The sequence below is a fragment of the Carcharhinus amblyrhynchos genome, chromosome 1 (assembly GCF_965287045.1).
Source record: "Carcharhinus amblyrhynchos chromosome 1, sCarAmb.v2.hapA, whole genome shotgun sequence".
Taxonomy (NCBI): Eukaryota; Metazoa; Chordata; class Chondrichthyes; order Carcharhiniformes; family Carcharhinidae; genus Carcharhinus; species Carcharhinus amblyrhynchos.
Genome location: NC_137324.1, coordinates 17,080,304 through 17,152,392, shown reverse-complemented (window position 1 = coordinate 17,152,392; position 72,089 = coordinate 17,080,304). Strand labels below are relative to the sequence as shown.

Sequence of the window (72,089 nt, the reverse complement as noted above, 5' to 3'; positions counted from 1 at the left end):
TCTTCCCCACGCTCTCTGAGAGGTCTCTCACCTTGAAACCGTTGAGTCTCAGCTGGGTTTGAAACGCTGATTGCTTTTTAATTTAATTATTTTCCCTGTTCAGAGTGAGCTTGTCTGCCACATGGTCAGACATCGACAGTAATAAGGGGGCACGTGTTCAGGTGAAGGAGGGAAAGGTTGGAGGTGTGCGGGGAAAGCCTTTTTTACACAGAGGGCGGTGGTGGGCTGGAACGCACTGCCAAGTGAGGTGGTTGCAGCAGACTTAATTGGATAGACACATGAACAGACGAGGAATAGAGGAATACAAGTGGTTGGTATAGGTAGGACAATATGATCGGCGCTGGCTTGGAGGGCTGAAGGGCCAGTTCCTGTGCTGTACTGTTCTTTGTTCTTTATTATTGACTCAGGACCCCTGCTATTCTCAGCGCATGTAAAAATGGCTATTTGTTGGTGGCACGATGGCATACTGCCTCACAGCATCAGGGACCCAGACCCCTGCACATCTTTGGACTGTGGGAGGAAACTGGAGCACCCGGAGGAAATCCATGCAGATACAGGGAGAATGTGTAAACTCCACACAGTCAGTCAAGCCTGGAATTGAACCCAGGTCCCTGGCGCTGTGAGGCAGTAGTGCTAGCCACTGTGCCACCGTACTACCCCAAATTTCTATGTGCCTTGAACATAACCACTGCACAACTGGTTTAGTCATGCAGAATTATGATGTTGTGGCGACTACACAGACGGGTCTCAAGGAAGGGCAGGACTGGATGTTAGATATCCCTGGGTATAAGGTACCAAGAAAGGAAGACGAGGAGGTAGGACTGCTAGACTTTGTTAGGGAGAGTGTTGCAGTCCCTAAGAAAGAGGATGTCCCAGAGGATTCAAAGTCAGAATCAATTTGGCTAGAGCTAAGGAACAAAATGGATGCAATTACATTTTTCGCTGTAGTTTATAGACTGCCAAGTATGTAGAGGAACAAATCTGCAGGGAAATTAGAGAGACACGCAAACCTTATAGTTTTAATGGGCAACTTATATTACCGGAATGTAATCTGGGAAGCGATAGTGATATAAAGGGTGGAGAAGAGCAAAGGTTTTTAGCCTTTGCACAGTAGAATTTTCTACAGTAGTAGAGATCTAGGGGTGCATGTTCATAGCTCCTTGAAAGTGTAGACATTTATACAATGGCCACACTTCGAATATTGTGTACAGCTCTGGTCACCCTATTATAGAAAGGATAATATTAAACTAGAAAGAGTGCAGAAGAGATTTACTAGGATGCTACTGGGATTTGATGGTTTGAGTTATAAGGAGAGGCTGAATAGACTGGGACTTTTTTCTCTGGAGAGTAGGAGGCTGAGGGGTGACCTTATAGACCTCTATAAAATAATGAGGGGCACAAATCAGCTAGATAATCAGTATCTTTTCCCGCAGGGAAGTCTAAAACTAGAGGGCGTAGATTTAAGGTGAGAGGGGAAAGATATAAAAGTATCCACGGGGGCAATTTTTTCGCACAGAGGTTGGTGAGTGTCTGGAACAAGATGCCAGAGGTAGGAGTAGAGATGGGTACAATTTTGTCTTTTAAAAAGCATTTAGACAGTTACATGTGTAAGATGGGTAGGGAAGGATATGGGCTAAATGCGGGCAATTGGGATTAGCTTAGGGGTTTAAACAAAATGGGCCGGCATGGACAAGTTGGGCTGAAGGGCCTGTTTCCCTGCTGTAAATCTCTATGACTCTATGAGAACAAGTGTGCTTAAAGTTTATTGATTAGTGTCACAAGTAGGCTGACATTAATGCTGCAATGAAGTCACTGTGAAAATCCCCTAGTCGCCACATTCTGGTGCCTGTTCGGGTTCACTGGGGGAGAATTTAACATGGCCAATGCACCCAATCAGCAGATCTTTCATTGTGATTCTCCCTTTTATTCTATCAGCTATATGTTTTCTCACAAGCCTGTTGTGCGGCCCTGTATCGAATGCCTTCTGAAAGTCAATGTACACCACATCAACAGCATTACCCTCATCGACCCTTTCTGTTACCTCCTCAAAAATACCAGCAAGTTAGTGAAACACGATTTAGAAATCCATGCTGGCTCTTCCTGATCAACCCATATTTTTCCACGTGACGACTAATTCTATCCCAAATAACTTGTTTCTATAAGATTCCCTATCATCAAAGTTTAACTGTGGGAGGGTTGGAAAGTTTTGGCCTTAGTAGCTGTTAGTTATTAAGGTCTAACTGTTGGGTCACTCCGCGGCGATTCATTCCCATTGAATGAATGAGAGAGAATTTAGCATGGCCAATGCACTTAACCAGCACATTTTTCAGATTGTGAGAGGAAACCAGAGCATCCGGAGGAAGCCCACCCAAACATGGGGAGAATGTGCAGACTCTGCACAGACAATGACCCAAGCCAGAATTGAACCCGGGTCCCTGGCGCTGTGAGGCAGCAGTGCTAACTACCATGCCTCTGTGCCACTCTATTTGCAAAGGGTGAAAGGTCTGTTCCAAGCTTGGGCCCTGGATGCTTCCTTTACAATTATGGCAAGGGAGTGCATGTGAGGCAAAGTGTGTGTACGTATGTCACCCACCATAGTAAATGCCTTGGTGTCTATTTTATGACTGTGAAATGGCATGAAATCAACCAATTTAGAGGCCATTAGCTTTTGCTGCTTTTAACAGATTTGTCATTATTCTTATTTGTGCTTTGTTATCACTAGATGGGTACTTAAAGATAGAGAAGCCACGAATATGGATAACCTAAAAGTTAATGGTTGAATTCAGTGCGATTTGGGTGTTCCAATCATCATCATCATCAATCTCTCTGAATTGGAATTGTCCTAAAAAAATTCTAAGTATCCAATGTGAGGGAAAATGGGAGTAAATTTTGTTTTTTTAGTGCAATATCTGGAATGAATCTCCGACATTCTGTGTGTCACAGAGTGCCTGAGTGAGATTCACTCTGGAAATCTGTGGTGGGGCCTATTCATGCCCAAGAGGTCGGCAGCATAGTGCTGAGTGGGCCACTGCACACGCCGATCTATCAGTGTGGAGATTGGCGCATGTGCAGCAGCTCCGCATTGCCTGCCTCCTGATCACTGGGCAGACCCGTACCCCCTGATGCCCCGATTGCTGGCTTCTGGGACTGCCCCGGGCCAGCCCCAATGACCCCCCTAACTTCCCTCTCCACCAGTCCCCATCTCCTTGCCCACACTCGGCCCTCTTCCAATCCCGAACTCCCAATCCCCCTGCTGGACAGTGCCAATCCCCACCTCCCCAACCTGGATTGTCAGGCCTGATCACCTCCTCCCTTCCTCTCCCTGTCATCCCAAGTGCAGAGAGGCAGTGGGTGCCTGTTTCCCAGCACCTCCCCCCTCCACCCCCCCAAGAGGCCCCATTCCTGGTAGGCCCTGTCCTCTTGGTGCTGTCCAGTGGGCAGTGCCAAGATGCCCCTTTGGGCAATGCCATTTTGCCCCTTGCGTGCTGGGGGCCAGGCTGACAACTGCTCAAGGAGAGCCCACCTCGCCCCTTACCCCTGACCTCCTGGGTAGCCCTCAATGACTTCTCTTCCCTCAGTAAGAAGTCTCACAACACCAGGTTAAAGTCCAACAAGTTTATTTGGTAGCAAAAGCCGCTAGCTTTCGGAGCGCTGCCCCTTTGCCAGGTGAGTGGGAGTTCTATTCACAAACAGGGCATATAAAGACACAAACTCAATTCACAACATAATGGCTGGAATGCGAGTCTTTACAGGTAATCAAGTCTTGAAGGTATAGACAACGTGAGGGGAGTGTTAAGCACAGGTTAAAGAGGTGTGTATTGTCTCCCAACAGGACAGTTTGTGAGATTTTGCAAGCCCAGGCAAGTCATGGGGGGTTACAGATAGTGTGGCATGAACCCAAGATCCCAGTTGAGGCCGTCCTCATGTGTGCGGAACTTGGCTATCAGTCTCTGCTCAGCAACTGCCAGTTCCCTGTTAGTGGGGAACTGTTGTAAATCTCACTAGAGGGAACCACTCCTGGTGGGGGGAAATCCGTGAGACTTCAGTCCCAGGCCCGCTAATTGGAAGCAAATGCCAATTTCCATATTATTCTGTGCCAGCTGGAAATCTTAGTCTTGGAGACTCGCGGAGGCCGTGACACCCAGCAGAAAGCCCGCAGAACTGTCTCCGCTGATATCTCCTGGCCTGTTGTGCAGTGGGCTGGGAGAATCAGCCCCCGTGTATCCTGGGCTGAGTCAGCAGGCTGATCCTGGAGCCACTGCTCTTTGGACAGAGAGCACAAGACTGGTCCGAGGAAGGGGGATGGGGGTGGGGGTATTGCTCGAGCCAGGATTCTGTTCCCTCTTCTTCTGCTTTTGTTGCCACTGGTGTTGTTCTTGTATCATCATGGTTGCTAAAGGAATTAGTTTTGGTGAAGATGCTGGGGTGAGTTTGTCTGTCTTCCCACTTGACTTTGAGTATACCATGGAATCACCACTGCTAGACATTCTCGCGCACCCAGCAGGTGCCAAGTCTCACTGCCATATAGAAGGGTGGTGACAACAGTGCTCGCCAGTCTCCGTGCCAGTGGATAAAGATTGCCAACCCATCAAATTGTGCAGTTGTCAACTGTGCACTGACTTCCTCATGTTAAAAGATGACACAAGTAGTCATCTGCCAGGGATATTAAAAAGCTTTACAACTGTGGTCAAGTGGCGTCAGAGACCAGGTTTCATACCTGCACGTAGGAAGTGGATGTCTGGTGGTTACTGAATCCTCGGATTGGGTTCGGTGCCTTTCCGCTCATACTAGTTCCTACATTCCCAGGAGGCTGATAGGTTGTGGTTCTGCTCACAGCTCGTTTCTCCAGCAGGACAATCCCGGATAGTACCTGCACTTGACGAGCCTGCTGATCTGGGCAGGTCTAGAGGGCAAATCTTTACCAAAGCACACATTTGCAGGCCCTCAAGGATGTGTTGTTGCAATTATACAGGCCTTGGTGAGGCTATCACCTAGAGTATTTTGCGCAGTTTTGGTCTCCTTTTCTGAAGAAGGATGTTCTTGCTCTCGAGGGAGAGCGGCGAAGGCTTACCAGGCTGATTCCGGGGATGGTAGGGTCGATGTATGAGGAGAGATTGACTAGGTTAGGATTGTTTTTGCTGGAGTACCTGTGCTGTAATTTTCTTTGTTCTTTGAAAGGAGGGGAGATCTCATAGAAACTTATAAAATTCTAACAGGACTAGACAGGATAGATATTCCCAATGGTGGGGGAGTCCAGAATCAGGGGTCATAGTCTGAGGATTGGGGGTAGAACATTTAGGACGGAGGTGAGGAGACGTTTCTTCACTCAAACAGTGGTGAGCCTGTGGAATTCATTACCACAGGAAGTAATTGATGCCAAAACACTGAAGAGGCAGCTGGATATTGCACACGGGACGAATGGGATCAAAGGTTACGAGGAGAAAGCAGGGTTAGTCTATTGAGTTGGACAATCAGCCATGATTGTAATGAATGGTGGAGCAGGCTCGAAGGGCCAAATGGCCTCCTGCTGCTCCTACCTTCTATGTTTCTATATAAAACAGCTGGATGAATGAAGCACATTTGCGCAACAATGGCTGTGAAGATGGATGAAGGCAGCAGTGGGATGTGACACTCTTTAATTGTCATTGCTTGCCGTTCCATTGGGTGAAGATTGCCAACCCATCTACTAACATTTATTTGTAAATCAAACAAGATCTGTGCAGACTAGGAATCAAACCTGAGTCTCCCTGATCTGTACGGCTCAATTCCACACTGAATTTACCATTATAGAAATGAGAGAGAGCATGTTATGTCACTCTAATGGGATGTAAATCAAACAGAACATCCTTCTACTATCAGCCGCAGCTCTGAAGAGGAGGTTGAAGAAACTGTTTATGTTTAATCAAAATGGTGAATTAGCAGAAGCAGTGAGGACAGGTCCCATTTGTAAGTGCAATAGGAAACTGGATGGATAGGGCAGCACGCTGGCACAGTGATTAATACTGCTACCTCACAGCGCCAGGTTCAATTCCAACCTTGGGTCACTGTCTGCGTGGAGTTTGCACCATTCTAAGAACATAAGAACATAAGAAATAGGAGCAGGAGTAGGCCATCTGGCCCTTCGAGCCTGCCCCGCCATTCAATAAGATCATGGCTGATCTGTCATGGCTCAGTTCCACCTTCCCGCCCTCTCCCCATAACCCTTAATCCCCTCTCTTATCAAAAACCCATCAACCCGCGTCTTAAAAATATTTAGCGAGGCAGCCTCCACCACTTCAACGGGCAGAGAATTCCAGAGATTCACCACCCTTTGAGTGAAGAAGTTCCTCCTCAACTCCGTTCTAAACCGCCCCCCCTTTATCTTGAGGCTGTGCCCCCTAGTCCTACTGTCCTTTCTGAGCGGGAAGAGCCTCTCCACCTCTATCCTATCCATCCCATTCATCATCTTATACGTCTCAATGAGATCTCCCCTCATTCTTCTAAACTCTAATGAGTACAAGCCTAGTCTATCCATCCTCTCCTCATAGCTCAACCCCCTCAACTCCGGCATCAGCCTAGTAAACCTTCTCTGCACTCCCTCCAAGGCCAAAATATCCTTGCATAAGTACGGCGCCCAAAACTGCACACAGTACTCTAGCTGCAGCCTCACCAATGCCCTATACAGCCGCAGCAAGACCTCCCTACTTTTATATTCAATCCCCCTCGCTATGAAGGCCAGCATCCCATTTGCCTTCCTGACCACCTGCAAGCTGGGTTTTTGCGACTCATGCACAAGGACCCTGAGGTCCCTCTGCACCGTCGCCTGCTGCAGTTTTCCTCCACGTAAGTAATAATCCTTCCTACCATTATTCCTACCAAAGTGGACCACCTCGCACTTGCCAACATTAAATTCCATTTGCCAGTTCCTGGCCCACTCGCCCAGCCTATCTAGATCCTTCTGCAGACTCTCCACACCCTCCGCGCAATTTGCCGTTCCACCAATCTTGGTGTCATCAGCAAATTTCGACACCATACACTCAGTTCCCTCCTCCAGATCATCTATATAAATGGTAAATAGCTGAGGCCCCAGCACCGACTCCTGAGGCACTCCACTAGTCACCAACCGCCAATACGAATAGCACCCATTGACCCCCACTCTCTGCCTCCTATTTGACAGCCAATCCTCTATCCACGCTAACACCCTACCCCCAACTCCATGTCCCCTGACCTTCTGCAATAACCTCTTGTGAGGTACCTTGTCAAACGCCTTCTGAAAATCAAGAAAGACCACATCCACCTGCTCTCCTCTATCCACCGCCCTAGACACATCCTCATAGAACTCCAGTAAATTTGTCAGACACGACTTCCCCTTAACGAAACCGTGCTGCCTCTGCTCTATCAAGCAATTCCCCTCAAGATGCCTCGCTATTTCCTCCTTGATGACGGATTCTAACATTTTACCTACAACAGACGTTAAACTAACCGGCCTATAATTCCCCGCCTTTTGCCTGGCACCCTTCTTAAACAACGGCGTAACATTAGCCGTTTTCCAATCTTCCGGCACTTCCGCAGAATCCAGCGACGTCTGGAAAATAACCACCAAGGCATCCACTATCACCTCCACCATTTCTTTCAGAACCCTCAGATGCATTCCATCCGGTCCTGGGGGCTTGTCCACAATCAGCCCCTCCAGTCTGTCGAGCACCGCCTCTCTAGTAACAGTAATGTCATTGAGACCCTCCAGTCCTACCACCTTTCCATCTCTAACACCCGGTCCTCCTCTGTGAAGACCGAAACAAAAAAGTTATTCAAGACCTCAGCCATTTCCCCATCCCCTACCACTAAGTCCCCCCTCTCATCCTCTAAGGGTCCAACGTTCACCCTAGCCAGCCTCTTCCTTTTTATATATTTACAAAAACTCTTGCTATCCTTTTTTATATTAAGCGCTAGCCCAGCTTCATAGTTTATCCTACCCTTCTTTATCAATTTCTTTGTCAGTCTTTGTTGACATTTAAACCTCTCCCAATCCTCTTCTCGCCCACTACTCTTTGCTACTCTGAACGCCTCCGCTTTTAATTTAACACTTTCCTTCACCTCCTTCGTTATCCACGGCTTATTACCTCTCCTCCTACGGTCCTTTTTGACCATCGGAATAAATTTCTGCTGACCACCAAGAAAGATCTCCTTAAAAATCCTCCACTGCTCCTCAGCAGACCTACCTTCCAACGCGCTCCCCCAGTCCACATTCGCCAATTCTTCTCTCATCCGACTGTACTCCCCTCTATTCAAACAAAGGACGTGTGTCCAGGAACCCACTTTGTCCTCCTCCATCTGCATGTCTGCATGGGATTTGTCCCATTTCCTCCCACAGTCCAAAGATGTGCGGGCTAGGCAGAATGGCCATGCCAAATTGTCCCAAAGTGTGTAGCTTAAGGGGTTAGTGGGGTAAATACATAAAATTACGGGATAGGGCTGAGAGGTGGGGCTGGATAAGATGTTCTTCCAGAGTTAGTGCAGACTCGATGGGCCAAATGGCCTCTTTCTGCACTGTTGGGATTCTGTGGTTATTTGGCAATGAAAGCAATTGCAGAAGAGCGAGAGAGAGCAAAGCAGAATGGCTGAGGGGCGTGTAATCTGTTTTCCAGTCTCTCTCTGATTATCTGGCTCCCTTTATCAAATATCTCTTGTCACGTAAGCCAGGGAGACAGTCATACATAACAGCGCAAGGAGCTAAGACAGCATTATTTTCACATCACGTTGCCAAGCTGTTCAGCATCTTAAGTGAATTGCAATGTGGTCTCAGCAATTTTATTCTAATGAGAGTGCATAACATTTAACACATCATCACATGCAACAGGGAGAAATGAGAAGCCAACTTCAACTACAGAATCGTAAAGCTTTATAATGATGTTGAGAAGATTTTTCTCCCCATAACCCACCAAGATATTTTTATTACATACAGAGGAGCAAGACTGAAAAGAGCAGCAGAGGAGATGAGTTCAATTAGGATGTAGCTTCAGCAATCTGCAGTTTCAAAAAACATAGCCTTCAGGAAGAGGGAGATGAATGATTTGTAATAATAATAATAAAACAATCCAGTGAGTTCAGTGTGGAAATCTGGAGGATTTTTTTAACTCATTCATGGGATATGGGCATCGCTGGCTGGCCAGCATCTATTGCCCATTCCTAATTGCCCTTGAGAAAGTGGTGGTGAGCTGTCTTCTTGAATCGCTGACAGTCCATGTGCTGTGGGTTGACCCACAATAACGTTAGGGAGGGAATCCCAGGATTTTGACCCAGTGACTATGAAGGAACGGTGATATATTTCCAAGTCAGGATGCTGAGTGGCTTGGAGGGGAACTTGCGGGTGGTGGTGTTCCCATGTATCTGCTGCCCTTGTCCTTCTAGATGGAAGGGGCGATAGGTGTGGAAGGTGTTTGTTGTCAATGTCTGGTGTAAGACCATACGATATAGGAACAGAAGTAGGTCATTCAGCCCCCATCAGGTCTGTTCTGCCATTCAACTTGATCATGACTGATCTAATATGATAATTCGCAACTCCACTTTCCCTCCTTTTCCCCATAACCCTTGATTCCTTTTCCCTTACTGATTAAAAATCTATCTCAGCCTTGAACATACGTAATGACCCAGCCCCTACATCCCTCTGAGGTAAAGATTCACTCCCCTCTGAGAAAAGAAATTCCTCCTCATCTCTGTCTTAAATGGGTGACCCCTTCCTGTAAGATCATGCTCTCTAATCCTAGACTCTCCCACAAGGCGAAAGAACCTCTCAGCATGTATCCTATTAAGCCCCCTGAGAATCCTTTATGTCTCAATAAGGTCACATCTCATTCTTCTAAACTCCAGTGAGTACAGACCCAATTTATTCAATCTGTCCTAATAAGAAAATCCTTCCATATCCAGGATCAACAAAATGAACCCTCTCTGAACTACCTCCAATGCCAATATATCTTTCCTTAGATAAGGGGACCAAAACTGCTCACAGTATTCCAGGTGTGGTCTGACTGGTGCTTTGTATAGTTTTAGCAAGATTCCCCTATTTTTATACTCCATCCTCCTTGAAACAAATTCCATTTGCCTTCTCTATTACCTGCTCCTCTACTGTTGGAGTCTCTACAGATGGAAATTTTGGGGTGAACTTCCACTTTTACACAAATAGTCTCATTTTGAAAAGTTACATCATGTTAAATGAAGTGTAGCTGAATTTTTAATAGCATACTTAGTTCAGAAATACCATTGAATAACCTCTGGCCCAGAAAAATTAATTTTATATTTACAGAATGCCAACTTGAATCATAGAATCCTACAGTGTAGAAGGAGGCTATTCAGCCCATCAAGTCTGCACCAATCAGAAGCCCCACCCAGTCCCCATAACCCATACATTTGGAGTAGCTAGTTTCCCTGACACTAGGGTCAATTTAGCATGGCCAATCCACCATGTGGGAGGAAACCAGAGCATCTGGAGGAAACACATGCAGTCATGGGGAGAACATGCAAACTCCACACAGACAATGGCCCAAGCCAAGAATCGAACCCAGGTCCCTGGCACTGATGCAGCTGTGCTAACCACTGTGCCACCATGCAGCCCCTATTTATGAACTATCTTCATTTTTAATAAAAGTTTAAATATAAAATTATTTTGCTGTCGAAGATTGTTAGTAGTTTTTCAATTTCTATCTCATAGAACATAGAACATTATAGTGCAGTACAGGCCCTTCGATCCTCGATGTTACGCCGACATGTGAAACCAATCTAAAGCCCATCTAACCTACACTATTCTAATATCATTCATATGTTTATCAAAAGACCATTTAAATGCCCTTAATTTGGTGAGCCCACTACTGTTGCAGGCAGGACATTCCACGCCCTTACTACTCTCTGAGTAAAGAACCTATAAGAACATAAGAACATAAGAAATAGGAGCAGGAGTAGGCCATCTAGCCCCTCGAGCCTGCCCCGCCATTCATGGCTGATCTGTCGTGGCTCAGTTCCACATTCCCGCCCACTCCCCATAACTCTTAATCCCCTTGCCTATCAAAAACCTATCAACCCGCGTCTTAAAAATATTGAGCAAGGCAGCCTCCACCACTTCAACGGGCAGAGAATTCCAGAGATTCACCACCCTTTGAGTGAAGAAGTTCCTCCTCAACTCCGTTCTAAACCTCCCCCCCTTTATCCTGAGGCTGTGCCCTCTGGTCCTACTGTCCTTTCTGAGCGGGAAGAGCCTCTCCACCTCTATCCTATCCATCCCATTCAACATCTTATACGTCTCAATGAGATCTCCCCTCATTCTTCTAAACTCTAACAAGTACAAGCCTAGTTTATTCAGCCTCTCCTCATAGTTCAACCCCCTCAACTCCAGAATCAGCCTAGTAAACCTCCTCTGCACTCCCTCCAAAGGCCAAAATATCCTTGCGTAAGTGCAGCGACCAAAACTGCACACAGTGCTCCAGCTGCGGCCTCACCAGTGCCCTATACAGCTGCAGCAAGACCACCCTACTTTTATATTCAATCCCCCTCGCTATGAAGGCCAGCATCCCATTCGCCTTCCTGACCACCTGCTGCACCTGCAGGTTGGGTTTTTGCGACTCATTTGATAAGGTACCTCACAAGAGGTTACTGCAGAAGGTCAGAGGACATGGAGTTGGGGGTAGGGTGTTAGCGTGGATAGAGGATTGGTTGTCAAATAGGAGGCAGAGAGTGGGGGTCAATGGGTGCTATTCAGATTGGCGGTTGGTGACTAGTGGGGTGCCCCAGGGGTCGGTGCTGGGGCCTCAGCTATTTACCATTTATATAGATGATCTGGAGGAGGGAACCGAGTGTAGGGTGTCGAAATTTGCTGATGACACCAAGATTGGGGGAAAGGCAAATTGTGCGGAGGGTGTGGAGAGTCTGCAGAAGGATCTAGATAGGCTGGGTGAATGGGCCAGGAAATGGCAAATGGAATTTAATGTTGGCAAGTGTGAGGTGGTCCACTTTGGTAGGAAGAATGGTAGGAAGGACTATTACTTACGTGGCGAAAAACTGCAGCAGGCGACGGTGCAGAGGGACCTCGGGGTCCTTGTGCATGAGTCGCAAAAACCCAGCCTGCAGGTGCAGCAGGTGGTCAGGAAGGCGAATGGGATGCTGGCCTTCATAGCGAGGGGGATTGAATATAAAAGTAGGGAGGTCTTGCTGCAGCTGTATAGGGCACTGGTGAGGCCGCAGCTGGAGTACTGTGTGCAGTTTTGGGCGCCGCACCTGCGCAAGGATATTTTGGCCTTGGAGGGAGTGCAGAGGAGGTTTACTAGGCTGATACCGGAGTTGAGGGGGTTGAGCTATGAGGAGAGGCTGAATAAACTAGGCTTGTACTCGTTAGAGTTTAGAAGAATGAGGGGAGATCTCATTGAGACGTATAAGATGATGAATGGGATGGATAGGATAGAGGTGGAAAGACTCTTCCCGCTCAAAAAAGACAGTAGGACTAGGGGGCACAGCCTCAAGATAAAGGGGGGGCGGTTCAGAACGGAGTTGAGGAGGAACTTCTTCACTCAAAGGGTGGTGAATCTCTGGAATTCTCTGCCCGTTGAAGTGGTGGAGGCTGCCTCGCTAAATATTTTTAAGAAGCGGGTTGATGGGTTTTTGATAAGAGAGGGGATTAAGGGTTATGGGGAGAGGGCGGGAAAGTGGAACTGAGCCACGACAGATCAGCCATGATCTTATTGAATGGCGGGGCAGGCTCGAAGGGCCAGATGGCCTACTCCTGCTCCTATTTCTTATGTTCTTATGTTCTTATGCACAAGGACCCCGAGGTCCCTCTGCACCGTCGCATGCTGCAGCTTTTCGCCACGTAAGTAATAGTCCAAAGTGGACAACCTCACATTTGCCAACACTAAATTCCATTTGCCAGTTCCTGGCCCATTCGCCCAGCCTATCTAGATCCTTCTGCAGACTCTCCACACCCTCCACACAATTTGCCGTTCCACCAATCTTGGTGTCATCAGCAAATTTCGACACCATACACTCTGTTCCCTCCTCCAGATCATCTATATAAATGGTAAATAGCTGAGGCCCCAGCACCGACCCCTGGGGCACTCCACTAGTCACCAACCGCCAATACGAATAGCACCCATTGACCCCCACTCTCTGCCTCCTATTTGACAGCCAATCCTCTATCCACGCTAACACCCGACCCCCAACTCCATGTCCCCTGACCTTCTGCAATAACCTCTTGAGGCACCTTGTCAAACGCCTTCTGAAAATCAAGAAAGACCACATCCACCGGCTCTCCTCTATCCACCGCCCTAGACACATCCTCATAGGACTCCAATAAATTCGTCAGACACGACTTCCCCTTAACGAATCTCTGACATCTGTCCTATATCTATCACCCCTCAATTTAAAGCTATTTCCCCTCGTGCTCGCCATCTCCATCCGAGGAAAAAGGTTCACACTGTCCACCCTATCTAATCCTCTGATCACCTTGTATGCCTTTATTAAGTCACCTCTTAACCTTCTTCTCTCAATCCCGTATATTTGTCCTAATTTTCCCATCTATTGGATGATTAAAAAGTGGAGGATATCAGTGGCTTTTACTTCCTGTTTTGCTGTCTGTGAGAATTCTTCAATGTGATTAGCTGCTTGGCTTGCTTGAGGCTGGAGACGCTCTTGAGCTGAAGCCAGAATGAAAGTAATGCCAGCAGGGCTGAACTCCACAGGCGTAGAAATTGCTAGATCTTACTGGGCAGTGTTCTTTGAGGCTAGTAGCAAACGCTGTCCCTTCACTGCAGTTTGCAATCTCCAGGCCATACCTTTTTTATTCATTCATGGGACATAGGCGTCGCTGGCTGGCCAGCATTTATTGCCCATCGTTGTTGTCCTTGGTAGGCCATTTCAGAGGGCAGTTGAAAGTCAACCACATAGCTGTGGCGGTGGAGTCATATGTAGGCCAGACCAGGCAAGGACGACAAATTTCCTTCCTTAAAGGACATTAGTGAACCAGATGGGTTTTCCCAACAATCGACAATAGTTTCACGGTCATCAGTGGACTCTTAACTCCAGATAGTTTTTTATTGCATTCAAATTCCATCAACTGCTGTGATGGGATTCGAACCTGGGACCTCAGAACATTAGTTGAGTTTCTGGATTAGTAGTCTGGTGATAATACCACTAGGCTATCGCCTCCCCGTGTGGAGATTTGGTCCGATTGATCCAGGTTGCTGTCTAATGCTTCACGGGAGCCTCCTTTCGCACTAACTCCATCTGACCACGCGTAAGTGCGTATTATTTTGATTTGTTTTTGTTTCCACTGGGAATGCTGGTGACCCTGGTATTGTACTCAGCCTCTTGGGCAGTCTTTGAGAAGGTCACGATGGACACCATGTCTTCGCCGATGTCCACCTGCGACCTCCAGCGTCGGCAGATGAGCAGCTTCTTCAGCGCCCGCTGGAAGTCGCGGTTGAGGAAGGCGTACAGCATGGGATTGATGGTGGAGTTGCAGTACCCAAGCCAGGTTATCACTTTGAAGACGTGCGTGATGACGTCGCTGGACACCTCGGCGCTGTGCACGGCCAGCCAAACGTTTAAGACAAAGTACGGGAGCCAGCACATGACGAAAACAGAAATGATGATGCTCATGGTCCTGGTGGCCTTGTTTTCCAGCTGTAAGTTATTTGGCCGCTTGCTGTTGGGATGATAGTGGAGGTCCAGAGTCTGCGACATGATTCTGCTGGATTTCAGCCGGGATGCCCGATAGATGAAGAAATACATGCTGCACATGATCAGGAAGGGGATATAGAAGGCCAAGGCAGACGCCACGATAGCAAAGGTCCAGTTGGTCACGAAGACACATTCTGTCCTGGCGTCGAAATTGATGCCCGGTATTTCGTTCCATCCTTGCATCACGGGTAGAAATGATATTAGCGACGAGTAGACCCAAATAGTCACTGCCATGATGACACATCTGCAAGAAAATGATACAGATATAAAAGATATTTGTCTTAACAGCAGGAAAATGCTTTTGAACTCAACATGGTGTTGCGGCACGGTGGCACAGTGGTTAGCACTGCTGCCTCACAGCACCAGGGACCCGGGTTTGATTCCAGCCTCGGGTCACTGTCTGTGTGGAATTTGCACATTCTCCCCGTGTCTGCGTGGGTTTCTTTCGGGTGCTCCCTTTCCCTCCCAGAGTCCAAAGATGTGCGGGTTAGGTTGATTGGCCATGCTAAATTGCCACGTAGTGTCAGGGGGATTAGCAGGATAAATCTGAGAAGTTACAGGAATAACGTCTGGCTGGGATTGAGTACAGTGCAAACTTGATGGGCCAAATGGCCTCCTTCTGCACTGTAGGGATTCTATGGGTCTATGGACCCGAGGGGCAACTTTTTCACACAGAGTGTGGTGCGTATATGGAATGAGCTGCCAGAGGAGGCGGTACAGTTACAACATTTAAAATACATTTGGACAATTATATGGAGAAGAAAGATTTAGAGGAATATGGGCCAAAAGCAGGATGGAAGACTAGTTCAGTATAGGCAACCTGTTCGGCATGGATGAGTTGGGCCGAAGGGCCTGTTTCCCTGTTGTGCATCTCTATGACCCTTCTCCTGACAAATGATCTTTCTAGCCCCTCGGCTCAAAGACCACTCCCACTTCTTAATCTGCTTGAACACTTGTACACCCCCAGCATTCGAACAAAGAGCAAAGAGAACAAAGAACAAAAATCAGCCGGGGAAACAGGCCCTTCGGCCCAACGAGCCCGCGCCGCCATCTCAACACCACCAGTCCCCCTACTCCACCCACGACCCCTGTCTAATGTTTTATGGCCATCCAGATTGAGGGAAACTGATTTAGGGACAATTTATTCCTGCCAATCAGCCTAATAGCACATCTTTGGGGTGTGGGAGGAAACCGGAGCACCCGGAGAAAACCCACGCAAGCACGGGGAGAATGCGCAAACTCCCACAGACACCGGCCCAAATCCATGTGTCTGCACAGCAATCAGCGATAGTCACTGAGCTGTCATCTTGCCCAGTATCTTGTCCAGTTTAAGCACACACTAACGACATGAAGCACTGGGCCAATCTCGAACAACCAAGAGCAGCCCCAGTACGACCCATCGCGTGTATGCCCCTCGTTGGACACGAGGCGGACCGACTTAAAACCTGTGAATGAAAAGAGAAAAAACATTATTATCATACTATACCCATTTACATTACCAGGGACGCCCCAATGCTAATGACCCTTATTTAAAAGGTTCTCCTATATCCACCCATCTCCAACTCAGTCATGTGCCTGTCTAAGTTACTCTTAAAGGACTCTAGCGTGTTTGCCTCCACCATCTTACTTGGCACAGCATTCCATACCCCCACTACCCTCTGTGTGAAAAACCTCCCTCTAATATCTGTGTTGTACCTCTCCCCCCTCACCTTAAGTCCATGGCCCCTTGTCCTACGTGTCTCTATCATAGGAAATAGCTTACTTCTGTTTACTCGATCTATACCCTTCATAATCTTATATACCTCTATTAGATCCCCCCTCAGTCAGCGTCTTTCAAGGGAAAAGAGCCCCAATTTCTTCAATCTTTCCTCATACCCCAGTCCTTCCATACCAGGCAACATCCTGGTAAACCTCCTCTGCACTCTCTCCAGAGTCTCCACGTCCTTCCAGTAGTAAGGCGAGCAGAACTGAACGCAGTACTCCAAATGCGGCCTTTTCGACGAGATGACTTTAGTAAAGTCACAGTTGGTGTTTGTACCCACGAGGGCATCAGGGGAAGCTAAGCAGAAGAGTGTACGTTGCTCTGTATCTCAACAACAGCAATAACAACTTGCATTTATATAGCACCGGTAACATAGCAAACATTCCAAGGCACTTCACAGGGGTGCTTCCAAAGACAACCCAGCCACATAAGGAGATTGTGTGAAATGTGTGCAGGGTTCTGTAGATGAACCTAAGTATTCAAGGGAGTTTCATGTGTTTATGTTTTAAAATTCCAGAATTTTTGAGATTGCATGTTTTATTCTCAACTCAATCCAGCCTTATAGACATTCCAGTTCAGGGAAGAGATGAAATGTGAATCATGTGTGTAACTCCCTTGAGTACACACAGATCCCTCTCACAGAGTATATTGCCATCTGTAAGGTTGAGTCTCCTCGCAGGTTATGAATGCCAGTATCTGCCTTGTTTGAAACCTCTCCTCAAAATGAGGCCACAGCTTCAGATGCAGTGGAAAAAAATTAAAGTTTATTTCTTAGTCACAAGTAGGCTTACATTAACACTACAATGAAGTTAGACAGGGAGGACGTTCACGATGTTGGGAGAATCCAGAACCAGGGGTCACAGTCCGAAGATTCAGAGTAGATCATTTAAGATAGAGATGAAGAGGCATCTTTTCACCCAGAGTAGTGAGCGTGTGGAATTCATTACCACAGGAAGTATTTGATGCCAGATCATAAGAGGCGGCTGGATATAGCACTTGGGACAATGGGATCGAAGGTTGCGGGGAGAAAGCAGGATTAGGCTGTTGAGTTGGATGACCAACCATGATTGTGATGAATGGCGGAGGAGGCTTGAAGGGCCAAATGGCCTCCTGCTGCTTCTATCTGCTATGTTTCTACGGAAATCCCCTAGTCGCCACACTCCGTTACCTGTTTGGGCACACTGAGGGAGAATTTAGCATGGCCAATGCACCTAACCAGCACATCTTTCAGACTGTGGGAGGAAACCCTAAGGAAAATCACGCAGACATGGGGAGAACGTGCAGACTCAGCACTGACAGTGATCCAAGCTGGGAATCGAACCCAGGTCCCTGGCATCGTGAGGCAGCAGGGCTAACCATTGTGCCACCGTATCGCCCATGTTGGAGTGAAAAATTTTGAATGTCTTTTTTTAAAAATTTGTGAGGTGATCAGAAAGGGACCTAGGCAAGTTTGTACCTCCTAGGTTTGCAGATTCCCTAGGCTTCACTCCCTCCACAATGTCGGTGCACCCCTGTCAACATCGACAAATTATCAACGACTTGCAAATATGTCACATCTTTGGAACAGTAAAGCACCTTGAAGTGCTTTGTGGGACTGTTAGCAAACACAATGTGACACCAAACCATACGAGGGGACGTTAGGACAGGTGATCAAAGGATTGGTCGAAGAATTAGGTTTTAAAGGAGTATCTCCAAAGATGTGCAGGTCAGGTTGATTGGTCATGCTAAATTGCCCCTTAGCATCAGGGGGACACCAGCAGGGTAAATACGTGGGGTTACAGGGATAGGCTTGGGGTTGGGATTATCGTCAGCACAGACTTGACAGGCTGAATGGCCTCGTTCTGTGCTGTAGGGATTCTATGATCCTGACAGGAGGACACAGTAAGTAGTCTCACAACACCAGGTTAAAGCCCAACAGGTTTATTTGCAACCACGAGCTTTTGGAGCACTACTCACTCACCTGATGAAGCAGCAGTGCGCCGAAAACTCTTGATTCCAAATAAACCTGTTGGACTTTAACCTGGTGTTGTGAGACTTCTTAATATATCCGCTCCAGTCCAACGCTGGCATCTCCACATTTTGAAAAGAGGACAGTGAGATGGGGAAGCTGAGACGCTTAGGGAGGAGATTCTGGTCATTCAGTGTTTTTAAGACAGAGATAGGTAGGCTCTTGATTAATAAGGGGATCAGGAGTTATGGGGAAAAGGTAGAAGAACGGGGATGAGAAAAATATCAGCCATGATTGATTGGGGGAGCAGACTCAAGTGGCTTAATTCTGCTCCTATGTCTTATAGTCTTCTGGAGCTTTGGGCTCCAAAATCTGCTCAATTTTGGCAACTTTCAGTACTTTTGGTGATATTAACCCATTCTTCTCAACCCTGGGACCTAAAAGCACCCCTCCACCCTCTTCAAATTTGCAAAAATAACTATTTCTGCTTAGTTAAGGGGCTTTTAGATAAACACATGAATATGCAAGAAGTAGAGAGAAATGGACCAAGGGCAGGTGGAAGGGATTAGTTTAATTTGGGATCATGTTCAGCACAACATCGTGGGCCGAAGGCCCTGTTCCTGTTAACCTCAACAGTTAAAGGTAGCTACAATTAACGGCATTTGTTCAGCAGAGCAGTGTCCTATATAAAAAAAACCCACCAGGCACACATCACAACCCACAATGTTCTGAAAGTAAGTGGATGAATGCCAGCAATTCTGAAACATGCTGATTACTATTATTACTCAGGAGCTACAGATAAAGGATTTGGATTATTGCAGACACTACAGAAGAAAATGCTCACACACCGGCGAGAAGTAAGAAAGTTTCACTAACCTCTTGCGAGACATCCTCTTTGGGTAGTGGTAAGGGGTGACAACTGAGCAGTAGCGGTCCAGGCTGATAAAGCACAGGGTGACAATTGAGGCTGTACAGAACATGACATCAAAGGAGATCCAGACTTTGCAGAACTGTCTGCCAAACATCCACATTCCCGTCACTTCATAAATAATGCTGTAACAGGAGAGACACTTGGGTTTGATCATGATACAGATTGGTACATGTTTACAAGTGTCTAAAGGAACATATAGTGCCCGACACGACTTCATATTATACTCTGAACTTGAGTTGCACTTAAAAGGGCAAAAGGCTGAACGAGGCTGGAATTCTTTTCTCCAGGAAAGAGGAGGCTGAGTGGGTGGCATGGTGGCACAGTGGTTAGCATTGCTGCCTCACAATACCAGGGACATGGGTTCGATTCCCGGCTTAGCTCACTGTCTGTGTAGAGTTTGCACATTCTCTCCATATTTGCGTGGGTTTCCTCTGAGTGCTCTGGTTTTGTCCCACAGACTGAAAGGTGCATTGACCTGAACAGGTGCTGGAGTGTGGCAACCAGAGGATTTTCACAGTAACTTTATTGCAGTGTTAATGTAAGCCTTACTAGTGACTAATAAATAAACTTAATTGATGTGATCAATGTCTTTAAAATTACCACTTTTAATAGGGTAGACTTGCAAAAATGTTTGTGTCTGAGTCCAAAATGTTTATTTATGAGTGTCACAAATAAGTTTACATTAACACTGTAATGAATTCCCTGTTCAGGTACACTGAGGGAGAATTTAGCACGGGCAATGCACCTAACCAGCACGCCTTGCAGACTGTGGGAGGAAATCGGGAAACCAGGAGGAAGCCAAGGCAGGTAAAACATGCAGACTCCATACAGACACTAACCCAAGCCGGGAATTGAACCTGGATCCCTGGCGCTTTGAGGCAGCAGTGCTAACCACCGTAAGACTACAGCTCAGCCTTTAATACCATTATTCTGACGAGATTCATCTCCAAACTTCGTGGCCTGGGGCTCGGCTCCTCCTTCTGCAACTGGATACTAGACTTCCTAACCCACAGACCACAATCAATAAGGACAGGCAACAACACCTCCTCCACGATCATCCTCAACACCGGTGCCCAACAAGGCTGTGTTCTCAGCCCCCTACTATACTCCTTATACACCCGTGACTGTGTGGCCAAATTCCCCTCTGAAGTAGGTCATGCCTCAAGTAATGACTGCGGGCTGGATAGACTGGGACTTTTTTCTCTGGAGCATAGAAGGCTGAGGGGTGATCTTATAGAGGTCTACAAAATAATGAGGGGCATAGATAAGGTAGATGGTCAATATCTTTTCACAAAGGTAGAGGAGTCTAAAACTAGAGAGCATAGGTTTAAGGTGAGAGGGGAGAGATACGAAAGTGTCCAGGGGGGCAATTTTTTTCACACAGAGGGTGGTGAGTGTCTGAACAAGCTGCCAGAGGTAGTATTAGAGGCGGGTACAATTTTGTCTTTTAAGAAGCATTTATTAGTTATATGGGTAAGATGGGTATAGAGGGATAGGGGCCAAATGCATGCAGTTGGGATTAGCTTGGGGATTTTAAAAAAGGGCAGCATGGACAAGTTGGGCTGAAGGACCTGTTTCCATACTGTAAAGCTCCATGACTCTAATGATGAGACACAGTACAGGGAAGAGATAGAGTATTTCGTGAATGGTGTGGCAACAATAATCTCTCCCTTAATGTCAACAAAACGAAAGAGATCGTTATTGATTTTAGGAAGCAGAGTGGAGGACATGCCCCTGTCTACATCAATGAGGACAAAGTGGAAATGGTGGAGAGCTTCAAGTTTTTAGGTGTCCAGATGACCAATGACCTGTCCTGGTCCCTCCATGCAGCCTCTATAGTTAAGAAAGCCCACCAACGCCTCTAATTTCTTAGAAGACTAAGGAAATTTGGCATGACAGCTACAATTTTCACCAACTTCTTCAGATGTACAATAGAAAGCATTCTTTCTGGTTGTGTCACAGCTTGGTATGTCTCCTGCTCTGTCCAAGACTGCAAGGAACCATAAAGGGATGTGAATGAAGTCCATTGTATCACGCAAATGAGCCTCCCATCCATTGACTCTGTCTACACTTGCCGCTGCCTTGGCAAAGCAGTCAGCATAATCAAGGACCCCACGTACCCCAGACATTCTCTCTTCCACCTTCTTCCATTGGGAAGCAGATACAAAAGTCAGAGATCATGTACAACCGACTCAAGAACAGCTTCTTTGGACCTGCTTTGCATTAAGTTGATCTTTCTGTACACCCTAGCTATGACGGTAACACTACATTCTGCATTCTCTCCTTTCCTTCTCTATGAATGGTATGCTTTGTCAATATAGTGCGGAAGAAACAATACTTTTCACTGTAAACCAGTACATGTGACAATAATAAATCAAAACCAGGGGCAATACATATAAATTCACTAATAAATTCAATAACAAATTCAAAGGATACTTCTTTGTTCCGAGAAAGGTTAGAATGTGGAACTCACTTGCACGGGAGTCATTGAAGTGAATGGTAAAGGGGAATTTATAGAGGAGCTAGATAAGCAAATGAGGAAGATAAGGAATTATTGATCTATTCATACAATAAAGGTAGGTAGGATGTGAAGAGACTTGACTGAACCGGGAGTGGGGGAGCTGAATGATCTTCACAGGTCAGCATCCTGACAACAAACTTCCTTTGCTTACAAACTTATCTCCACTCCTCAGAGTGCTTCAGGTAAAAGTCAGAATTCAGAGTGTCAGAAGACCATGAGATATAGGAGCAGAATTAGGCCATTTGGCCCATCGAGTCTGTCCCACCATTCAATCATGGCTGATACGATTCTTATCCCCATTCTCCTGCCTTTTCCCCATAACCCTTGATCCCCTTATTGGTCAAGAACCTATCGACCTCTGTCTTAAAGACACTCAATGACTTGGCCTCCACAGCCATCCCTGGCAATGAGTTCCACAGATTCATAGCCTTCTTTGGCAATGAGTTCCACAGATTCACCACCCTCTGGCTGAAGAAATTCAGTAGCCCTGACACTCCTCAATATATATACAGGCGAGGCTCCCTGATTGGAGGGTAATCATTACCTCAATCAGGGAGCTCATACTCCAAGAGGTCCAGCTCGTGGCCTTGTTGAGGTCATTACAGTCTGTTTCTGGACTCAATTCAACTAGCTGGGTAATTCCAATCTTGAGTCAAACTGACAGAATTGTCACTGAACTGTACATTTAATTTTCTGCCACTCGTACATTCTATTTTTTGACTGGATTTGCACTCGATTCTGTAATAGATTATGGTGCTTGGCTGATTCTTGAAGTTTGAGCTCTAATGGGGAAAGTTACAGATGGAAGTATTAGCACCATTTCTTATCAGTTAGGACTGCATTACGCTCGTAAGTGTTCTTTCACTTAACAGGAAAAGAAAATCAATCTGTGTTATTGAAGTGGCTGTACTCTTAATGCCTGTTCAACACACATCAATCCAGCTGCTTTTGAAAGTGGTTCATTGAATCCATGAATTGGATTCAGCTGGAACTTGGGTTTGGCTTTTGGAGCAAGCAAGGAATAGATTTGGTTTGCCTGATCCACTCTGAGCATTGGCTTTGTAATATTAAGGATGGAATAAAAATTTAAAAAATATTTTGGTGAAGATAACCCTGTTTCGCTGCTGTGAGAAGGTTAACTCTGCTTCTCTCTTAAGACCATGAGACAGAGGAGCAGAAGTAGACCATTCGGCCCATCGAGTTTGTTTCGCTATTCAATGAGATTGACACGGGGCGGCACAGTGGCAAGCACAGTGCCAGGGACACGCGTTTGATTCCTGGTTTGGGTCATTGTCTGTGTGGAGTTTACACATTCTCCCTGTGTCTGTGTGAGCTTCCTCTGAGTGCTCTGGTTTCCTCCCACAGTCTGAAAGTTGTGCTGGTTAGACGCATTGACCCGAATAGGTGCTGGAGTGTGGCTACTAGGGGAATTTCACAGTAACTTCGTTGCAGTGTTAATGTAAGCCTTACTTGTGACTACTAAATAAACTTTACTTGTTTAAGCTTTAAGTTTAAGTTTATTTAGTCTCACAAATAGGTTTACATTAACACTGCAATGAAGTTACTGTGAAAATCTCCTAGTCGCCCCACTCCAGTATCTGTTCGGGTACACTGAGGGAGAATTTAGCATGGCCAATTCACCTAACCAGCATGTCCTTTGGACTGTGGGAGGAAACCGGAGCACTTGGAGGAAACACACGCAGACATGGGGAGAATGTGCAAACTCCACACAGACAGTGACCGGAGTCGGGAAGCAAACCCATATCCCTGGTGCTGTGAGGTAACAACTGACCTAATGTGATAATCCTCAAATCCACCATATCCACCCTATCCCCATAAACCTTGATTCCTTACTGATTAGAAATCTGTCTATCTTAGCCTTGAATGTACTTAATGACCCAGCCTCGACAGCTCTCTGCACTAAAGAATTCCAAAGATTGACTATCCTCAGAGAGAAGAAATTCCTCCCAACTTCTGTCTTTACAGATGATGTAAGAAGTCTCACAACACCAGGTTAATGTCCTACAGGTTTATTTGGTAGCACAAGCCATGAGCTTTTGGAGCGCTGTTCCTTCATCAGGTGAGTGGGATTTCAGTTCACAAATGGGGCATATAAAGACACAAACTCAATTTACAAAATAATGGTTGGAATGCGAGTCTTTACAGGTAGTCAAGTCTTAAAGATACAGACAATGTGAGTGGAAAGAGGGTTAACCCACTCACCTGATGAAGGAGCAGCGCTCCGAAAGCTAGTGGCTTCTATTACCAAATAAACCTGTTGGACTTTAACCTGGTGTTTGAGACTTCTGACTGTGTTTACCCCAGTCCAAAGCCAGCATCTCCACATCATGGCTGCCATTTACAGATGCCGCTTAGCCTGTTGAGCATTTACAGCATTTTTTGATTTTATTCCAGATTCGCACCATGTATTTTCTTTTGCATGTGTCTCATCTACATGACTGAGCAGGGGGTGGGAGTGCTGTCAGACACTTGCAGTCCGGAGGTGGTTGAGGTGGAAGCAAAGAGCATCCCTTGGTGAGTCACAGTGACAAGTCATTCAGAGCATAAACTTTTCATCACTATCTAAAGACCTCTGTAGGGATAACAAGGATAGGATTAGTTGTAACCCACACTCCCACCATGCAAAACTAAGATTCGACAGTCTGAGATCACACAACAACTAATTCATGAACAGCTTCTTCCCTGCTGCCTTCAGACCTTTGAATGGATCTACCTTATATTAAGTTTTGTCTGTATAGCGTGCAAGAAACAATACTTTTTTCTGTATACCAACACATCTTATAGAGGTCTATAAAATAATGAGGGGCACAGATCAGCCAGATAGTCAATATCTGTTCCCAAAGGTAGGGGAGTCTAAGACTAGAAGGCATAGGTTTAAGGTGAGAGGGGAGAGATACGACAGTGCCCAGAAGGGCAATTTTTTTCACACAGAGGGTGGTGAGTGTTTGGAACAAGCTGCCGTAGATAGTAACAGAGGCAGGTACAATTTTGTCTTTTAAAAAACGTTTAGACAGTTACATGGGTGAGCTGAGTATAGAGGAGTATTGGCCAAATGTAGGCAATTGGGACAAGTTTAGGGGTTAAAAAAGGGGCAGCATGATCAAGTTGGGCCGAAGGGCCTGTTTCCATGGTGTAAACCTCTATGACTCTATGTGACAATAATAAATCAAATCAAATCAGAAAGATTAGTATTTAGACATCAGTGATTGGGCTTGTGACATTCCTTTGGTTTCTCTTAAGCAAGTGGCTCAGTCCCAAATTTTGGGACAAGCTCAGAGCTGAGGTAGACTGGTGAATGGAAATGCCACTCAATGCTGTTCATCCAGCAGAGCTGAGCCCCAATAATCTTGAGCCTTGGTTTTTAGGTCACAAATTTTAAACCTGGGTTGTTAGGAGGAGGTGGGGGCAGTCCAGAAGAACTTTATTTTCAGTTTTCATGGGATGCGTGCATCAGCATTGGGCCAGCTTTTATCGCCAATCTCTAATTGTCTTTGAACTGAGTGGCTTACTACTCCATCTCAGAGTCAACATCATTGCTGTGGAATCCCATTGTGGCCAGACAAGGTAAGGGTGGCAGATTTCCTTCCTGAAAGGTCAATAGTGGGACAATCAACAATGGTTTCTTGATCGTTATTTTAGTTCCAGATTTTTTTAAACTTGAACCTGCTGTGGTGGGCTATGAACCCATGTCCCCAGAACATTGACCCAGGCCACTAGATTAACAGAACAGCGACAATACCATTACTCTGCTGCCTCCTCTCTATGATGCTGCTTGTAGCATGATCAGAGTCAGTCACTTCAGGAGAACTCCTGTAGAGTCCCAGAACCTTCAGCTCTTTGAGCCATAGAATCCCGACAGTGTAACAAGAGGCCATTTGGCCCATCAAGTCTGCACCAACTCTCCAAAAGAGCATCTTACCCAGGCCCACTCCCAGCTCTATCCCTGTAATCCCCTGCATTTACCCCACTAATCCCCCTAACCTACACATCTTTGGAGAGTAAATGCGCGATCTTATTGGCCATTCATGTCATGCTCCCGTTGCAGCGAAGTCACAGAATTTGGTATTCAGCCAAATCTCCGTTCACTACAGCAGGATGGGAAAATCCTGCCGGCGTGAAAGACTGGAAGATTCTGGCCTAAGTGTTAATTTAGCATGGCTACCTAACCTGCGCACCTTTCAACTGTGGGAGGAAACTGGAGCACCCAAAGGAAACACACGCAGACATGGGGAGAACTCCACACAGACAGTGATCCAAGTCAGGAATCGAACCTGGGTCCCTGGCGCTGTGAGACAGCAGTGCTAATCACTGTACCACCATGCCCAAATTTTATGGTCATCATTTAAAGATGATCATCATTGAATTCAAATTCCAGCATCGTGTGGGATTTGAACCCAGGTCTTCAGATCTTGGCCTGGATCTCCGGATTACTAGTCCTATAACAATACCACTGCCCCACTCACACCGCTTGTGTCTCATCCTCCAGCTGCAGACTGCCCCCTGCTGTTAGCACTGTCACCACCTGCCCACTCATTTAAAACATCCCCAGGCTCCAGCGACCTTAGACAAGAGGCTAAAACTCTCTCTCCCAGGCAACACCTCAAACTCTCACCCAGAGTCGCAGTTCTGCTCTGTGTGCATTTGACTCAGAAAACCAGAGGCATCTTTATCCTAATTCCTACTGCTGACAATTTGAGAAAAACAGAAATTGGAAGAGCAGGAGCAAAATGAAAAGAACAGTTGCAGCAGATGGTTTGGAGGAGAGGGAGGGAAAGAGAAAGAGATCCTCTGATTTGTGGTAGAACCATGTGAGAGACCCTGACATTGACTGATAGAGATAATGGCACTGGCACAGATTGTGAGAACATGTCTTTGGCATTGGATGAAAGGTATTAGCTTCTTGTTCTATACACATATAAACATCACATTTGGAACTGGAATATGAAGTTTTGTGAAGAAATATCAGGATTAAGTACCATATTATTTTTAAAAAAATGTTGTCATAGAGTCATATAGAACATAGAACATAACAGCGCAGAACAGGCCCTTCGGCCCACGATGTTGCGCCGACCAGTTAAGAAAAAAACAACAATGACCCACTAACCTAAACCAATCCCTTTTCGTCCATAAACCTGTCCACAGACCTCTTAAACGCCCCCAAACTAGGCGCATTTACAACTGCAGCAGGCAGGGCATTCCAATCCCTCACCACCCTCTGGGTAAAGAACCTACCCCTGACATCTGTCCTATAACTACCCCCCCTTAGTTTAAAGCCATGCCCCCTCGTGCTAGATTTTTCCATCAGAGGAAAAAGGCTATCACTATCCACCCTATCTAAACCTCTAATCATCTTATATGTTTCAATAAGATCCCCTCTTAGCCGCCTTCTTTCCAGCGAAAACAACCCCAAATCCCTCAGCCTCTCCTCATAGGATCTCCCCTCCATACCAGGCAACATCCTGGTAAACCTCCTCTGCACCCTCTCCAAAGCCTCCACACCCTTCCTGTAATGTGGGGACCAGAACTGCACACAATACTCCAAGTGCGGCCGCACCAGAGTTGTGTACAGTTGCAACATAACGCTACGACTCCTAAATTCAATCCCCCTACCAATAAACGCCAAGACACTGTATGCCTTCTTAACAACCTTATCTACTTGATTCCCAACTTTCAGGGATCTATGTACACATACACCTAGATCCCTCTGCTCCTCCACACTATTCAAAGTCTTCCCGTTAGCCCTATACTCAACACATCTGTTATTCCTACCAAAGTGAATTACCTCACATTTCTCTGCATTAAACTCCATCCGCCACCTCTCGGCCCAGCTCTGCAACCTGTCTAAGTCTTCCTGCAAACTATGACACCCTTCCTCACTATCTACCACACCTCCGACTTTGGTGTCATCAGCAAATTTACTGATCCACCCAACTATACCCTCATCCAGATCATTAATAAAAATCACAAACAGCAGTGGCCCCAACACAGATCCCTGAGGCACACCACTTGTAACCGAACTCCATGATGAATATTTACCGTCAACCACTACCCTCTGTCTCCTATCCGCTAGCCAATTCCTAATCCAGTTCCCTAGATCACCCCCAATCCCATACATCTGCATTTTGTGCAGAAGCCTACCATGGTGAACCTTATCAAACGCCTTACTAAAATCCATATACACCACGTCCACTGCCTTACCCCCATCCACCTCTTTGGTCACTTTCTCAAAAAACTCAATAAGGTTAGTAAGGCACGACCTACCCGCCACAAAACCATGCTGACTATCTCCAATCAACTCATTACTCTCCAAATAACTATAAATCCTATCCCTAATAATTTTTTCCAAAACCTTGCCCACAACAGAAGTGAGACTCACCGGTCTATAATTCCCGGGGAAGTCTCTGTTCCCCTTCTTAAACAATGGGACAACATTCGCTAACCTCCAATCATCTGGTACTATACCAGAGGCCAACGACGACCTGAAGATCAGAGCCAGAGGCTCTGCAATCACTTCTCTTGCCTCCCAGAGAATCCTGGGGTAAATCCCATCCGGACCAGGGGACTTATCTATTTTCAGACCCTCCAGAATATCCAGCACATCCTCCTTATCAACTGTAACACTGTCAATTCTACTCCCCTGCAACCCAGTGTCCTCCTCAGCTATATCCATGTCCCCCTGCGTGAACACCGAAGAGAAATATTGGTTCAATGCTTCACCAATCTCCTCCGGTTCCACACATAACTTCCCTCTGCAGTCTATAACTGGCCCTAACCTTGCCCTAACCAACCTTCTGTTCTTGACATACCTAGAGCAGGGAAATAGGCCCTTCAGCCCACCATGTCTTTGCTGACCATCAAATACCAATTTATACTAATCCCATTTACCAGCACTTGAGCCACAGCCTGCTACTTTGTTGTACATGGACGTTACTCCTCAGAGGATGGTCTTTCACAGTGGCCCTTCTCATGGGCAACATAGAACACTACAGCACAAACAGGCCCTTTGACCCAGAAGTTGCACTGATCATATCCCTACCTACTTGGCCTATCTATAATCCGCAATCCCATTAAATCCCATGTACTCATCCAGAAGTCTCTTGAATGACCCCAACGAGTTTGCCTCTACCACCACCGACAGCAGCTGATTCCATTCACCCACCACCCTCTGAGTGAAAAACTTACCCCTGACATCTCCTCTGTACCTACTCCCCAGCACCTTAAACCTGTGTTCCTCTCGTAGCGACCATTTCAGCCCTGGGAAATAGCCTCTGAGAATCCACCCTATCTATACCTCTCAACATCTTATAAACCTTCAACAAAAATTTTCTGTCCCTTAAGAAAATCATGGAAAACTCATGCAATGTTATGTTGAGCAACATTGCTAGCCTGGAGGTGGCACAGGGGTTAGCGCAGGTCCCTCACAGCATCAGGGACCTGGGGTTGATTCCCAGCTTGGATCATTGTCTGTGTGGAGATTGCACATCTGTGTGGGTTTCCTCCAAGTGCTCCGGTTTCCTCCCACGTTCCAAAGATGTGCGTGTTAGGTGGATTGGTCATGGTAAATTGCCCCTTAGTGTCAGTGTATGGGGATATGGCCTGGGAGGGATTGTGGTTGATGCAGACTCAATGGGCCAAAAGGCCACCTTCTGCACTGTAGGGATTCTATGAAGAGCGATACTGACCCACAGTGTATGAAAGTAAGAAATGCAGAAAGTGCTCAGCAGGTCAGGTAAGATAAAGTGTAGAGATAGCGAGATAATGGACAGAATTACCCCATCCACGATGATTCCTATGGCGGACAGACGGACCACACAAAGGTCCATTGACCTCAGGTGGGATTTTCCAGCTTGAGGTTGAGATGAACTTTCATCAGAACTGCCTCTCACCACAGATGCTGCCTAACCTGCTGGTTATTTTCAGCATTTTCTGTTTTTATTTCAGATTTCCAGTGTCCACAGTATTTTGCTATTCCATTCATTTTGCATGCGGATCTGGTCACCACACTTGCAGAACGACATGGAAGCTTTGGAGAGAGTGCAAAGTAAGTTCACCAGGATGTTGCCTAGTCGAGGGTGTTGGCTATAAGAAGAGGTTGAATTAACTAGGATTGTTTTCACTGGAAAGACAGGGACTAAGGGGGAGACCTGATTGAGGTCTTCAAAATGATGAGAGACACAGACAGGGTGGATAGTCAGAGGTTTTTTCCAAGGAAAGTGCTAATTACAAGGGGCACAGGTTCAAAGTGAGAGGGGGAAAGATTAAGGGAAATGTGCGGGGAAGTTTTTCACGCAGAGAATGGAGGGTGCCTGGAAAGTGCTGCCAGAAGAGGTCTTCCCCTCAGCCTCTGTCCTTCCAGTGAAAATAATCCTCGTTAATCCAACATCTCCTCAAGACCAGGCAACATCCTGGTGAACCTGCCTGGAATGTGCTGCCACAGGAGGTGGTGGAAACAGGCACATTCGCAACATTTAAGAGGCATTTGATGGGTACACGCAGACTGAGTGAGGGCAGAAGTTTTTTTTTAAGTTTAATTAGGTCATCATGGTGGGAGATATAGGATAGATGTCCAAGGTAGATTCTTCACCCAGAGAGTGATTGGAGTGTGGAACAGACTGCCTGATGTGATAGTGGTGTCAGACACTTTAGGAACTTTCAAGCGGTTATTGGATAGGCATATGGAGCACACCAGAATTATAGGGAGGGGATAGCTTGATCTTGGGATTGGACATAGCTCAGCACAACAGTGAGGGCCGAAGGACCTGTACTGTGCGGTAATGTTCTATGTTTCTATCATGTTGGTGTGGGCTTGGATGGCCGAAGAGCCTGTTCCTGTGCTATACTTTTTTTGTTCTTGTTGTTGTCTTTGATATACAGAATGAAAGTTACATCAGGACTTCTCTGAAAGTTTCTCCTTATCAGGAACATAAGAGCATAGGACTGAGGAGCAGAAGGAGGCCACTTGGTTCTTTCAAGACTTGTCCGATATTTAATAATGTTATGGTGATCAATAATTCAGACAGAGAGAGAAACTGTGATTATGTGTCAGAACAAGATTGCTGAAATGGAAAAGACAAGAACCAACTGCCTCTTTCGTAGTCATTCTTTATTGATCAATCTTCTCACCTTCCATTAATCTTTGCAGATTTATACAGTTGTTTCTTTCAACTTGATACAATCCTTAACTTCTTTATTCAGTCACCAATCATACGCCCTTTTGGAAGAGTCTTTCTTGCTAGAATAAATTTTTGCTGAGAGCTATTAAATAACTCCAGAAAGATTTGCCACTGCATCCCAATTGTTACATCTTTATAACAAGTTCCCCAGTTCACTTTAGCTAGCTCTGTCTTCATACCCTTTATTCAGGTTCAACACACTAGTCATAGACCCACACTTTACATTTTGAACCAAATATGAGATTCAACTATGCTATGATCACTGTCATCTAAATATTCCTGTCTGCGCCCCATAATCCTCAACTCCCTTCTCGATCAAACATTTGTCTAACCCATCCTTGTAAATTCAATGCTCCAGCCTCCATTGCTTTCTGGGAAGAGACTTCTACAGACTAATGCCCCTTTGAGGGAAAAGCTTTCACCTCAGTCTTATAACTGAGACCTCTTAACTTTTAACTATGTCCCCAGTTCTAGTTTCCCCCACAAGAGGAAACATTCTCCATCTACCCACCGTACCAAGTCCCCAAGTGCAACACAGCAGAGTAAGGGCCACATGGCTTGGGTGACCAATTGAGTCATGTATGGTGTCTGAGTGAAATTGACAAAAAAGGCACATCAAAAACAAGGAAAAAACGGTCGGCCAATGAAAGAAAATACTTCAGAGATTGCTAAAAGGGCTTTTCCTTTACTCAAAGTAGAAGTTCTAAAAATGCCAAAACTCCAAAAGCATGGGACAAGTACAGAGAGAAAGCTGGCAGCTGCTGACAGTGGAATAAAACAAATAACAAAGTACAACAAAGAACAAAGAAAATTACAGCACAGGAACAGGCACTCCGGCCCTTCAAACCTGCACCGACCATGATGCTCAACTGAATTAAAACCCCCTACCCTTCTGGGAACCATATTCCTGTAATCCCATCCTATTTATGTATTTGTCCCTTAAAAGTCAGCATTGTATCTCCTTCCACTACCTCCCCTGGCAGCGAGTTCCAGGCACCCACTACTTTATGTAAAAACTTGCCTCGTACATCTCCTTTAAACCTTGCCCCTCGCACCTTAAACCTGTGCCCCCTAGTAATGGACTTTTCCACCCTGGGAAAAAGCTTCAGACTATCTACCCTGTCCACATAACAGCCTTAAAGCATTTAAAACGGCAACCACAAGAAGAAACAAATGGCAACAGGCAGAAAAATTGGAGAAATCCCCAGATAAAGGGCAACTCTCAAACAAAAACATCCATAAGCAATGAAAACATCAAGGAAGAGGCAATGAAGACCTCAAAGAGATGGCAACATAGACCTCAGAAAGAAAGGCAATGAAAGACACCAGGAGGCACTGAAAGACCCTAGAAGGAGGACAATGAAAAAATTCACCAGAAGGAAGGCAATGAAAGATCCTTGAAGGAAGGGAATGAAAGACCCCAGAAAGAGGGCAGAAAATTGACAGAGTGAAGTTAAGCAGAACTTAAAAAGGCAATGGAGAATAAACTGAACTCCGTGAAAAAGCAACTAGAAAATAAAAACATGTCCAGTGAAGAATTGAATCAGGAGAATAAGAGCTTGAGGAAAGAAAGTTTAAACACTGAGAAATTAACTGAAGGAGCAAGAATGCTGAAATTGATAGTAGAATCAATAATTCAGACAGACAGAAACTGTGATTACGTGTCAGAACAAGATTGCTGAAATGGAAAAAGCAAGAACTGCCTCTTTCCTAGTCATTCTTTACTGATCAATCTTCTCACCTTCCATTAATCTTTGCAGATTTGTACAGTTGGTTCTTTCAATTTAATACAATCCTTATCTTCTTTATTCAGCCACCGATCATACATTCTTTTGGAAGAGTATTTCTTACTGGAATAAATTTTTGCTGAGAGCTATTAAATAACACCAGAAAGATTTGCCACTGCATCCCAATTCTTCCATCTTTATAACAAGTTCCCCAGTTTACTTTAGCTAGCTCTGTCTTCATACCCTTCATTCAGGTTTAAAACTCTAGTCTTAGACCCACACTTCACATTTCAAACCGGATATGAGATTCAATAATGCTCTGATCACTGTCATCTGAATACTCCTTTATTGCTTCGTCCTGGTCTCATTGAACATTACCAGATCAAGAATAGTCTGTCCCCTGGTTGGCTCTGGAATGTACTTCTCTAAGAGATGGTCCCAGATGCACACTATTAACTTATTTTCCAACCTGCTTCTTCTAATCTACATGTAGATTAAAGTTACCAATGGCTATTGTGATACCTTTCTTACACATCCCATTTATTTCTTCCTTTATACTTTTGCCTATGGTGAAACTACTGTTAGGGGTCCTATAGACTACATTCACAAGTGACCAATTACCATCTTTCGAGCTAAGTCATTTTTGGACCAATGTACTGCTGTAGTAATGACATCTTTAATTAACAGAGCTACCCCACCACCTTTCATAGCTTTCTATCTTTTCAGAATGTCAAATATCCTTCATTATTCAGATCCCAGCCTTGGTCACCCTGTAACGTTCTCTGTGGTGGCTATCAGGTCATGTATATTTACGTCTTTCTTTGCTGACAATTCATCCAATTTGTCACGAGTGTTATACTTATTCAGATCCAGCTTTTAATTTTAACCCACTCCTAAAGAACACCCACACTGTTGTGGGTCTGGAGTCACATGTACGCCATACCAGGTAAGGATGGCAGAGTTCCTTCCCTGTGAACCAGAAGGAATTTTATAACAATCGATAATTATATTTGATCACTGAGATGAGCTTTCAGTGCAAATTTTTTCGTCAATTGAATTTAAATTCCACCAGCTGCCATGGCACAATTTGAACCCCATCCTCCCAGATCATTAGTCTGGCTTCTGGATTACTAATCCAGTGACATTACCACTACACCACCATTTATTCATAGCTATCTCCTCCTCATTTTAAAGTTTATTTATTCGTCACAAGTGAGATTTACATTAACACTACAATGAAGTTACTGTGAAAGTCCCCTAATCGCCGCACTCTGACTAATACACCTAACCAGCACATCTTTCAGAATGTGGGAGGAAACTGAAGCACCCTGACGAAACCCACACAGGAACAGAGAGAATTTCACATGGACAGTGACCCAATCTGGGAATCGAACCTGGGTTCCTGTCACTGCAAGGCAGCAGTGCTAACTACTGTGCCGCCCCATTTATACCCAAATTGCAACCTGAATTAGCACCTCGCTGTTACCCTTTGATTTACAATATACCCCCCACAACTGTCCTGCTATTTAAAGCTCTTTCTGTCTCCAAAGTGATTTGACTCACCAGAACACTCATTTCAGCATGGTACAAGTGAAGACCATACCACCGGTACAGCTCCCACTTTCCCCAGTACTGACAATGGGTGATGAATCAAAACCCATTTCCCCGTACCTCTTGCTAATGCTGTTTACTCTATGTCGTGAATGAAGCCCAGTCCATCACTCAAACCAGCTTCCCACCCATTGACACTGTCTTCACTTCCCGCTACTTTGGCAAAGCAGCCAGCATAATTAAAGACCCCACACACCCTGTACATTCTGTCTTCACCTTCTTCTGTCTGGAAAAAGAATATAAAAGTCTGAGGACACATATCAACCAAGTCGAGAACAGCTTCTTCCCTGCTGCCATCGAACTTTTGAATAGACTTACTTTGTATTAAGTTGATCTTTCTCTACACCCTACTGTGATTGTAACACTACATTCTGCACTCTCTTTCCTTCTCTATGAATGATATGCTTTGTCTGTATAGCATTCAAGAAACAATACTTTTCATTGTCTACTAATAAGTGTGACAATAATAAATCAAGTCAAATCAAAATCTATGCCAAATTGCTTGTGGCTCAGGTAATAATCCAGAGATTCATTGACCATGACAACTGGATCTTCCCCTCCGTCTGCAAGTTCCTCTCTAGCCCCGAGCACAAGTGCTGAACCCTAAAGGGTAGGCAACACAGCCATCTGGACTCACAAAGTCTATGGCTTCCTGTACCTGGTTAGTTCACTCATTCACTCTGCAGCCCCTGCTTTCATCCATGAGCTGTAAGAACCTTAAACCTGTTGGACAATTGCAAGGGCTGTTGCTCCTCTACAGCTACTTTCTCTGTCTCCCTGACTCTCAGTCACACCCTCCTATCCGTGACCTCTGACCAAATCAGAAGACCATAATCTAAGGAGTGCGACTACCTCCTGGAACAAAGCGTCCAGGTAATTCTCCCCTCCCTGATGCATCACGGTGTCCACTGCTAGGTCTCTGTAATAAGCCTTCAGAAGCAGAAGTCCCTTCACCAAAATCCCTTTATTTACCATTCCAACAGCAGTACACAGAGTGCTATCGGTCAACAGTCTACCTTCAGGAGTGCCAGAGGAACTGACAGTCCTGGTTAAATACAAGAAAGGACTCCCTGATTGGCCCATCAATTGACTCCTTAATCAGGGAGTTCATATTCCAATAGGCCAACCTCAATGGCCTGATTGAAGTCATTACAGTTTCCCATTCAATGACTCTAAGCCAAAGCTCCTTAAGCTGCTGATGCTAACTACAGATGTATTTTCCCTGAGTCACCCTAGTGTCTAAGAGCCCCATTCTGTAGCTACAACACATCCATTCCATTTTTACTATGTTTTAATTAATTTATTATTTCCTGAATTATTGTAATGAGCTCCCAACAAGCCTGACTGTGGCAAGTCTCACTAATAAAATCAGACATTTACAATTAAATTACCCAAGTTTTAAAGATATATGAATAACGTACTCGCCAACCAGTCACCTATTTGCTTCTTCCTGCCTCACTGCACCAAATTCTCTTACTCACCAAATCCCTAAGTTCACGTTCTGTGACTAGCTGCACTCACTGAAGAGCTGCTACCTTTGTCCTTGCTACAGCGTTGAGGAAGGTTGGGGGGACTAGTATTTATTCATGGATTTGGAGATTCCCCTGAAACTACAACAACTGATCCAAACCTTCTCCCCACCCCAACCTTAAGGGAGTTCCTAGCATCAGGATGTGAATTCTCTTTTCATTTGAATCTCTTTTCTAGTGGGCGCACGCAGCTTTTAGGTTTGCTCAAATGCAAAGATATATTAAAGACATAGCCACCTTGTGACAGTGCAACCATACCATGCCACTGCCCCAGGAATGAGTCAGTAAGAGTCAGTATGATCTGCCAGCTATCTATGTAGAACCTATCAACACATTTCACTGCCCACCCACACCATCCAGCTTGATGTCTGCATTATTTAAATAAGCTGTGAGCTACCTTGTGAAGAGTACAGTGGAAGAGTAAGAAAGCAATTTTTATTTTTTAACAAAGCTGTTCTCAAAATGTAGGCGACCCTGGCACACCCCAATTATTTGCCATTCTTAGTTGCCCTGCCAACTGATTAGCTTGCTGAACCATTTCAAAGGATGAGTCAAGTACAGGCAACCACAAGCCTGGATAGGGTCGCCAACCCTGACTGGACTTATTCTCAGTAAGAAGTCTCACAACACCAGTCCAACAGGTTTATTTGGTAGCACAAGCCACTAGCTTTCGGAGCGCTGCTCCTCCATTAGTTGAGTGGGATTTCACTCACCTGATGAAATCCCACTCACCTGATGAAGGAGCAGTGCTCCGAAAGCTAGTGGTTGTGAAGAAGTGCGAGAGAGCAAAGCCTTGAGGAGACTTGAATTAGGTAAACAGAACAAGTTTGCAGTGAGGGTGAATAATGATTAACATTAGGAGGGAGGAAAAAGCTTCACTTGCTCTTGGAAGGGGTGGGGGGAAGCTGAGCTAACTTAGGAGAAAACTGTTAAAAAATAACTTATCACCCTAACAGTCTGTGCAGCATTAGTTAGCAGGTCCTCCCCTGATCTCATCCTCCATGGGATCACTGGTGAGATATCTCTCATATTGGGTGTTAGAATGAAGCTTGCAAAGGAGCCTTGAGAGGAGTTTGTACATTTTCCGTGTTGCCGTGGGTTCCCTCCGGGTGATCAGGTTCCCTCCTAGACTCTAAAGGTGTGCAGGTTGGGTTGATTGACCGTGCTAAATTGTCCCTTAGTTTCCCAAGGTGTGTAGGGTAGGTGGATTAGTGGGGTAAACGGGCAGGATTACGGGGTTAGAGCCTGGGTAGGGTGCTCTGTCAGAGAGTCGGTACAGACGCGATGGCCCAAATGGCCTTCTTCTGCACTACAGATTCCATGACTTGAATCAGCCTTAACAGAAACACTGGCCTGAATTCTCCCATCCCACCCGCCACTGGAATTTTAGCGGGCGGGTTGCGGACAATGTGAAACCCAATTGACAGGTGGGAATGTCCGGCTTTTAGACCAGCGTGGCTGGAGAATTCCACCCACTGTCTCTAGCAAACTCCTTGTTTAGTGATTAATAAAGTGTTAAATCAGAATCGCAACTAGACCACTCTTGGAGTCTCCTGGTAGAAAAAAACAATAGTCAATCAAAGGACGTTGCCTGCTTTGCTTTCTAAAGTTTATTTATTAGTCACCAGTAGGCTTACATTAACACCACAATGAACGTACTGTGAAAATCCCCTAGTCGCAACACTCCGATGCTAGTTTGGGTACAGTGAGGGAGAGTTTAGCATGGCCAATCAACCTAACCTGCACATCTTTGGACTGTGGGAGGAAACCGGAGCACTCAGAGGAACCTCACGCAAACACAGGAAGAACATGCAGACGTCACACACTGACCCAAGCCAGGAATCGAACCCAGGTCACTGGTGCTATGAGGCAGCAGTGCTAACCACTCATGTCACCATCTTTCCATTAGTTTAAGACTCATCCAACCTAGCTGATTGCAGCTAAAAAATCTAGACATTAGCCAGAATTTTATTGCCCCGCCCACCAGGGGAATCCTAGTGGGAAAGGGGTGGACCATGGAAAGGTTTGTTGACCTCGGGTGGGATCTTATGGCTTCGTAATGAGTGTCCATTGTATTAATTCTCAGATCCGAAATTCACATTTCCTTTGTCATTCTCAAATACACATCTTGAATGACTAGTTCTTGCAGGTGTGCCTAGCTCATGGCTGGCTCATGGTTTATGCATCTCACTTGTTGCAGTTTAATGGTGCCCTATCTCATGATGGCACCACTTTATTCTGCTCAAACCATAGCAACTCAACATTTGTCCTTGGTTACCAGCTGCTCTTGTCAGGTAAAGTCTGTTCATATTCCTGTGTGTTTGCAGCTTGCAATTTAATGTGGATTAGCCATTATTAATACTCTTTTCATGTGGGCGTCGCTGGCTCGGTCAGCATTTAGTGCCCATCCCTAATAGCCCTTCAGAAAGTGGTGGTGAGACAGTGCACTCCTTCTGGAGTAGGTACACCCGCAGAGTTGATAGATATATTCTGCTTTATTATTATATATATTATTCAGATTTACAGCTGCATTTCACTTTTGTACTCAAACTTTCGTTGTTAGAGATATTTAGTTTTCCCTCTTCACAGTCCATCCCTAACTTTTACCTTTTTATTGTATTTTAACAAAAATTAAATTAGTCTTTGCCTCTCTTCCCATTTCAATTTAAAATGATTTTTTTTGTGTGTTTTACAATGACTTGGCTGGTGAGAAATAAAAGGATGGGCTAGAGTGTATTTGGAAACTTACGGGAGTTAATTTTTGAGGCAGGGTGTAGAATTTTCCGGTCCCGCCTGACACAGGAATCATAGCACGAGAGAGACATGGAACATGCAAAGGTCCCGTTGACCTCTGGCAACCTCTGACCTTTTTCAACCTTGGGGCGATCGCGGCCATAAAATCCCACCCAGAATATCTTTAGAAACAACTCCTGTCACAATTTTCTGCCCCAATTACGACATCCTCTCATCTCACCACCCATCTCCACTTTACACAATTTTCTTTTTCATCCTCTTTGTTACCTGACTGTAATTCTCCGGCCTCGCACACCTTGCTACCCGTGAGAACAGAAAACTTGGCGCTCAGCCAAATCTCCGTTCGCTGTAGCAGGGCTGGAAAACCCCAGCCTTGGACGAAGTGGGAGAATTCCAGCCCCGGTCTTGAGATGTTTCTATTAAAATTTATTTATTTATTACTGTCACAAGTAAGTTCACATCAACATTACAATGAAGTTACTGCGAAAATCCCCTAGTCGCCACACCCCACCACCTGTTTGGGTACACTGAGGGGGAATTTAGCATGGCCAATGCACCTAAACAACATGTCTTTTGGACTGTGGGATGAGCACCCAGAGAAAACACATGCAGACACGGGGAGAATGTGCAAGCTCCACACAGAAAGTGACCAAGCCAGGAATCGAACCCGGCTCTGTGAGGCAGCAGTGCTAACCACCATGCCGCCTCATTATTAATGACCCTAAGAATATTTAAGGAAGTTTTAAAACAGCATCGAGGAGTTGAAACTAGTCTTGAGCAGTCGTTTGTTTGACCTGAGGTTAAGGAAAGTGAGGCGCAATGTCAAGTGAGTTGGCCATTTAATCTCAACAATATTACACTGCTATGCACCAAGACCAATTTCACCCCCTGGATGTTTCCTTTCGATAACTGTGCAGCAGTAAAAGATTTGGAATACAAAGATGATTATTTTTCTCATATTCAACAACCGAGACAAAATGTCAGAATAAGTCACCTGTGGAGATCCCAATGTGAAGTCCAAGAGGCGTAGACAAAAGTCGTAGGTAGAAGAAGGATTGGAATGAGGCACTCACTGAGTGTTTAAATGGGTGGCGCGGGCTTGTAGGGCAGAAGGGCCTGTTTCCTGTGCTGTGTTGTTCTTTGTTTAAAAAATTTACATTAACAAACACAGCCGAGAGGTCATAATGTAGGGCAGAGAAGATGTGACAATATCAAAAGTTTGTGGTTAGGTGCTGTCAACTTAGCGTAGAATAGAATAAGATCCTTACAGCACTTTCAGTTCATTGAGTCTACCCAGATTCACCGAAAAAGCAACTTACCCAAGCCTGACCTGCTCCATCCCTGTAAACCTGTGCATTTACTCATGGCCAATCCACCTAACCTGCACATCTTTGGACATTGGGAGGAAACCCGAGCACCTGGAGGAAACCCACGCAATGTGCAAATTCCACATAGTCACCCAAGGCCAGAATCAAACCAGGGTCCCTGGTGCTGTGAGGCAGCAGTGCCAACCACTGTGCCACTGTCCTGCTAAATTTGTAAGGATTGATAGATTATAAGTGGAATAGAAGGGTGGCACAGTAGCACAGTGGTTAGCATTGCTGTTTCACAGCTCCAGGGACCTGGGTTCGATTCCCGGCTTGGGTCACTGTCTGTGTGGAGTTTGCACATTCTCCTCGTGTCTGCGTGGGTTTCTTCTGGGTGGTCTGGATTCATAGAACATAGAACATAGAACACTACAGCACAAACAGGCCCTTCGGCCCACAAGTTGCGCCGATCACATCATCACCTACCAACCTACAGACCTATCTATAACCCTCAATCTCATTAAACCCCATATACTCATCCAGAAGTCTTTTAAAAGACCCCAGCGAGTTCGCCTCCACCACCACTGACGGCAGCCGATTCCATTCACTCACCACCCTCTGAGTGAAAAACTTACCCCTAACATCACTTCTGAACCTCCCTCCCCGCACCTTAAATCTGTGTCCTCTCGTAGCGACCATTTCAAACCGGGGAAGTAGCCTCTGAGAGTCCACCCTATCTATTCCTCTCAACATTTTGTAAACTTCTATCAGGTCGCCTCTCAACCTTCGTCTCTCCAGGGAAAAGAGTCCCAGCTCCCTCAACCTAACTTCATAAGGCATGCCTCCCAGTCCAGGCAACATCCTTGTAAATCTCCTCTGCACCCTTTCAATAGCTTCTACATCCTTCCTATAGTGAGGCGACCAGAACTGCGCACAGTACTCCAAATGAGGCCTGACAAGGGTCTTATAAAGTTCCAGCATTACCTCCCGACTCCTAAACTCAATCCCTCGATTAATGAAGGCCAGTACACCATACGCCTTCTTGACCACCTCCTCCACCTGCGAGGCCGATTTAAGAGTCCTGTGGACCCGGACCCCAAGATCCTTCTGCTCCTCAACACTACTCAGACTTCTGCCCTTGATAGTGTACTCGTTCATCCCATTGGTTCTGCCAAAATGGACGACTACACATTTATCCGCGTTGAAGTCCATCTGCCACTTCTCCGCCCAGTCCTGCATCCTATCTATGTCCTGCTGCAGCTTTTGCCATCCTTCCAGATCATCCACAACACCACCGACCTTCGTGTCATCAGCGAACTTACTTACCCATCCCTCCACTTCCTCATCCAGGTCATTTATGAAAATGACAAACAACAAGGGTCCCAGAACAGATCCTTGAGGCACTCCGCTGGTGACTGACCTCCATTCAGAAAAAGCCCCATCCACAACCACTCTCTGCCTTCTGCAGGCAAGCCAGTTCTGGATCCACAAGGCCAAAGGCCCTTGGATCCCATGCCCTCTCACCTTCTCAAGAAGTCTTGCATGGGGGACCTTATCAAACGCCTTGCTGAAGTCCATGTACACTACGTCCACGGCACTTCCTTCGTCAATGTGTTCAGTCACATTATCGAAGAACTCAACTAGGCTTGTAAGGCACGACCTGCCCTTGACAAATCCATGCTGACTATTCCTGATCATGTCAAACCTCTCCAAATGTTCGTAAATCTTGTCCCTCAGAAGCCTCTCCATCAGCTTACCAACCACTGAGGTCAGACTCACCGGTCGGTAATTTCCCGGGCTATCTCTGTTCCCTTTCTTAAAAATAGGAACTACATCCGCAATCCTCCAATCCTCTGGAACCTCTCCCGTCTCCATTGACGACGCAAAGATCATCGCCAGGGGCTCTGCACAGTCCAAAGATGTGCGGGTTAGATTGCTTGGCCATGTTAATATTGTCCTGAGATGGGTAGGTTAGAGGGATTAGCGGGTAAATGTGTAGGGATATGGGGGTAGGGCCTGGGTGGGATTGTGGTTGGTGCAGACTCGTTGGGCCAGATGCTTCTCCCTGCACTGTAGGGTTTCTATGATCCTATGAAGGGCAAGGCAGTTGAGGAGTATGGGCTGGATTTCATGGGCCCACTGCAGCCTGTCTTTCCAGTGGGGGCGGGCATGTAAAAGGTGTTGGGTGGTTAGCCCAGCATTTTTCTGTCCACACCTTTAGGTCTATAGAAGACCTACAGAGGCTAATTACGGCTCTCAATTTGCCTTTGTTGCCACAAAAGGCTGGGCAGTGTCAGGTGGCTCAAAGTGGAAGGGTTTCTTTTTAAACAAGTTTGCTGATAACACAGGAAGAAAGGGGGGTCCATTACTGGGGTTGGGGAGGTGAGGGGGTTGCCTTGTGTACATCGGAGACAACACCTTTTCCTAAGACGCTATCCCCCTTTGTTCCTCGCTGCCTGACCTCCATAACCCAGCCACCCCATTTCCCTCGCAGCAAACCCCCCCCCCCCTCCCACCCATTCTAGCCCCTAGGGTGCCCAATTCTTCCCACCTTCTGGGGGTCGTTCCGTTCTCTTCACCCATAGCCTGCTCGCAATCCCAGCGGTGCCCACTACTCAATTCTGCTACTGCTGGAGCTGTGGAGCTGGGGGGCAGAGCCAGTGGTGAGGGTGGAGAGCCAGTTTGGGGTGGAGGAGGGGAGAGGGGGCGCATTAGTCTGACCATCAGCTTGAGGAGGACAGATAGCAGTTCGTTATCGCTGCGGGGCAGCTTTAATTAAAGTCAGTCAGTTTCCAATCGCTTACCCTTTCAGGGTTTTGGATTAATGGGCAAAGGGTTCACATCCAGGACGTCCCAGCTGCAGACAAAGTATAATCTGCTCCAACAATGGTCACAGCCCTTTTAACCGAATCAAATATCCCACTGAAGTTCTCTCTGACCCTCATCAAAGCAGAGTCCAAACTGTCTTAAATTCATATTCAAACTGTACAGCTTTTACTCATCACAGTCTGCAGTGTGATATTTCCAGAGACCTCCACTGTTTGGAAACGATCAGCATTTAACCATCACTGGCTGTGTTTATCCTCCCAAGCCTTCCTTCCTATTTATAACAGACTTCACACTTATTAAAGATGTTAAATGAGGCAGCATTAAGCACATGATTCAGAGCCAATTCTATGAAGCCACTGAACCTCAAATCTTCAATTCTTCCTCCCTGTTATTAACACTACCTTGTTCTGTGTTCACAGTCCAAATTAACAAATCTGCTACATCCACTTAATCCACTTCTCACATTCTCACAAACCTCTTGTTCCATAACATCATCATTTGTGATTATGACAGCTTTCTAATGTAAGGTTAAGAATTACTGAACCCACGATTAGGATTCTTTCCCACAGCTGCAATTCGGCATGTCGGCTACAACTCTCACCAACTTTTACAGATGAACCATAGAAAGCATCTTTTCTGGTTATATCACAGCTTGGTATGGTTTCTGTTCTGGCCAAGACTGCAAGAAGCTACAAACGGCTGTGAATGTAGCCCAGTCCATCATTCAACCAGACTCCCATCCATTGACTCTGTCTATACTTCTCGCTGCCTTGGAAAAGCAGCCAGCAGAATCAGGGACCCCGGACATCCTCTTTTCCACCTTCTTCCATTGGAAAAAGATTCAAAAGTCTGAGATCACATAGCAACCAACTTAAGAACAGCTTCTTCCCCGCTGCCATCAGACTTTTGAATGGACCTACCTTACATTAAGTTGATCTTTCTCTAAACCCTAGCTATGACTGTAACACTACATTCCGCACTCTTTCCTTCTCTATGAATGGTATGTTTTGTCTGTATGGCTCGCAAGAAACAATACTTTTCACCACATACTAATACATGTGACAATAATAAATCAAATCAAATTGCTGGTGTGAATTTGGTGATTCCACAATTTTGTCATTGGACATCTTGATTAGATTGTCTGGAAGATTGAGGGGGCCTAATGGAAGTCTTTAAAATAACTTGGATGAAGGGATCAAATGCGCGGGAGTTAAATTTGCCAATGACACCAAAAAGAACATGAGGCGGCGGGGAAAGGGGTCGGGATGGCGGGGGGTGGGGTAGTCTGTTGTCAAAAGAAAATACAGAGTTTTCAAAGACTTTTAAATGAGTGGGGAAAAAGTTCACAGATTGAGGATAATATGGGTGTCCTGGTACACAAATCACCAACAGTTAATCTGCAGATATAGCAAGTGATTAGGAAGGCAAATGGAATGTTGCAAGGGGAATGGAATGTAAAAATGAGGGAATTTTGAGGTAATTTTGATAAAATGATTGGAAACTGAAATTTAAAGATGCTGGGATTAGGTGACAACGTCTATCAGCTGTAGGCAGACAAAAGGTCGATTGATGTTCTAGGTTCAAAGAACACAAGAACTAGGAACAGGAGTAGGAAAATTTAGCTCCTTGAGCCTGCTCTGGCATTAAATACGATTGTGGCTGCTCTTCTCTCGGCCTGAACTCCACTTTTCTGCCTGCTCACCATAACCCTTCAGCCCATTACTAATTAAAAATCTGTCTATTCCTCCTTAAATATACTCAATGTCCCGGCATCCACCTCAGTCTGCGGCAGTGAATTCCACAGGTTCATCTTATGTAACTCAATTAGATCTCCCATTCTTCTAAACGTGAGAGAGTATAGGCCTTAACTGTTCAATCTCTCAAACCCCTCATCTAAACTGCCTCCAATGCAACTGCATCCTTCCTCAAGTAAGGAGACCAGGTGCATTCTCATTAATGCTTGTAAAGTTGCAGCAACACTTCCCTACTTTTATATTCTATTTTCTCGGCAAGAAATGCCAAATTCCATTTGCTTTCCTTATTTCCTGTATACTTGTTTTTTGCGACTCATGTACAGTTCAGCTGAGTGAGCTTTCCGCTGTGTATTCCAACTATTTTTGATACTTTTTCAAATTGTCGGCCATGTTGCTCTGATAAGGTTGTCCTAATTAAGTATTGTTGTGCCTCAGTTTCTGCAAATTAATCAAAATCAGTCCATACTAATAAAAAGCTTGGCATTCAAAGCAATACGGAAAGGGTTCACTCGGTTGATCCCGGTGGGTATGGAGGGATTTTCCTATTAGGAGAAGTTGAGTGGTTGGGCATGTGCTCACTGGAGTTTAGAAGAATGAGAGATGACCTTATTGAGATATCTATGATTCCCCGGGGGGGTTGACAGGGTAGATGCTGAGAGGTTGTTTCCCCTTGTGGAAGAGTCTCGTACCAGAGGGCATAATCTCAGAGTAAGGGATCACCCATTTAAGACAGAGATGAAGATGAATTTCTTTTCTTAGGCAGTAGTAAACGTGTGAAGTTCTTTACCATGGAGGACCAGAGAGGCTGGGTTGTTAAGCATGATCAAAGTTGAGATAGTCAGATTTTTAATCAGTAGGGGAATCGAGGGTTGTGGGGATAAGGCGGGAAAGTAGAGTTGAGGGCTATCATATCATATTATTAATAAATGTATTTGTAGAAGCTCTTTGGATTCCCCTTTGCCTTATCTGCCAAAGCAAGTTCGTGTCCCCTTTTTGCCCTCCCGATTTCCACACGGTGGACAGAGTACCCTTCGTCATCCACTACTTCCCCGGAGCTGAGAAGCTACGACATCTTCTCCGGAGTCTTCAACATATCATTGATGAAGACAAACATCTCGGCAGGGCCATCCCCACACCCGCACTTCTTGCCTTCAGACAACCACACAACCTCAAACAGACCATTGTTCACAGCAAACTACCCAGCCTTCAGGAGAACAGTGACCACAACACCACACAACCCTGCCACAGCAACCTTTGCAAGACATGCCGGATCATCAACGTGGATACCGTCATCACACGTGAGAATACCATCCACCAGGTACACGGTACACACTCTTACAACTCAGCCAACATTGTCTACCTGATACGCTGCAGGAAAGGATGTCCCGAAGCATGGTACATTGGGGAGACCATGCAGACGCTACAACAACGGATGAATGAACATCGTTCAACAATCACCAGGCAAGACTGTTCCCTTCCTGTTGGCGAACACTTCAGTGGTCACGGGCAATTGGCCTCTGACCTTTGGGTAAGCATTCTCCACGGCAGCCTTCACGACACATGGCAGTGCAGAGTCGCTGAGCAGAGACTGATAGCCAAGTTCTGCACACATGAGGACAGCCTCAACCGGGATTTTGGGTTCATGTCGCACTATCTGTAACTCTCATGACTTGCCTGGGTTTGTTAAACCTCACTTACAGTACTGTCTGGAGACAATACACATCTCTTTAACCTGGGCTTAACGCTCCTTCCACTCACATTGTCGGCCTCTTTAAGACTTGAATAGCAGGTTAGGTGTAAAGACTCGCATTCTAATCAGTAATCTGTAAATTGTCTGTGCTGTTATACGCTCTGACTGAGGCCAGAACTCTCCATTCATGTGATGAAGGGGCAAACCCCGCAAGCTTGTGAGTTTACTATCAAATAAATCGGTTGGACTTAAACCTGGTGTTGTCAGACTTCTTACTATGTTTCCTATAGCATCTGTACCCTGGAACATTGAGCTTGCAGTCCTGTCGCTTCCTTAGCCATGTTTCAGTAATTGCTATAATATCCTAGTCCCATGTACCCATCCATACCCTGAGTTCATCTGCCTTGCTGTCAGGTCTCTTGCATTGAAATAAATGCAGTTTAATCTGGACTTCCCATGCTCTCTGCTGTGCTTTTCCCTGACCTGTCTAGTACTATGATTACTGATATTGCCTTTACTATTTAATTTGCTCTCTTTAACTTCTGTGCTGTCATAGAGTCATAGAGGTTTACAGCATGCAAACAGACCCTTCAGCCCAACTTGTCCATGCTACCCTTTTTTAAAATCTCAAAGCTAGTCCCAATTGCCCACATTTGGCCCATATCCCTCTATACCCATCTTACCCATGTAACTATCTAAATACTTTTTTGAAGACACAATTGTACCTGCCTCTACTACTACCTCTGGCAGCTTGTTCCAGACACTCACTGCTCTCAGTGTGAAAAAATTGCCCCTCTGGATACTTTTGTATCTCTCTCCTCTCACCTTAAACCTATGCCTTCTAGTTTTAGACTCCCCTACCTTTGGGAAAAGATATTGACTGTCTAGCTGATCTGTGCCCCTCATTATTTTATAGACCTCTATAAGATCATCCGTCAGCCTTCTATGCTCCAGAGAAAAAAGCCCCAGTCTATCCAGCCTCTCCTGAAACTCAAACCATCAAGACCCAGTAGCATCCTAGTAAATCTTTTCTGCACTCTTCCTAGTTTAATAATATCCTTTTATAATAGGGTGACCTCAGCCTTCTCTCCTGTCCCAGCCTATGTTTTACAAGCATGGGCTGTTTGGATCCAGTAGGTACTCTCTGCCTGTTGCAAACAGCCTAAGGGACATGTTGCTTGATACGATCCACTATAGAACCATAGAAAGCTTACATCACAGAAGGAAGCCACTCGGCCCATCGAGTCTATACCGACAAATATCCAACTAAGGCTTTATCCTAACAATCTAGAATAAGAGGTCACAGGTACAAGTTGAGACTACCTGCACATCTACCCTACTAATCCCTCTAACCCACACAGCCCAGGACACTAACAGACAATTTAGCATGGCCAGTCAACCTAACCTGCACATCTTTGGACTGTGGGAGGAAACTGCAGCACCTGGAGGAAACCCATGCAGACACAGGGAAAATGTACAAACGCTATACAGACAGAGATCCACGCCGGGAATGAATCCAGGTCCTTAGAATCGTGAGGCAGCAGTGCTAATCACTGTGCCACTGTGCCGCCAGTCATTGGGACACAAGTTTTGGGACACATCTTGTGTTAGAATCATAGAATCCTACAGTGCAGAAAGAGGCCCTTCGGCCCATCGAGTCTGCATTGAACACAATCCCACCCAGGCCCTACCCTCATATCCCTACATATTTTACCCACTAATCCCTCTAACCTACACATCCCTGGACACTAAGGGGCAATTTCTTAGCATGGCCAATCAACCTAACCCGCATATCTTTGGACTGTGGGAGGAAACTGGAGTACCTGGAGGAAACCCACGCAGACATGAGGAGAATGTGCTAACTCCACACAGACAGTGACCCAAGCCGGGAATCGAACCCAGGACCCTGGAGCTGTGAAGCAGCAGTGCTAACCACTGTGCTACCGTGCCGCCTTGATGTACTGTGTTACATCAACACTGAAAGTCATATACTACATGACTCATTTGTGTGACAGGCACAACATCTTTTTGGCTTGCGGGCAGCATCCTGTGAGTGGAGAATAACACTTATTACTGTATGGCAACAGTGTAAAACAGCTAGTTTAGTCTTTTGAGACACATTAGCCTTCCAATGTAATCCAAGGTAGACTGGGCCCATGATGGTGGCCTTGGGCACATTCATAAGTTTGAATTACATACAATGAGTAATCATCTATCAAGGTAGCCATTATCCTGTAGAATATGTTTGCTGGGTTGGATTGCACTGCAGTATCAGGTTTGCAGTGAACAACTGGCTCAGGCCTATTTATGTGACTAACTGGGCCTGTAATCTGCAAAATTTTGAAGAACAAGAAGTGATCTCATTGCAACATACAAAATACTTAAACAAGGTAGGACAGGATAGATGCAGGTGGGATGTTTCTCCTGGTTGGGGAATCTAGAACCAGAGGGCACAATTTCAAAATAAGGGGTAGCTGCTTAGGACTGAGATGTGGAGAGATTTTTTTTTACTCAGAGGGGTGTGAGTCTTTGGAATTCTCTACCTCAGAGAGCTGTGGATGCTCAGATATTTAGTATGTTTAGAGATTGACAGATTTCTAAATGCCAATGACATAAAGGATGTGAGATAGTGTGGGAAAAAGGCTTGAAGTGGATGTTCAGCCACAATCATATTAAATGGTGGAGCAGTATTCGATGGGCTGAATGGCCTACTCCTTCTCCCTTGTTCAAGTTCTTGAGATATCAAAGTGCTGGAGCCAATGAAGTAATGTTGTACAACAGGGAAATGCAGAAATCAAACTGTCCTTAGCAAGGACCCACAATCAACATTGACCAATGAAGGAATATAGGAACATAGGAATTAGGAGCGGAAGTAGGCACATTAGCCCTGCAAGCCCTCAAATCATGGCTAAGTATGTGGGGTTACGGAGATAAGGCTTCGGTGAGATTGTTGTCGGTGCAAGTTTGATGGGCCAAATGGCCTCCTTCTGCACTGTAGTAATTCTATGATGTGATGATTCAGGCTCCACCGCGCTATGGGGCGGCAAGTTCCACAAATACACCACCCTCTGCGAGAAGTAGTTCCTCCTCATTTCAGTTTTAAATCTACTGCCTCTCAACCTACACCTGTGACCTCTTATTCTAGATTGACCCATAACAGGAAACATTTGGTCTACGTTTACTTTATCAATCCCTTTTAAAGTGTTATATACCTTGATCGGGTCCAATCTCATCCTTCTAAACTCCAGTGAGTATAAGTCCAAACTGTTTAATCTCTCCTTGTACACCAACCCTTTCATCCCCGGAATCAATCTGGTGAGCCTCCACTGAACTGACTCCAATGCAACCAGGAGGCCAAAACTGGACTGGACACGGTACTTCAGATGGGGTCTCACCAACTCTCTATACAATTACAAGAACACTTCTCTACTTTTATACTTATTTTATTAAATGCCAACATTCTTAGGCTTTGCAGGAAGGGCTGCAATACGGAAGAGGATTGTGTTTGTGTAGCGAGAGGGCCATGGTGTTTGGCACTGCTGCTTCACAGCGTCAGGGTCCTGGGTTTGATTCCCAGCTTAGGTCAGTGTCTGTGTAGAGTTTGCATGTTCTCCCCTGTATCTGCGTATGTTTCCTCCGGGTGCTCTGGTTTTCTCCCACAGTCTGAAAGACGTGCTAGTTAGTGCACTGGCCATGCTAAATTATCCCTCAGTGTCCCCAAACAGGTGCCAAGAGTGTGGCCGCAGTAACATAATTGCAGTGTTAATATAAGCCGACTAACAAGTAGAGGGGTTGTGATTTACACCAGGTGTAGACAGCCTCAATATACATTGCAAACCAGTGTCCTATCAATTAACCAGGACCCCAATACAATTTTCTAGGATTGAATGGGCATTGCACTCAAATGATACTGTACGTAGAACACCCTAACAAGCAGTCCTTAAAGGTCCTTCATTAATCCCCTCTGACTCCACAGATAACCTGCCCCATGAATAACTCCCCAGTACTCTCCTTCAGGATCATCAAACCACACCCCCAGTAACTTCACTCGGTTAGCTCTGCTCCATGAAGGGACCATCGGATTTCCTGTCCCTAACGTTTGAAGAGCTGGGCCAGCAACTCACTGCGGACATAACAGTAATCCCAAGGAAGAATTCTCACTGATGCAATACGGGATGATATTGTAGGCTAATTAACGGACTGATTGCTATGATCAGTCAACAACTCTGTTATCGTATCATGCGATGGGAGATAGTGAACTTGTGGACCCTGGACTTTATTCATCCAGCAATTTCAACAGAGGCTCAAAAATTAAAATGGTTCAGTGGTAGATAGTCAACAAAGAGGATAAGGAACTCTTCGAGGGAGTTCATGTGCCCTTGGGATGAAGAGAACTATCCATATCCTTTGGATAAAGGGTGCTGAAATATTTTGTGGCAGTTGTTTGCTGATTCAGCTCCATAGAATTGGCTAAAGTAGAGGTTTAGGTATAATGTAGGAGAACTCCACCTTAATGTCCATTAATCACAGAATCCCTACAGTGCAGAAAGAGGCCATTCGGCCCACCACTTCTGCACAGACCACAATCCCTCCCAGGCCCTATTCCCCTAACCCCACATATTTATCCTGCTAATTCCCCGACAGGAGGGTCAATTTAGCATGGCCAATCAACCTAGCCCGCACTTCTTTGGAGTGTGGGAGGAACGGAGCACCCAGAGGAAACCCAGTCAGACACAGGGAGAATGTGCAAACTCCAAACAGACAGTAAGGGGGCGGCACGGTGGCACAGTGGTTAGTGCTGCTGCCTCACAGCACCAAAGACCCGGTTCAATTCCGGCCTCGGGTCACTGTGTGGAGTTTGCACATTCTCCCCATATCTGCGTGGGTTTCCTCCAAGTACTCTGGTTTCCTCCTACACTCCAAAGATGTGCTGGTTAGGTGGATTGACCATGCTAAAATTGAGCCTAGTGTCAGGGGATTAGCAGGATAAATATATGGAATTTTGGGAATAGAATTGTGATCTGTGCAGACTTGATGGGCTGAATGGCCTCCTTCTGCACTGTAGGGATTCTATGGACCCGAGGCTGGATTTGAACCTAGGTCCCTGTTTTTGATGAAGAGTCAACTGGACTCAAAACTCTTTTCTCCCCTTACAGATGCTGCCTGACCTGCTGAGATTTTCTTGCACTTTCTCTTTTGGTTCTGGGTCGCTGGCACTGTGAGGCAGCAGTACTAACCGCTGTGCCACCCATTAATGTAGGAAAAACAACTAGAAGCCCCAGAGAAAGACTCTTCCAGATGAGTATCAGTATGATGCACATTGTTTTCTCAGTATTGGCTGCTCACTGATTGTCCCAGTGCAAAATATATGAAAACCATCTCTGAATCTTTTTTGGTTGGAGAAGGTAAGAGAGCAGATGGAGGAGTTTGGAGAGCTGCAATGGGCCCTGCTGTTGTAGATCTACATTTGATCTGGTCCTCTGTCCTTTGGTTTATGGAGCAACATTTATTCTTGGGGTGTAGGCATTACTAACTGGGCCAGCATTTATTGCCCATTCCTAATTGCCCTTGAGCAGGTGGTAGTTGGCTGACTTCTTGAACTGTTGCAGTCACTGAGGTGTAGGTACACCCACAGTGCTGTTAGGGAGGGAGTTCCAGAATCTTGACCCAGCGACAGGGAAGGAATGGTGATATATTTCCAAATCAGGATGGCCCATGGCTTGGGGAGGGATTTCCAGGTGGTGGTGCTCCTATGAAGCTGCTGCCTTTGTCCTTCAGGATGGTAGTGGTCATGGATTTGGAAGGTGTTGTCTAAGAGGCCTTGGTGAGTTGCTGCTGTACACCTTGTAGGTGGAACTCACCAAGGCTCCTGAGAGCCTTGTCACAATTAATTCGTGGCCTGTCTTCTGTGCAGCCAGAGCTCTGATGTGGAGATGCCGGCGTTGGACTGGGGTAAACACAGTAAAAAGTCTGACAACACCAGGTTTAAGTCCAACCGATTTATTTGATAGTAAACTCACAAGCTTTCGAGGTTTCTCCCTTCGTCAGGTGAACTCTCCATTCACCTGACGAAGAGGTAAACCTCGAAAGCTTGTGAGTTTACTATCAAATAAATCGGTTGGACTTAAACCTGGTGTTGTCAGACTTCTTACAGCCAGAGCTCTACCTGCTTTACACAGTTGCAAAGCCTGTCAAGGAGCAGCAAGAGTAACAGAATCATAGAACCATACAATGCAGAAGATGTCCTTCGGCCCATCGAGTCCACACCAACACATTAGAACATCTGAACTCCCACCTAATCCCATCTGCCAGTGCTTGGCCCATGGCCCTGAATATTATGATGTGCCAAGTGCTCATCCAGGTACTTTTTAAAGGATGTGAGGTGACCCGCCTCCACCACCCTCCCAGGCAGCGCATTCCAGACTGTCACCACCCTCTGGATAAAAACATGTTTCCTCACATCGCCACCTAAACCTCCTGCCACATTTGGTTAGTCCCATGTTTTCATCGGGCAGCCTTCTGGTTGCAAATGATTTGGCAATGGGCACACAAGCATGTCACACAAGCCTCGAGATAGAGTGAGAGGCGCGGCCTTACGAATCAGTACAAACCATGGCAGGCCAGAATAGGGTGACCCTTCATGTAAAAAACATTGCACTTTACGCACTCACATACCATTGCATGCAGCCTTCACACACCATCGCAGGACCACACTTCCTGCTTTAACACTGAAGGGCAAGTCATCATTACACTCTCGACGTTTTGACAACGCTTGCATTTGAACTCAATAAAAGATGGCAGTAATGGTAGCTGCTGATGCCTGGGAGCAGTGTCTCACTGACAGCAGCTACCCCCCTCTTTGCCTCCCTCATCCTTGAAGGTTGGAGATCATGGGCATTCTGCATTCCGACACCACTCTCAATTGTGACAATAAAGAGCAAGAAATGCAGAGGTACCACTGGATTTGTATTCTCTGGGGAATAAAGCAAGGCGTCACCAAAGTGAGACAGGAAGCAGAATGGTTTTCTCAGGACTCCAAAAGCTTCTCAGTGAACACCCTGGGGCTGGCATTCCTCACACTACCAGTTGTCATGAGAGTCAGAGACGCTCTGCATGTTTAGAGAGGACAAACCCCACCTGCCATCTGCTGACATTATTTGGATTGGTTGGGAAAGTATGTGCCCCACAACGCGATATGATTCTCCCGGGAGCATGGATGCTGATAATGGCCACTTTGGTGTTGCCCCAGGTATATATCCTTTCATGGACATTTCTGATTTAACGGTTTAAGTTCAAGTTTATTTATCAGTGTGACTAGTAGGCTTAACACTGCAATGAAGTCACTGTGAAAATCCCCTGGTTGCCACATTCCAGCACCTGTTGGGGCAGCATGGTGGCATAGTGGTTAGCACTGCTGCCTCACATAGCCAGGGATCTGTGTTTGATTCCCAATTTGGGCCACTGTCTGAGTGGAGTTTGCATGTTCTCTTTGTGTCTGCATGGGTTTCCACAGGATGCTCCAGTTTCCTCCCACAGTCTGAAAGACATTCTGGTTAGGTGCATTGACCCGAACGGGTGCCAGAATGTGGCGATTAAGGGAATTTAACAGCAACTTCATTGCAGTGTTAATGTAAGCCTTACTTGTGACTATTAATAAATAAATAAATAAATAATGAACTGAAAGAGGATTTAGCATGGCCAATGCACCTAACCAGCATATCTTTCAGACTGTGGGAGGAAACCGGAGCACCCGGAGGAAACCCACACAGACACAGGGAGAATGGCCACACCAAGGAGAATAAATGTCATTACAACAACAACAACTTGCATTTATATAGCACCTGTGGTGAAGGAAAACGTCCCCAAAGGTGCTTCCTGGCAGTGCAATTAGACATGATGTGGGTATGCCGGCGTTGGACTGGCGTAAACACAGTAAAAAGTCTGACAACACCAGGTTTTAGTCCAACCTATTTATTTGATAATATTCTCACTAGCTTTCGAGGGGACAGCCTCTTCGTCAGGTGAATGGAGAGTTCTGGCCTCAGACAGAGCATATAAAGCACAGACAGTTTAGAGATTACTGATTAAAATGCGAATCCTTACACCTAACCTGCTGTTCAAGACCTGAAGTGGCTGACAATGTGAGTGGTAGGAGCACTGATCACAGTTTAAAGAGATGTGTATTGTCTCCAGACAGTACAGTAAGTGAGGTTTTGCAAACCCAGGCAAGTCACGGGGGTTACAGATAGTGCGACATGAACCCAAGATCCCTGTTGAGACCGTCCTCATGTGTGCGGAACTTGGCTATCAGTCTCTGCTCAGCGACTCTGCGCTGTCGTGTGTCGTGAAGGCCGCCTTGGAGAATGCTTACCCGAAGGTCAGAGGCTGAATGCCCGTGACCACTGAAGTGTTCGCCAACAGGAAGGGAACAGTCTGTTCCCTTCCTGTTGGCGAACACTTCAGTGGTCACGGGCATTCAGCCTCTGACCTTCGGGTAAGCATTCTCCAAGGCGGCCTTCACGACACACGACAGCGCAGAGTCGCTGAGCAGAGACTGATAGCCAAGTTCCGCACACATGAGGACGGTCTCAACAGGGATCTTGGGTTCATGTCGCACTATCTGTAACCCCCGTGACTTGCCTGGGTTTGCAAAACCTCACTTACTGTACTGTCTGGAGACAATACACATCTCTTTAAACTGTGATCAGTGCTCCTACCACTCACATTGTCAGCCACTTCAGGTCTTGAACAGCAGGTTAGGTGTAAGGATTCGCATTTTAATCAGTAATCTCTAAACTGTCTGTGCTTTATATGCTCTGTCTGAGGCCAGAACTCTCCATTCACCTGACGAAGAGGCTGTCCCCTCAAAAGCTGGTGCAATTAGACACAATAATTGACACTGGGCCAGAGAAAGGAAACAATAAGACAGGCAGGTGGCAGGTTTAAAAGGTAGAGAAATGCATAACCAAAGCTTCACAGGATTAAACTGGACTTGACAGAGTTAAATTGAAATGGAGATTTCCTCAATAACATATTGTAGCTTTTCAAAAGAAAAATAATATACAAACTCCTACCTGAAGGGCATAACAAGACAAGCAAGCAATAAGTCTGCCATGGCGAGTGACATGATAAACATGTAAGTGACTGTCCGGAGTCTCTTCTCCACTGCTGGACAGATGAAGACTATCGTGTTGCCCAAGAAGGTGACCAGATCAATGGCAGTGAGCAGCACTCCCACCACCACATCCTGGGGAGCTAGCCACGCACTGCTGTTCCCCTCCCACACTGCCAGGTTCCAGGGCGCCGAATAGTTGAACGATGCCGAGATGTTTGTCTCCGGCCACATCTTCAACATGGCAAAGCTGAAGAGGAGGCAAGATAGGAGAGTTTTTACAATTCCATGCTTGAATCAGAGGTGGCGCATTCAGCCCCTACCCTCCTTTTACTAGATCTGTGACTTAACCCTATCTACCGTCTTGGTTCCATAACCCTTAAAGTTGGTTCTTGGAATCATTGAATCTCTACAGTACATAAGAAGGCCATTCGGCTAATTGAGTCTGTACCAACCACAATCCCACCCAGGCCCTATTCCCATACAGTTACCTTGCTAATCCCTCTGACACTAAGGGGCAATTTAGCATGGCCAATCCACCTAACCTGCACGTGTTTGGACTGTGGGAGGAAATCGGAGCACCCAGAGGAAACCCACGCAGACACGGGGAGAAAGTGCAAACTCCACACAGACAGTGGCAGAATTGAACCCGGGTCCCTGGAGCTGTGAGGCAGCAATGCTAACCATTTCTTTGCGACTGGGGCTTGTCATCATAGCTGCACTGGCATTGATCATGTGTCGATTTGTATAGGTGTTAAATTTACCAAGCGATTTACAAGTCAGGCGCCTTGTAACCTTTGGCAAAAAAAACTATGAATCAGAATCAGTTACCTCCCGCCCCCCACCCCTTCCAATTTGGGGAACAGTGTTACCTTTTGTTTGAGGAACTGTCTCCTGGTTTCACCTCTGAACAGCCAACCTCTCTGCCATTACCACCACCACCCCCGCCCCGTCCACTTGTTTCTGATGTTCTTCAGTACCCCCTCCCCAAACTCGTAGCAAGTGGGGACAGCACAGTGTCTGCGGCAGCACCGAATGCAACTCAACTCCCCCCGAAGCCTGTTTAGCAAAAGGCACCTGACTTGTAAACCGCTTGGTAAATTTAACACCTATACAAATCTACACATGATCAACGCCAGTGCAGCTGTGATAACAAACCTCAGTCGCAAAGAGACACATTCCTAGTGCATCCAAACGAATTTATGGCTGACCCATCGAAGCACGCGTTTTTTAAAAAACAAAAATCTGAATTACATTTGTTAAAAGCCTTTTTTGAGAATGTAGAATGGAATGTTTGTACACTCAAGTGTAAAGACTTGTTACATGAAGATGGGGGGTGGGGGGGGGGTGGAGGATGAAAGTGTAATACACCTCCTATCTCAGAATTAAAAACGGGAGTAAATTAACGGAGGGGAGAAGGGACAGTGTTAAATGGTTGAGAGAGAGAGAGAGCACTTACCCGTGTTAGAACAAGCTGGCTTCACCAGAGTGCAGTGTTCCTCTCTCCAGCCTCGCTGCTGCTGCTGATGTGTGAGACATGCTTCAGAGCCAGAGACGCTGGGTTAAAGGCTGCATCCCTTAACCCTTGTGCACCAGCAGAGGCTATTTGTCCCTTTGTGTCTGCAGCCCAGGTACAGATCAGAGAGCTTGTGACAGGAGCTTGACAAGGTGCTTGGTGGATGTGGGGACAGTTCACTAAGTACTCTCCACTGGTGCCACCACATGCGGCGCTGTCTCATAGGATTCAACAGAGTAGTGACGACCCACAGACTTGGGGGGGGAAAACCAGGCAGTCCCAATTCTCTCTCGGTGTCACTGCAGCCCGCTGTCCCCTGAGTCTGAAAACTCTAATTCATCGTGCTGTCTTTATTTTATTCTGGCTGGTGCGTAAGAAGACGGATAGGCAACATTGGGCAAAAATAATAATGGAAAAGGCTTTTTTTTCCAGAATGCTTATTTGTACAAGCGGCTAAATTCAATGCATCCCAAAGACTTGCATTTATATAGCGCCTTTCAGCGCCTCAGGCTGTCCCAATGCGCTCTAAAACTAATTAAGTACCTTTGAAGTACTCCTACACGTCCACTGCCACCGAAAAGCTGCCGACATTCTCGGGAAAAAGACACAAAAGTCTGAGGTCAAGTACCAACCCACTCAAGAATAGCTTTTTCCCTCCTGCCATCCGACTTTAGAATAGACCTTATATAAGTTGATCCTTCTCTGCACCCTGTCTGAGTAACTGCAATGCTATTCTGTGCACCCTCCCCTTTGGTACTCTGTGAACGGCATGTTTTGTCTATATAGCAGATAGAAATCAATACTGTATCCCAATACATATGACAATAATAAATCAAACTGAATCAAATTGCAGTTGCTGTTTTGTTCTTGGCCACAGCAAGATCCAATTGACAGGAATGAGAGAAGGAAAAGAATTACCACGGGGACATTTGCATTTAGGAGTTGGTTGAGGATTAAGTATTGGCCAGCGATTAGGGAGACTTTCTGAGCTTTTCTGTGAAGTCGTTTCATGGGTTTCTTTTTAAGATTCACCTGAGAAGGGAGACTGAGCCTCAGTTTAATGTTTCATCCCAGAGGTACAACCTGACTGTGCGGCATTCCCCCAGTACAGTGAGTAGGTTTGGCAAGTTAGATTTTTAAAATCCAACAGGTTTATTTGGAATCAAGAGCTTTTGGAGCGCTGCTCCTTCCTCACCTGATAAATGAGCACTGTTTTTACCTCACCTGTGGTACATTAAAACATAAGAACTAGGAGCAGGAGTAGGCCATTCTGCCCCTCGAGCCTGCTCAGCGATTCAATAAGATCATGGCTGATCTTTTCGTGGACTCAGCTCCATTTACCCGACCGTTCACCATAATAACCCTTAATTCCTTTACTGTTCAAAAATTTATCTATCCTTGCCTTAAAAATGTTCAACGAGGTAGTCTCAGCTGCTTCACTGGGCAGGGAATTCCACAGACTCACAACCCTTTGAGTGAAGAATTTCCTTCTCTACTTAGTCTTAAATCTGCTTCCCCTTATTCTGAGGCCATGCCCCCCAGTTCTAGTTTCACCTGCCAGTGGAAACAACTGCTTGTTTGCACACCCGTGAGCAGGGTTGTGCTTCCAGACAGCACTGGGTTAGAGAAAATCCCTCCCGAGGTGGCATACACCCTCCATGCCCATTCTTGTGCAGAATGTTGGGAGGGGGATTGCTGGCACAATCCTGCTGTTTGTATGCCTGAGGGCCTGACCTCCTCCTGTTCCTAATGTGCCTATGTGGAGGAAGGGGAGCTGGGAACAGAATGATGGTCAGAGAAAACCCTGGGGGAACAGCAACACACCACATCCCTCTCAGTGGGTGTTCCCCCACACAATGCCATGAGTACGGGTTTGTTTATACTGAGTATTGCTGCCAAAACCAAGATGATTGCTAGCAGAATTACTTTGATTATAAATTCCACTCTGCTGCCAGTAGGAAAAACAATATTAACATGATTCTTTCCATAACCTAAAAGTGAAGCAATAATTTCAGCCCATTATGTTCAGTGTCTTTTATAATTTCATCTGCACATTATGTAGATATACCAGAGACAGCTATGTTCATTGTACGCCTCCATAAGGGAGAGTGTATACAAATATTTAGCCTTAATCATGCTTTGAAACTAGGGGCGGCTCTCCCTAATTTCAGGCATGGTCCCAATGGTACAAAAGCTCTGGGAATCATAGATCATAGAACCATACAGTGCAGAAAGAGGCCCTTCGGCCCATCGAGTCTGCACCGAACACAATCCCACCCAGGCCCTACCCCCATATCCCTACATATTATACCCACTAATCCCTCTAACCTCTGCTACCCTGGACACTAAGGGGCAATTTCTTAGCACGGCCAATCAACCTAACCCGGACTGGGAATGGAAGGTATGTTTGCTGAGAGGATTCAGGGCACTTCTCAGCACTTAGTCATCGATGCCAGGCTGAAGTCTGGGAGGAAACCGGAGCACCAGGAGGAAATCCATGTAGGCAACATGCAGAATCCACACTGACAAGTGACCCAAGCTGGGAATTGAACCCGGGGTCCTTGGTGCTGTGAGACAGCATTGTGCCAACGTGCTGCCCCCATTTCAGTTTGCTGGAGCTTGCTATGCTGAAACTACCAAAGAATTCACTTCCACTGTGCTACCGTGCCGGTCAGGATAACAAGGAATATCAATCAAAGGCAGGTGAGGTACCGATCTGCTGCTATCCCGCTGCAGTAGGTTTGAAAGGCTGAATCGCCAATTCCTTATGTTCCTGAACACATCTGGCAGCTGCAACACGGAATCAGATTAACGCGCTTGAATCGTTTACTGGCACAGCTCAGGAGATGTTGAAATGCCCTTTTTATGGAAATGTTACTCTCCTTAAACACTGTCACCATCGGGGACGACCTCAGACACAGTATGATGTCTTGCTGTACTATAGGTTGAGCGTGGTTGCTTTGTCTGGCAGCAAAGGACATTCTCTCAATATTGCTCCTCTTCCTTCAAAGGACAAGATAGCTGATAACATCAAATCGAGAACTGCAACTGGTAATAAGTCCTCTTCCCAGCTCTGACCCGGAAGTGCTCCAGAAAGCCAACAATGCAGTCAGATACAGAGAATGAAAGAAATATAAAGTATTTATATTATGCTTTTTCACATCCCGGGATGTGTCAGACCAGTTTAGTCAATAAAACACAATTTAAAGTACGGTCACGATTTTCTTTTGCACAGGTACTCCCTCAGTGTGGAGGGTGACTTGCTTTGACTCCAATTCAATGGGTTCTGACATGGCTGATGAATCCAATGTGCAATCTGCAGATGCTGCCACATGTGGGGCAGATCGTGCTTGAAGAGTTGAGGGAATAGGTTGTTTGGAGGCTTGTCTGGTCCCTCACTTGCCTCAGCTTCATCCCCGCACATTCCCGAGAAAGTCTCTCTTGATTGTACTTGGTGTCTTCCCCATTGAGCCTCTCCCATTTTGGCCAGAGTGTCCCAAAAGTCAGGGGGATGTTGGACCTCTTTGGGAAAGCTTTGAAGACATTCCTAAGATGCTTCCACAGTCTTTCTGGGAGTCTCCTGCCAAGTGGAACAGTTGCTTCAGAAGTCTGGTGTCAGACAAACGAACCACATGTGCCACAAAGTGGAGCTGGTTTTAAATAACTGTTGTAACACAGGCACCAGAAATAACAAAGTGATAATATTCAGATCATCTTCTTTTTAATGTTGATTGAGGAATCAATATTGGCCAGGATTCCAGGAAAAATTCCCCTGTTCTCCTTCAAAATTGTGCTTCAAAAATGTTTACACCTGTTGGGCAGGCTTCTCAAGAACTGCTCTACAGTCATGAAAACATAGAAGATGGGAGCAAGAGAAGGCCATTCAGCCCTTTGAGTCTGCTCTGCCACTCATCATGTTCATGGCCGATCGTCCAACTCATTAACCTAATCCTGCTTTCTCCCCATAACCTTTGATCCCATTCACCCCAAGTGCTAGATCCAGCTGCTCTTGAATACATTCAGTGTTTTGGCATCAACTACTTCCTGTGGTAATGAATTCCACAGGCTCACCACTCTTTGGGTGAAGAAATGTCTCCTCATCGTCTTAAATGGTCTATTCTGAATCTTCAGACTGTGGCTCCCCGTTCTGGATTCCCCCACAATCGGAATATCCTCCCTGCATCTACCTTGTCTCGTCATGTTAGAATTTTATAAGTCTCTATAAGATTCCCCCCTCATTCATCTGAACTTCAGCGAAAACAATCCTAACCTAGTCAATCTCTCCTCATACATCGGTCCCACCATCCCCGGAATCAGCCTAGTAAATCTTCGCTGGACTCCCTCAAGCAGGTTTCGCCAATATACCATGCTTCAGGACGTCCTTTCCAGAGCACCTAGAGGGAACCTACGCAGACCTGGGGAGAACGTGCAGACTCCGCACAGGCAGTGACCCAAGCTAGGAATTGAACCTGGGTATCGAACCCAGATTCTTGGCACTGTGAGACAGCAGTGCTAACCACTGTGCCAACGTGCCGCCTCTATAGCAGTTTGCGGGAGCTTGCTGTGCTCAACCTACCACAGAATTCACTACCACAGAAAATGATTGAGGCCAAAACGTTGTACGATTTCAAGAAGGAATTAGATATAGCCCTTGGGGCTAAAGGGATCAAGTAATAAGCGGGGAAGGGGGGTTCAGGATATTGAATTTGATGATCAGCCACGATCAAAATAAATGGCGGAGCAGGCTCGAAGAGCCAAATGGGCCACTCCTGCTTCTATTTTCCATGTTTCTATGTTTCTAAAATAGCTTCTGATGTTATGACAGTGAATACAATTGAAAAACACTTTATTGGAATATCCAGAGTTCATGAAAAGTGCATTGTCAACATAAATTCATTTCTTTTAATGAGAACCCACACCATTGAGTGAACTGATACAGGGGCCTTGGCAAAACATTTTCTGATAGAAGCATCAATTTCCTTTGATCTGTGAAGTGCCTTTGACTGCCCCTTTGTACACGAATAGAGCATTAGTTCTTAAGTGTGTTGATTTTCTAAAATCTCTCAAGTGCCACTCGTGCTTTTGGTTCAGCGGTAAGTGAGATTGCAGTTCCTAGTCTCATTGTATGCGCAAACATTTGTTCTTCTAATCATTAAATAATCAAAATAATTACATATTTAAATACTCTCTTTTACGCCGATTTTCAGATTTGTTTTTATATTTTGCTGTAATTACTATAGTCCCATTTAAAATTAACTAGAATGTAAGTGAGGAATTCTAGACATTTCTAAACTACTAAAATAATTACTTACTCCTCGCAGGACAGCCAGGTCTCAAACAACAATCTGTTTCACCTCCAACCTCAGGTGAATATCATCCATTTAACTTGAAGGACAAAGGGCAGCAGCTGATAGGAACACCACCACATCCAAGTTTCCGACACAACCACCCAATTTGGCACTATACAGCAGTTCCATTAGAATCATCTTGAGGGGAATTGCTTGATAGAGCAGACGCAGCACGGTTTCGTTAAGGGGAAGTCGTGTCTGACAAATTTATTGGAGTTCTATGAGGATGTGTCTAGGGCGGTGGATAGAGGAGAGCTGGTGGATGTGGTGTTTCTTGACTTTCAGAAGGTGTTTGATAAGGTGCCTCACAAGAGGTTATTACAGAAGGTCAGGGGGCATGGAGTTGAGGGTAGGGTGTTAGCGTGGATAGAGGATTGGTTGTCAAATAGGAGACAGAGTGGGGGTTAATGGGTGCTATTCGGATTGGCGGTTGGTGACTAGTGGAGTGCCCCAGGGGTCGGTGCTGGGGCCTCAGCTATTTACCATTTATATAGATGATCTGGAGGAGGGAACCGAGTGTATGGTGTTGAAATTTGCTGATGACACCAAGATTGGTGGAACGGCAAATTGCGCGGAGGGTGTGGAGAGTCTGCAGAAGGATCTAGATAGGCTGGGCGAATGGGCCAGGAAATGGCAAATGGAATTTAATGTTGGCAAGTGTGAGGTGGTCCACTTTGGTAGGAATAATGGTAGGAAGGACTATTACTTACGGGGCGAAAAACTGCAGCAGGCGACGGTGCAGAGGGACCTCGGGGTCCTTATGCATGAGTTGCTAAAACCCAGCCTGCAGGTGCAGCAGGTGGTCAGGAAGGCTAATGGGATGCTGGCCTTCATAGCGAGGGGAATTGAATATAAAAGTAGGGAGGTCTTGCTGCAGCTGTATAGGGCATTGGTGAGGCCGCAGCTGGAGTACTGTGTGCGGTTTTGGTCGCCGTATTTACGCAAGGATATTTTGGCCTTGGAGGGAGTGCAGAGGAGGTTTACTAGGCTGATACCGGAGTTGAGGGGGTTGAGCTATGAGGAGAGGCTGAATAAACTAGGCTTGTACTCGTTAGAGTTTAGAAGAATGAGGGGAGATCTCATTGAGACGTATAAGATGATGAATGGGATGGATAGGATAGAGGTGGAGAGACTCTTCCCGCTCAGAAAGGACAGTAGGACTAGGGGGCACAGCCTTAAGATAAAGGGGGGGCGGTTTAGAACGGAGTTGAGGAGGAACTTCTTCACTCAAAGGGTGGTGAATCTCTGGAATTCTCTGCCCGTTGAAGTGGTGGAGGCTGCCTCGCTAAATATTTTTAAGACGCGGGTTGATGGGTTTTTGATAAGCAAGGGGATTAAGGGTTATGGGGAGAGGGTGGGAATGTGGAACTGAGACACGACAGATCAGCCATGATCTTATTGAATGGCGGGGCAGGCTCGAAGGGCTGGATGGCCTACTCCTGCTCCTATTTCTTATGTTCTTATGTTCTTATGTTATCATAGAATCCTTACTGAACAGAAGGAGGCCATTCAGCCCATCGGGCCTGCACCAACAACAATCCCACCCGATCCTTGGAACCCCACATATTTATCCTACTAATCCCCCCTAAAACTAGGGTCAATCTAGCATGGCCAATCAACCTAACCTGCACATCTTTGGAATGTGGGATTAAACCAGAGCACCCAGCTGAAACCCATGCAGACATGTAGAGAATGTGCATAAGAACATAAGAACTAGGCACAGGAGTAGGCCATCTGGCCCCTCGAGCCTGCTCCGCCATTCAATAAGATCGTGCGTGCAGGCTTCCAGCAACTTACAACGCTAATGGTGGCTCTCACATACAGAAAGATATACGGAAAGAGATAAAGAATCAGGTGAACTGGTGTGATGACAATAATCTCTCCCTCAATGTCAACAAAATGAAGGAGATTGTCATTAATTTCAGGAAGCGTAAAGGAGAACATGCCCCTCTATATCAATGGGGACGAGGTAGAAATGATCGAGAGCTTCACATTTTTAGGTGTCCAGATCACCAGCGACCTGTCCTGTATCTCCCCATGCCGATACTATACTTAAGAAAGCGCACCAACACCTCTACTTTCTTGGAAGACTAAGGAAATTTGACATGTCAGCTATGACTCTCACCAACTTTTGCAGATGCATCATAGAAAGCATTCTTTCTGGTTGTTATGGCTCCTGCTGTGCCCAAGACCACAAGGAACTACAAAAGGTTGTGAATATAACCCAATCCAAGTTAGGCCGAAGGGCCTGTTTCCATGCTGTAAACCTCTATGGCTTTAGTCCATCACACAAACCAGCATCCTATCCATTGACACCCCATTACATCGGAAAAGCAGCCAGCATAATTCAGGGCGCCGTGCACCCTGGACGTACTCTCTTCCACCTGCTTCTGTCAGGATCTTTCTCTACACCCTAGCTATAACTGTCACACTACATTCTGCATTCACTCCTTTCCTTCTCTATGAACGGTATGCTTTGTCTGTATAGCATGCAAGAAACAATATTTTTCACTGTATACTAATACATGTGACAATAAGAAATCAAATCAAATCAAAGATGTCTCAGAGTTGGGAAGAGAAGATAGAGGCTGAGTAGAAAAAAAATACCAACTGAAGAACAAAGAACAAAGAACAACACAGCACAGGAAACAGGTCCTTTGGCCCAACAAGCCCGTGCCGCCATTTTAACACTCAGTGAATGCCTCATTCCAATCCTTCTTCTAGTGTGAAATGCAAAGAATATCTCTTTCTTATTTGCTATGGGGATGTGAGCAATATTAGCTGGGCCAGCGTTTATTGCCCATTCTAAATTTGACCTTGAACTGAATGCGAAGCCACTTAAGAGTCAACCACATTGCTGTGGATCTGGAGTCATATGTAGGTAGGAGTGGCAGATTTCCTAAAGGACATTCTTGGTCATCATCAGACTTTGAATTCCAGATTCTTTCATTGAACTCAAATTTCACCATTTGCTGTGGTAGGATTTGAACCTGGATCATTGGAGCATTAGCTTGGGCCTACTGGATTACCATGCCAGTGACAATACCACTATGCCACCACCTCCCCACCAATATTATCAAATTGAAGAGATGTTTGGGGGGATTTTGTGAGCTGGGAAGGAAAGAGACAAGGCAAAGAAATTTGTGAAGAGAAGGAGCAGGGTGACAGAATGGTTAGTACTACTGCCTCACAGCGTTAGGGATCCGGGTTCGATTCCGGCCTTGAGTGACTGTCTGTGTGGAGTTTGCACATTCTCCCCGTGTCTGCGTGGGTTTCCTCTGGGTACTCTAGAGTCCAATGACGTGCAGATTAGATGGATTGGCCATGCTAAGTTGCCTTAGTGTTCTATGATTAATGGGGTAAATGTGTGGGGCTACTGGGATAGAGCCTGGGTGGGATGCTCTGCCAGAGAGTGGGTGCAGGTGCAATGGACCAAATGGCCTTCTTCTGCATTGCAGGGATTCTATAATTCTACAGTTCTTGAGGACAGGGGATGTGTTGATTGAACAAGTGGCCATGGAATAAAGGGAATAGGGAACAACTGTTACTGGAGCAGTAGCATAAGTTTGTTGCGTGGGACATGCATGGCCGCAAGGGTCAGGCAGAGAAACACCTGAAGATGAAGACAAAGGTCTGAAGGTTGATTCACTCACTGGACATGGGAGGATGTTGGAGATGGGCAGTGGCTGAAATGATGAGAGTGTGAGACTTTAGCAAGGAGACTACAAGGTCCATGGGTTTCTAAGTAAGTTGTAGAAACTGGAAGTCAAGCACATGAATGCAAGAGATTCCATTTTTATGTTGAAAAGCAGAATATTCGGAACCAGTCAGTTCAAGAACTGTTTCTTGATAACCCAGAAACGGCAGTTGCCGTAGGCTGATGTATCTAGCAAAACAAATGGGATTACCGCGCTAATAATTCTTTGGGAAGGCAAAAGGCTCCACAGGCATTATTGTCCACAATTGTTTTGTTTTTCTTACACAGTTCTGTGAAAGCGACTTCGAGGAACCAATAGTTTAGGTGAAAACCATCAATAATGAATGACTTTAGCAGAGATAGAAACAAACAATGCAGAGTGCCTCAGCAAGATCACTTGTTTAAATCATGAAGATCCCCCTTGGTGAAGTGTAGGATGTTTTGAATGCAGGGAAAGACCCTCTGCACTGCCCAAATTAACTTCAGAAAATCAAGAATGACATATCAAATGTTGTTAATGAATGGAGTAAACATGTTTGTGACGTGAGTAACACACTTGATGTTAATTTGAACAACTATCATTTGAAGAATTTCACAGTGGCACAGTGGTTAGCAATGCTGCCTCACAGCGCCAGGGACCTGGGTTCAATTTTCAGCTTGGGGTCGCTATCTGTGCGGAGTCTACACGTCCTTCCTGTATCTGGGTGCATTTTCTCCGGGTGCTCAGATTTCCTCCCAAGGTCTGAAAGACGTGCTGGTTAGATGCATTGTCTATACTAAAATTCTCCCTCCACGTACCCAAACAGATGCTGTGAAGTGTGGCGACTAGGGGCCTTTCACAGTAACTTCATTGCAGTGTTAATGTAAGCCCACTAATAAATAAACTTTAAACTCACGTCAACCCACTGAGTGCCTGATTTTACCATTTTGATTCCAAGTGCTGAATCTGGGCGCCATTCGGATCCAACTTGGAAACCTGTTTTCTGAAGCCCCCTTATGCACTTAACCTGAGAAAAAAAACTCGGGGGTCTGTATCGTGCTGTGGGCGGGGCTTATCACGCCCGAAACACTGTTGCTCCGATTGGAGCCTTCAACTGCACACGCGCAATAAAGAGAATTGAAAATCCCCTCCCATCGCATCGCTCCCAGTCTGTAAAAAAGCCGGTAAAGCGGTCCGGGAGCGAAGATTGGGAACTATGGTCCCCACAGATATCACCCCCACCCCCACAACATAGCTGTCCCCCTTATCTACCTTCCCCACTACCCAGACCAATCGCAATCCCCTGCCCCCTTTCTGCCCACCAATTGCCTGCGAAGAGTGACAGCAGAACCCCCCTTCACCCCCACCGATCACCCGCAGAGTGGCAGCAGACCACCACCCCCCCTGCCCCTGGCCTCCCCCCCCGGCCCCACCCTTCCTCCCTCCCCCCCCCTCCACCAGAGAATGTTCTGGCCCTCCTCCTCCCCCACCAAAAAATGATGGAGCTTCCATCCACCGCAACCCCGGCGCCCCCCCCGCCCCGCATCCTACCCCCAAACCAGAGAAACATGTGACCTCCCTCCCCCTCCCCCACCAAAGAGTGATTGGCCCTCTGCCACCGCTCCCCCCCCCCCACCATCCCCCTCCCTCACCCCAGCCCCAGCCCCCCACCAACCAGAAAATGATCTGGCCTCCATCCCGCCCCCCACTCCCCCCCCACCACCAGAGAATGATCTGGCCTCCCTCCTCCACACTCCCCTACCAGAGATACATCTGTCCTCCTTCCTCCTCCCTCCATCCCTCCCCCTAGGTAGAGAATGGTAAAGAGGGCATCTGCCTGGATGCGGGTGTGGATCGCACTAATTGCCTCACGCCCAACTTTACCAAGTTTGCACAGCCGAAAATGGTTGCGAGGCAATGGTAAAATCAGGCCCTAAAGGGGCAAAATCCTAATAGTTTGCAGATTTGATTGTGTTATGACTTTGAACTATTTTTGAACAGGGGAAAGGCAGCACCCTTGCAGTGCTCTCAATACACTGTTCAATTTTGGCTGTATGGAGTTTGTACTTAAACCTCTACAGTGAGACTTGAACAAGAATCCTTCCCACTAAAAGGCAGGTTCTCTGGTGGGGCCAGGAGGGCGGTGGGGGGTATGGTGGTGGGGTGCAGCGCTCTAAACACTGAGCCTTGGTTGACAGCAGGAGCTCTGCACATTAAAATGCCTCCAGAAGAAGTATACAATTATGTCACAGCAAGGATGCTGTTTCAACACTTAATTTAGTGGCAAATCATTGATCTTCAATTTATTCTATTGTTACGCGCAGGCTCTGTGGGATGTGTTCTTTGTGACTCCTTGATAGAGTAATTGTCTATTAGCCAGTTATATCAGTAAATGTAATTGTCAAAGCTGTAAACTACAAGAAAACATTGAATCAGACATTCACTTGCAGCTGAAGGTGTTATTTACCCAGCTGAATGTAGCAACAACTGTGATGAAGAAAATATTATTGACAAAGAGGAAACACAAGCTGCCAAATTCATTGTTATTACAAATTAATATAGGATATTAAATAAGCAGCTGACCACTTTATAATTAATGAGAAGTGCCACTGTTAACAAATGGAAGATTCACTACATACTGTTGGATAGCAACTGTTTCTCAATATAAGACAATGATGCTATGTTGTCTCAATGCAACACAGAAGTTTGGGTTTTTCAAGGGCTGTTTAGTTCATACAAGGCACACATGAGAAAGGTCATTCCTTCCAATAAAACCTACAATCCCGTATCATACAATCATAGCCCCAGGGATCTGTTCTAGGACTCTTGCTGTTTGTCATTTTCATAAATGACCTGGATGAGGAAGTGGAGGGGTGGGTTAGTAAGTTTGCAGACGATACGAAGGTTGGTGGTGTTGTGGATGGTCTGGAGGGATGTCAGAAGTTGCAGCGGGACATAGATAGGATGCAAGACTGGGCGGAGAAGTGGCAGATGGACTTCAACGCGGATAAATGTGTAGTGGTCCATTTTAGCAGGACCAATGGGATGAAAGAATACAATATCAAGGGTGGGACTCTTAGCTGTGTTGAAGAGCAGAAGGATCTTGGGGTCCGGGTCCATAGGACTCTTAAATTGGCCTCGCAGGTGGAGGATGTGGTCAAGAAGGCGTATGGTGTACTGGCCTTCATTAATCAAGGGATTGAGTTTAGGAGTCGGGAGGTAATGCTACAACTTTATAAGACCCTTGTCAGACCCCACTTGGAGTACTGTGCACAGTTCTGGTCGCCTCACTATAGGAAGGACGTGGAAGCTATTGAAAGGGTGCAGAGGAGATTTACAAGGATGTTGCCTGGATTGGGAGGCATGCCTTATGAAGATAGGTTGAGGGAACTGGGACTCTTCTCCCTGGAGAGACAAAGGTTGAGAGGCGACCTGATAGAGGTTTATAAGATGTTGAGAGGAATAGATAGGGTGGATTCTCAGAGGCTATTTCCCCGGGTTGAAATGGTCGCTACGAGAGGACACAGATTTAAGGTGCAGGGAAGCAAGTACAGAGGAGATGTTAGGGGTAGGTTTTTCATGATGTGGGTATGCCGGCGTTGGACTGGCGTAAACACAGTAAAAAGTCTGACAACACCAGGTTTTAGTCCAACTTTTTTTCACTCAGAGGATGGTGAGTGAATGGAATCGGCTGCCGTCGGTGGTGGTGGAGGCGAACTTGCTGGGGTCTTTTAAAAGACTTCTGGATGAGTATATGGGATCTAATGGATTGGGGGTTATAGATAGGTCTATGGCTTAGTAGGTATAGAAGTGATCGACGCAACTTGTGGGCCGAAGGGCCTGTTTGTGCTGTAGTGTTCTATGCTCTATGTTCTAATCCTACTGTGCAAAAGGAGGCCATTCAGGCCAGCGAGTCTGCACTGAACACAATCCCACCCAGGCCCTATTTCTCATTATCCCATGCATTTTACCCTAGCTAGTCCCCCTGACACTAAGGGGCAATTTAGTATGGCCAATTCACCTAACCAGCACATCTTTGGATTGTGGGAGGAAACCGGAGCACCCAGAGGATACCCACACAGACAAGGGGAGAACGTGCAAACTCCACACAGACGTTGACCAAGCCGGGAATTGAGCACAAGTCCCTGGTGCTGTGAGGCAGCAGTGTTAACCACTGTTCCACCATGCCAGCCAAGAGCACAAGATAATATTGGATTAAGAAGGCTCAATTGTTTTATCAATCCACAGTGGCACTTTATTCCTCTCTCTCCTATCCAATGCATATTCAACTTTTTCTAATGAATCCAGAGTTTTGGCCCTTGTTTTTGTGTCTGAATGTGTATTCCACACGGCGATTACACTTTGCATGGAAAGATATTTTTGGATCTATCCTTATAAGTGTGGTTCCCCAGTTTGTCCTCATCTTTTTCTTCTTTAATTAATTCACTGAACCTACATTTGTGTACTCATCATTCTTAGCTACCTCTACAGGATCACCGCTTAGACAAATTTAAATTTCTGCAGTCTTATCTGTTACTTGTTATTTCTGACAGTGGGGAACAGACTCCTTTATGGCACAGCAGGTGACCATTCGGCCCATCAAATCTACAGTGGCTTGATGCAGAGCAATCCAGTCGGTCCCACCCCACCTCCTCCACACACTCCCCCCCCACCTCCACACACTCCCCCCCCCTCCACACACTCTGCCCCCAACACAACCCCACCCCCCCCACCAACCCCCCCCCAATCAAACTGTGTCCCTCTATATGTTTATTCCCTTCGAGTGTACATCAAATTTCCTTTTGAAATCATTCTTGTGGGCAGTGAGTTTCAGGTCATTACCTCGCTGCATTAAAAAAACTTTTCTCACATTCCCCTTGCAACTTGTACGTGAGAAGAGATTTTCTTTGTTTTATCTAAACCTGTCTTAATCTTCTGCGCCAGTATCAAATCAGCCCTCTATTTCCTTCGCTCCAAAGAGAACAACCTCAGTCTGTCCAACCTCACCTTCTAACGAAAGGCCCCTTCACAGTGTTCCAAAGGTCTGATTGTCTCTTTTGTTTCTTGGTGGTAAGAACTATACGGCACATTGAAGGTGACTAAGTTGTACCCTACTGTTCTGGAAATGTATTTCAACATCCCATTAATTTTAGAGTGGAATTTTCCCACCCGCCGCCGGGGCAATTGTAACGGATGGGACACAACCATATAATGATCTGGTGATCTAGGGTGGGATTTTCCAGTCTTGGGGGTGAGTGCGGCTAAAAAATACTGACCTTAGTGTAGCAGAAAGTGCTGCAATGCCTCAGCAGGTCTGTAGAGAGAGAACAGAGTTAACATTTCTTTACAATCCTGTTGACTTTATTGATTGTTGTTCTGCATTGATTAGACATCTTTCACCTCGGTTCTACTGAGACTCCTACATCTCTTGAACTTCATTCTCCGGCATTTCAATGTCAGTCAAAGGGTACGTGAGCTTTTGCTTCAGCTTTGCTGTTTTAATATTTTATCTCCCATTGTCCTGCATACTTGCATTTTTCTTCACTCCTTTTGTAAGTATTGAGCTCCCACTTATTTTGGTGTCATCTGCAAAATTTGATAAATTGACGTTGAGTTTCTGAATTGTGTGACATTTGTGCCATTCATAGAATCATACAGAGCAGAAGAGGCCCTTTGGCCCATCGAGTCTGCACTGACACATTAGAAACATCTGAAGTCCCACATAATCCCATTTGTCTGCACTTGGCCCTTAGCCCTGAATGTTATAATGTGCCAAGTGCTCATGCTCTTTCAGATACTTTATTAAGGGATGTGAGGCAAGGGGATATGGAATGATTCCTTCACTGTCCAGCAGACTATTTTATACCTCGGATCTATGCAGAGATGATACTGTGTACTGCAGGGTTTATTCACAGTGCCTTAAAATCTTTGCTGCAGCTTTTTCTATAGTTTGTTTACATTTCTCTGAGCCCACACCCAGACTTAATCAATCAACATACTGAGCATCAACAGACTCACCTAATCAAGGACAGAATAATTAAACGCTACATTTCCCATCTATTGAGGTGCACCCCGATCAATGCCAGGAACGGGATGACTAAAGTTCAAATGCAAGCAGAAAATGTGGGAAATACTCAACAGGTCCGGCTGTGTTTGTGGAGACTGAGACAAAGTTAATGTTT

General features: G+C 45.8%; 1 protein-coding gene across 1 annotated transcript; it reads right to left on the bottom strand.

Annotated features, from left to right (window-relative positions):
• Nucleotides 1-14,262: 14,262 nt before the first annotated feature.
• Nucleotides 14,263-56,890, bottom strand: LOC145348990 (histamine H2 receptor-like). Its single transcript, XM_080197170.1, has 4 exons — nucleotides 56,826-56,890; nucleotides 55,329-55,616; nucleotides 19,284-19,460; nucleotides 14,263-14,941 (listed from the first exon to the last, which is right to left on the bottom strand). Exons 2-4 carry the CDS (start codon nucleotides 55,607-55,609, stop codon nucleotides 14,263-14,265), a joined length of 1,137 nt encoding a protein of 378 aa, XP_080053296.1. The 5' UTR covers nucleotides 55,610-55,616; nucleotides 56,826-56,890.
• Between the last annotated feature and the right edge of the window lie 15,199 nt (nucleotides 56,891-72,089).

What these genes read in the sequence shown, in the direction of transcription:
- LOC145348990 (XM_080197170.1), bottom strand. Translation starts at nt 55,609, where the DNA reads ATGTTGAAGATGTGGCCGGAGACAAACATCTCGGCATCGTTCAACTAT. An exon ending in TGTCTTGTTATGCCCTTCAG is followed by an intron (nt 19,461 to 55,328) that starts GTAGGAGTTTGT and finishes CTCCTGTTACAG; the next exon opens with CATTATTTATGAAGTGACGG. An exon ending in AAGAGGATGTCTCGCAAGAG is followed by an intron (nt 14,942 to 19,283) that starts GTTAGTGAAACT and finishes ATTTTCTTGCAG; the next exon opens with ATGTGTCATCATGGCAGTGA.